A 61,170-nucleotide genomic window follows, 5' to 3' on the forward strand; every position below is an offset into this window, starting at 1 on the left:
ACACTACGTTGTGTCGTCTCGTAATAAACAAACAATAAACAAACAATATATTTATAAAATGTGTAACTACTAACCCAGTGAGTTACAGAGCACCGACTTACGTTTACTGAATATTACTAGGGCACTCACAGGGTTAAAGGCGGCCCAGACTCAGCAGGCTACAGCCCTGAGGAGAGGGTGCTGGATTTAATTACTGAGATAAAACATATCACCGCTTTTAATCGAAAACTTTTTTCTATAGACTTTCTATTCGCCTTTAAGTGATACATTTATTTTAGGTAATAGAACCTATGAAACAGTAACTACTGATATGTTATTAGACAGGGATTAAATATAAGCAGCTCTTAGTCTAGCCATGCACTGGGTAACACCATTGTATCGGGGGGGGGAATGCTTTGCCTGGCACATTCTGGATTTACATTCCACTATCATCTATTCTCAAACGTTTTATAGTATAACATGCCTGTATTACTACGCACTATACATCTAACATTACATACATACCCTCCAGGACCCAAGGGGCACTCACAGTTTAGTTTATACTATTTATTATTGTTTGAAAAAAAAATCATCCCGACAGCCAAAACCAATTTTCAGTTCAAGAGATGCTATATACTGGTTGCTTGGTGGTTGACTTTGTGACCCCCCCCTCGCCGTACACATGTAATCTGTACAACGTCTTAGATCCTGCCATCTTAAAGTTTAAGAAGAGGAGGAAGTCAATAAAACACCCCTCCCCCCCTCCATCCCACCTTCTCACATGTTACTGCACGGGGAAGTCCCTCCAAGACCCCCTGCCAGCAAGGCTTCAACTTTGACCTTTTAATTACAAGAGAAGTGACCCATTCAGTTAATGCCCCTCCCCCACAACGCTCCTATAATAACATTAACCATTCATTCTCGGAAATAAACTTTGGCTGGGAAATGTAGGTAACCTGTGCTCGTACTATACACAGGCAAAAGTTAGTTAACACCAAAAAGTAAAGGCATACAATCTGCCTGTCTTGTCCCGTAAAAGCAGGTAAGTATATGCTATGATATTTAACAGCTGAAATGGCACACACGCCTATCATTGAACTTCAGATTGCTTACCTATGTTAGACAGTTTGCCATTAGCCACCAAGCACAGAGAGTACTTACGGAGGTGGTATTGCTACTATATTGGGACACAGTTACACATAGGCAAATATAACTTGTTGCTCTTGCCCCAAGTTCAGAGTATAACAAGATACTGGTGTACTGCCTCAGCTGTAAACGCTTGTGGCCCTGTACTTGTGGTCCCTGTCCATGGTACTTACTAGAGGGACAATGGGGTAAGCATCACTAAACAGAGATGAAAGAACTCTCCCTCAATTGGGAGATCTATATCAATCACCCTACTTCTAGAGTGCAAAATCTGGATCAGATACCTGATGACCTCCAATGGGAAATGAGTTGGTCCAGAGTTGGAAGGATCTCTGGACATCATGAAGGGCAAGCCCCAGTGAGTAAATGTGAGTATGTTCTATACTGGACCATGCTGGAAACCTGAAAACCAGCAGTAAAATAAATACATAAAAGCATGGCGTAGAAGCTCTACCCAGTCTTCCTATTAAAAGTGTATGGACCTGCATGCTTGATTGAGTTAATTTCAAGAGAAGATATTCGCCACAAATAGATGGACTACTGTGACGCAGCCCAAGTAACAAAAATGTGTGTAGAAGCCAGGAGCCAGACAATCAAATCTGAAAGCCAGCTTGATATTTTGTTAGGAACCAGAAAGTGGCAAACAAAAATAGAAATAAATCTAAAATTACATCACGTTTTAGGAGCCATATGTAAAAGTCTAAGAGCCACCATGCATGCATAATGTGTGTTCAGTCAATAATAAATTAGTACACCTCAACATCAAAACACTAGTACACTTGTAAGCACTGTATTGTGATGCAGCACAGCGCAAAGAATCAAGCATACACAAAACAGTACGCATGGCTTAACCGGAAAACGTTAAACAGTTTCAGGGGCACAATCAACGTGGTAATGCGTTGGCAGGCACACCTAGGGAAAAAGGGGTAGCTTAAACAATTTGGCAGGGGGAAGGGGTTGTATTCCTGTATAGAGATCAGGTGGATATTGAGAAAAAGCCATACAGGATATATAAGCACACGGATCCACCACCAGTTACAGCTTATGCTAGAAGACAAGTGGACGGCTGTGTCCAGTACGACATGGGTATACATGGGTACGCTGTGCCTGGGTGGTGGGAATATTGCGCTTGGATAAAAACAGGATGTCCAGGCTATGGCTGCCATGCCTGATTAATGAGGGTATGTTCAGCATGCCGTGCCTGGCCGGGAAAGGAATGGAGCGTACAGTGAATAGTCTATGCCTGGTTAATAAGGTAATGCTGTGCAGTGAGGAGTAAGACTGGCTCAGTCCTGTTCCCGCTGTACAGCTCTGTGAGTATCAAGCATTTTGCAATCTGGGAAGCTACAGCATGATTAACACATGAAAGGAGCTCATTCCTATTCACAGATCCAAAAGTAAAGAAAGACAGGAGCTGAAAGGCAGCACTTTTCATGTATTTTGTTGTTGGACAGTGAGGCCCAGCTTAGGGAAACAGAACAGTTGTAGGAATACAGAATTTCCCTTGAATTCTGCAAGTCCACTTTGCCATTTCCCCCCAAAGTATGCAAGAAGTTAGTTCTTCGTTGGATAAGAAACTAAGATTTACCTTATTTTTGAGTTTCTCCTACTGCTGCCCAAATGCAGTTCAACAAAATTGCTTCCCTACAGGACAAAGTAGTGTTTTATGTTAATATTTGCCATCAATAGCTAGATGCACTATACGACCAAAAAGTATGTGGACACCTGAGCATCACGCCTTGTTGGACATCTAATTCCAAAAACATGCCACCCATGTTGCTTTAACAGCCTCCATTCTTCAGAGAAGGCTTTCGAAAAACATTTTGGAGTGTGCTTGTGGGAATTTGTGCCCATTCAGCCAAAACAGTATTTGTGAGGTCAGGCACTGATATTGGACAAGAAGGCTTGGCTCGCAACCAGCTTTCGGATTCATCCCAAAGATGTTTAATGGGGTTAAGGTCGGGGTTCTGTGCAGGACATTTGAGTTCTTCCACCCCAAACAGGAAAAGGCCTTACCCAAACTGGTGCCACAAAGTTTAAAGCATACAATTGCATAAAATGTATTTATATGCTGTAGCATTAACATTACCGTTCACTCAAACTAAAGGGGCCTAGCCCAAACCCTGAAAAACAGCCCCAGACCATTATCCTTCATCCACCAAACAGTAGACACTGTGCATTCCGGTAGGTAGTATTCTCCTGGCATCCCTTAAACCCAGGTTCGTCCTTCAGACTTTTCAGATAGTGAAGCGTGATTAATCACTGCAGAGAACACGTTTCCTCTGCTTCAGAGTCCAGTGGTGGTATGCTTTACCCTACTCCAGAAGACACATTGCGCATAGTGATCTTCAGCTTCCGTGTAGATGCTTGGCCAAGGAAATCCATTTCGTGAAGCTCCCCGCACTCAGTGCTTCCAGAGGCAGTTTGGAACTCTGTAGTGAGTGATGCTACGGGGAGGACGGGCGATCTTTAACCGCTACACGCTTCAGCACTCAGCAACCCCTCTCTCTGTGAGTGTGGTGGTCTTCTTCTTCATGGCTGAGGGCATCCTACACACTTCCACTTCACAATATTATCACTTACAGCGGACCAAGGCAGGGGCAGAAATTTCACAAACTGACTACTGGCAAAGAAGGGATACTAAGACCACTGAGCTCTTCAGTATGACTCATTGCCGTTTTCTGTCTATGTGCCTGATTTTTATACCCCTGTTAGCAATGGCTGTGGTTGAAACACCTGAACTTAAGAGTAGGAAGGGTGTCCACATACTTTTGGTCATATAGTGTAGATGATATCTTTCTGGATGCTGGTTAGAGCAGTGAATAGCTATTTTCCTATAAAGCTCTGTCTAACTATTTAAAAGGGACAGCCGTATGACTATATATATACACTTAGTGCAGTATCTTAACCCCCTAAGGACAATGGGTTGCCCTTAAACCCATAAAAAACAATGAATTGTGAGCCCGTACAAGTACAACTTTGTCATGAAGGGGTTAAAATAAGATACATCTTTTATTTTAGGTACCTTTATGTTTCATACAAACATAGCCACCTGGAAGACTCCTACAACTGATAACTTGGCAGCGTTATTGTTGTACACAAAGTAGTATGTGACTTAAGTGCTTAAATAAAGAGTATGGAAATATCACCTGCAAGCCGCATATTGCTGAAAAGGCCACCAAATTCAACTGAAATCTGTTGACAATTTTAGGAAAGGTCACAATCCCTTCTTTTTGCTAATATGGTAAACTTGTCATGTAAGGATTGTTTAAAAATGAATACAAAGTATTTCTTCCCAAATAACGTAATGTGTTTTTAAATGCTAGGTCTGATGGCAAAAGGCTTTCTGAGTGGTGTTTCTGAATTTTACTGTCAGGAGCACCAAGAATAAGGACAGTTCTTCCTAAAGAGACATTAAAAGTTCATTCTATAAGACTCAACAGACACTGTGCTTGGAGAACCAAGCCAGATATAAGGTTAGTCAATGCCTACAGAGGAGAAAGTGTGACACACTGTGGACAGAAAAGGATCTGCAGCACGACCTTGAAAAGCACACCAAGCTCTGCCCTTTTATCCTAGATATCAACTCATCATACAATACAACCAGAACCGTGAATTACCGGTATGTAGTATGTGTACCAATAAAGTAACTTATCAGTTACATGACTATTGTGAAATAGATGTTGAAAAGTGCTGTGAGTACAACAAAATGCTCACTCTCTCTAGTATCTAACATGTTGGATATCTTCTCATATACTTCCTATGCCGTCCTGGTGTTTAGGGGAAAAAATAGCCCAATCGAAATGGTACAAGGCACGATGTGTTGCCAACATATCATATGCACTAACAATATTAATCTAATACAAACAAAGTAACCTGAAAGAGTATATATTTAAAATCCAATGCATTACATTTACAGTACATTTATTTAATTTATCAGTGGGATAATTTAAAGTCACGCACAATAACAAACTGATAGAAAAGGAGAAGAGGGACAAGAACATGTGCCTTAAAAGACAACTCTTAGCATGACAGACTATTTAAAGTTTGCCCCTTAATTACTCATATTCAAATCAGATTTACAGGAATATATATATATATATATATATATATATCCTGGGAAAGATCTACAGAAGTCCCACCAAGTAAAATTCTGGTAACTTGTACGTTGGGAACAGTGAAGCACATCTTTTTATATGCACCCTGCACCTGCCTAAGTAGATAAGACATAGGGTATTACCGAAATCGGGACAAAGAGATTTGTGTACTTTGGGCTATGTTTAGTGAAAATTGCTAAATCAGTTGGTGTCCTTCTTGGAAGGGGTTAATTTTGAAGTAAGATTTTAACTTATTTAAGTCATTAAGGAGATTAGTGTTTCTTCGAGTTGTGTGTGAGAGCAAGGTAAAGAAAAGCTAAATCTTAATAGAATATTTTGTGCTGTGGAGCACCCACCCCCTTGTGGCCAAAATGGGAAGTACCATGATTTTTTTTGTGTGAATATTTGGATGTTATCATTTAGATTTTTTTTTAGCTATTTTAATGAAATCTGCTGCATATAAAAAATAAACGATTAGTAAATACATTACAGGCAACATATATTTCCGTAAAAGGGTCAGTTTACTGTCTCTGATAGCCTCATTTAAAAAGAATGCATATTAAAGTACTTTGTGAGATTTTCAAACACCAACCCTTATCTATCATGTCCCCAACCAGCCCATAGCCCTGAATGGAGACTCTGGGGCTACAGTATGCCGAAATCAATGGGAGCACGTTTTGGACATGCGAACCCACGTGATGTGGGGGGAAATCCTCCAATGCATTGGCAAATTAGATTTTATTCTAGATATATACTTGAGTACATACAGTATAATGAAAGAAAATATTACTTTAACTTTAATTATTTTGAAATAGACATCTTCTTGTGTTTTGTTCAACCCAAAGGTGAGATAAATTAATATTTCCTGATCATACCCTCTAAATTGTAAGCTAGTTTGAGCAGGGCCCTCCTTATCTCTTGTTTCTGTAAGTCGAATTGTTATGTTATGTTATACTACTTATTATGTCCTGTCCACCCATTGTACAGAGGAACACGACGGTCCTATTTAAAAATAATGAAATCATAATTAACAAATAATCATTTTTACCCTGCGTGCCAGGCACCATTTTACTAGCACATTTTGACCTCTCTCCAGACTACACATATCCCCATGTAGATAAGGTCTCCAATATTATATACCAGTGCTTATTGGAGGACTTTTTCTGTGCCCGCCAATATGAGTAAAACCATGTTTGTATGGCCACTTATACATAATGCTGTATGATGTACACATCGTGCCTGTGTATACCTGGTTAAGCTGTAGATGTTTGTGTTTTGTGCTGAGTTGGAGCATGCCTTGTATATGATCTGTATGTTCTGTTTCTGAATAAACTCAATCAAGCATGGCCAGCTATACATACATACATGCGCAGCCTATGACAGGATGCCCGTGTCTATTTCTGGGACGCTACATAGTCTTGGAATGAGAATGCATAGGCTGGTGGCTTTACTTAACAAGGCCAGTGGCCATAATACAGAAACTCTGATGTACTCCGAGGTCACTGATGTGAGGTCTGCCTTCCCCTGTGTACTTATGCAGTTTTACGGTATAAACTATACATTTTAAATGTTTATCCATCATTTTCGTTTTCTACATGATACAATCTCTTCAAAGGCACAAAGACATGAAGGCTAGGAAGAAAAGGTTTGATTGTTAAGATGTCTATCAAATCAGTTGTCACCAATTTGGCTGCTTAAAAAAGAACATTGGTAGGATACGCACCATTTTATTTGTTAGTTAAATGTCATACTCCAGAGATGCTGACATATTACTCAAAACAGCAATGCCCTACTGTAATGGTCTGACTTTGAATGACCCGGATTTTAAGTAGGTTAATTCACCAGGTAGAAAATGGCAAAGTCAAAATTAATCCTATGAAGGGCGGCTTTTTCCAACTAACAAAGAAGGTTAAACCACTAAGTGGTTCAGCTCCTTAATTATTAACTGTTTTAGGAAACATATTTTTGCGTCTACTAAATGAAGCTGAGATCAATGGCATATCCTTCCATTACGTTCTGCGCCTCCAATATCACCCAGGTGTGCAGCTCGGTTACTGCATTAAAAGACACATAAAGAATTCAACCGCAAACATGTTTTTTTTCCAATCGGCTAAACCACTTAGCTATTTGATCCATAATATTAAATATTTAAATTAATTTAATTTACGGGGGGCAAACATCACTCCATTAAATCTTTGACTTCCCATTTTAGCTCTCATCTTTTGTATGACTCAAACTAAACACGTTGCTTCTGTTCCTGGTAATTAAACATCACTTATCGATAGATTTCAATAAGGAAAGGGATATAGGAAATAGGCAGCAAGCTGCATATGCTTTCGAGATTGAATTATGAGTAAGAGACCTCTGAGGGCCGTTGTGGGACTTTAAATGTTTTTCTAAGTTGGCCCATTAAAAAGTATCAAGTTTACCTGAAAAATCAATAAATCTCAAATCGCGTTATCCCAACAGGATATTGTTACAACTCATAGAGTAAATCAAACCCAATACTCAACATTTAATGCATTAGAAACAATGGGGCAGCTACATATGGTACAGAATGATGTTACTGTCCATTTATTGGGGTGCAGAAGTACGTACTACATCAAAAGGTTTGGTAATCCACACGCTACTTGGCTATCAGGCTAACCTGTTATGTAGACGCACAGCTACCCATCCAGGTGCTGACCAAGCCGAGCCTTGCTTGACATCTTGGTGCTGCTAGGATCAGGTGCCTCTGGGTGTACCTGAGGGTGTAATTCTGATAGTTGTAGCCAGACCTCCTGGGTAAGTTCAGTCAGGCCTTCCAGGTGCAATGAACATCCTAAGAGGGCTAAATAACCAACCAGTGCTCAGTTATTGTGCCTGCTCAGGACCTTTGTGTTGGCCTTTCTATAGGATTACTGACCCCTTGCCTTGGTTACCTGCTCCTGAAGCTCAGCTGCTTCTTGTGACCATCAGACTTTTATTTGATGTGGCCTCTTGTCTGACTTCAATTCTGGATTCCATTTTTGTGACTCTACTCTGCACCCTGCTTATAAGCTCCAGACCAAAGACAGGCGAATCTTCGCATCTCCTCACATCACCTAAGACATGGATCTCAAGCTGTTACTCATACATTGGGCGAGCATATACACAGGCTAATAACGCAGGAGGCAGTGCAAGATTGGAAAGGCTGTTGCGTGTATGCATATCTCACCTAAAACATGCATATGACTTTTGTAGGGTGACTGCATCAGCCATGTTTCCTGGACCCCAGCACATGTAAGGTGCTACCCTGCATGTGGCCCATGTGGTCACCCTATTCCCATCTCAGGAGGATAGTTGTTATTTGGGACCCACATCTTTCTGTGTCTCTTGTTTGACAGAAGATTTGGTGAGTGTGATCAAGGCAAGTCATTGCGATATAAATGAAACGTCAGGACTGCTCTAAACTGTATTCATCAACTTCATAAAATGTCACAAATATGTCGAGCTCTTCTCCCGAAACAATACTGTCCCTCTGTGGGCTGAAGTTTGGACTCATGGAGAGATTTAAAGCAAAGGAACATAGAATTTGCATATAAGAACCAATTGGCCCATCTAGTCTGCTCATTTTCCTGATGTAAGACTCAGCCCCTTAATCAGTCCTTGGTCTTGTCTTAGATTCAGGATAGCCATATGCCCATCCCATGTATGTTTAAATTCCCTCGCTGTATTAACATGCACGGTTCTGCTTGGATCTAGTTCCACTTATCTAGCACTCTCGCAGTAAAGTACAAAAAGTATGTTTTAGTTTTAGTTTGGGGTTAACTCCTTTAGATCTTATATGGGATAATTACTTACTTACAGAGCTTGCATTATAATAAATAAGCACCATAACGTCTTCTTGAATCATACCCTAATCAGCCTGTAAAGGTGTCCGCATTGCTAGTACTTTGTGCCTGTGCCACTAGGATATGTATTTTGTGTATACACCCAGCACCTGCTGCGGGCGCTCCCACCTAGCGAGCCCATACGCTCACTGGAGACCTAACGCATGCGCAGTACGCGTCTGATGGACCAAAATAATGTGCGCTACGTGCCTGACAAATGAGGAAATTGCGCGTGCGCAGTAGCTTTGAGTAGCGTTGCGCCGTGCGCATGCGTGCTTAGCACCTCCTATCCATTTTATTTTAACTCCCGTCAGATCCGCTTCCTCTCAGTTTCACGGTCGAGATGGCGGCGTTGGGGAGACTCTCTGGGATCCTCGGCCGTTCCCTTCAAGCCCGTGGCCGTCCTTTTTCAGCTGCTGCAGCAGCAGCCCATGACCACGGAAACGCAGGTGCTTTGGGGAGCGTAGAAGTTATCGTATGTGACCTTGTATTAGGTCACCTTCAGTAGCCTTGGGAACCGAAGCCTTGGTGCGCCCGTAGCTCGGTGACAGAGCCTCGGTGAAGGTCATCTCGGTCTATTAAGGATGGCATACTTCCGTGCCATAGTAATAACGTCCTTTCTCTTTCTCCACAGCTCGCACGTGGAAGATCCTGACCTTTGTGGTTGCGTTGCCCGGAGTCGCTGTGTGCATGTTAAATTGCTATCTGAAGGCTCAGCAGCATTCCCACGAGCACCCCGAGTTTGTGCCCTACGAGCATCTGCGAATCCGGTCCAAGGTGAGATACCAGCCATCTCCCCCTTGCGCATAACCCCCTTTCATCGCACACATTAATTATAAATCTCTTCCGTGTTTTTTTTTTTTGTATTAACTTTATTCCTTGTCACAAAGCATGTCACAAAGCGAGCGTTTGAAGGAGAGTTGTGATTCGGCTCCATGATTTCACTATCTTTATGCCCAGGCGACCCTCCTGCAGGAAGGACATGGCTGGCCCTGTATAATGCATGAGCTGGATCATCAACCTATTACCAAACTCCATAGAGCTTATTGAAAGGACTGCTGTGCCCACTTAATTTTCCATGTGGTTACTTGCTCTGTTACATGAAAGGTATCAGTGATGTTATGCCATGAAAAAATAAATGATGTCCTTTGGATGGGTTCTGTGGAGTGTATTATGATAATGCTTCAGATCATGCATTATACAAGGTCAGCATGTGAAACACTATGTGAAAAAGGGTCTAGCTAAGGGGAGAGATGACAGGGAGTTTCACCCCCTTGACTTCACTGTACATTATCAAGGTCCAGTGAGCTTCTGCTGCTGAGAGCTTAGCTGACCCTGTATGATTAATAACTGTTAATTTAGTGAGATTTCTTAACTCTCCTCACCCAGTGAATTATACAGGGCATCTTGTTATGGATGAAACGGTGGCAGCAGTTGCGTTGAGATTAAAACAGTGAACATGAGATCTACATGCGTGCGTTGACTCCTGACATCTCTCCCTTTGGGAAATAGATACTCAGATCCCAAAATGTTGCTACAATATTATGTTAATGCATTAAATTACTGCCAAAAAAATTGATAAATCTAATGGGCTGGATGGTTCTTACCTTTATAAAGTTCTGTTTCTGTTGGCCTGACACTGCAGCTTTGATGCATATGATGGCTGTGTGATCTCGCTTTAAATGTACATGCTGTTCCCCTGCAGAATGCATGTACCCCTTTTCATACCTTCCAGTCAGTCCAGCTCATGCTCAAGGAACGCTTCAGGTCTGTTTGGACCCCAGTAGAGTTCCTAATAATTTCAATGGGAAGTGGCAGTCGGTCATTATCAAGAATTGTCAGACCATGGAGGGGCAATAGCTTCGGGGCTACAGTGTCTTTCTGGATAACGCTTATTAAAGTGCTAGCAAAGTACCTTAATATGCATCCTTCTCTGCAAGGGCTATAATTGAAACAACTGTCCGTTTAATACTGTATTTAAAAGTTAAATCTGTGGCCTTTATTTTTATGCATTAATCATACTCGGCATAATGATTAAATGGTAACTCCCTGTGATGTTTGTAGAGTAGTTTGGGGGGGGTGGCATGTTTTCACCATTGTTTTTTTTTACTTGAATGCACAATATTTTTAGTTGCACACTGGAAAATCTTTTGTTGTGCGCTGATTAATAATATTTAAAAACTGTTCCCCAGCTTGGATTTCTTTAGTCACTTTAGTTGCTTGGTAGGTTTTAGTTCTTAACCAGAACCATCCGCTAGGTGTATGTTAATAGCAGTGCTGTTGGGTTTTCTGTAACAGGTCTCATACATGGCAAGTAGAGAGTTATTATACCCCTAACCCCGAATAGTTTCTCAAAGAAACTTGGCTGAACACATCAAAAATCAACCCAGAGACCAATCTAAAGTGACTGGGTCACAGAGGTCAAAGTGTTTTGCTTTCCTTAATTTCTGTTACCATGTATTTAAATGGTACAATTTTCCAAATGAACGTTCAGCCTTTTCCGCTAGCTTTAAAGTATGTGATATGGCAAACGTGGACAACTGAGAATTGCTATGCTATAACTAAGCTTTTTTTCTCTCTCCATCAGAAATTCCCATGGGGCGATGGTGAAAAATCTCTCTTCCACAACCCACACCTGAATGCTCTTCCATCTGGCTATGAAGAGTCAGAGCACTGAATTCTGGACCATTGTGTTATCTGGACCAGTATGTTGTATGGGCCCATGTTAATTGCAGGACCACGCTACTGTATTTAAAGCTGTAAATTGCCCTCTTGTGACCTTCAGTGGAGGTCCCATAAATAAAATGTGTCTGGTTCTCTTGAGTTGATGTATCTTTTGGTGTGATAATATGGCTTTTCTAAAAATTGACCGCTTCAACAATCTTAATGTTGGCAGAATGCTAGACAGGCTAATGTGCACCTAACAGTGCTGTGGACACTGCAGTCCATGGAAAGGGGCAGTCATGTCAAACAATGACTGTTGAGATACCATTGGCCAGAAGCGAATAAGACACTAAAAATAACAGTGTCTCGCTAGTGTAATAATCAACAGTATGAGGCCAAATGCAGTCATCTACATGTGATCAGGACTTAAATGCAGACAACTGCATTGTCTCTTTTAAATGTTTGTTTTGCAAATCAATGGAGGATTCTAAAGAATTCCCATATATATGTATTTGTCCCGTTCCCTACCACCAAAGGCCGTGCAGGAGGTTTGTTTGGCCAAACTCCTCTCTCTGCAGATGATGCGTGCATCCGGTCAGCTACTGCAGTGGCTCAGACCCTTGAAGTAAGTCCTTGAAGTCCTTCTGTTGATTTCAATGGGGACATATTCTTTCCACTGATTGCTTGAACCAGTTATATGGGGGGGGTCAAAACTAGTCAGACCATGGAGGAGGGGGACTTGTCAGTTATTTCAAGATATCTAATTTTTGTTTTCTTTTTTTGCATAAGCAAATAGCTAATCACCTGCCAATATTATATTCGGTCATCCCTAAATATACCTGTTAGATTACACTACATTATCACGTGTCTATTTAACACACAAACATACCTGAATGTACCTGTCCGTAAATATCTGGGATCTCAAAGAAATTAAAATAAATGGGTATGCCCACTTGAACATATTTTCATTTGTTTAATATGATGCCTGGAAGCCAGTATTTGACCCTAAACTGGTTGTGATGCGGAGTGCTCTGTCATTTGTACAAGCTGTGCTTGGAGAAAGCCGATGCCGTTTGTTTCTGTCTAGCTTCTTGGATGAAACTTCATTATTGAGGGCTTCTAAAGCAAAAATTAGCTAGAAAATCATGTCAGTCTGTGAACGTCTGTGTGTTGGGTGAACCTTAATCGTCAACTGTATGGAGGCGTGTTAATCCAAAACTGGATCCAAGACAAGGTCATCTGGGAAAAAAAGATAAGAAATAGTGCTAGAAATTGTGTTTTAGGGTAAATATGAAAACAACATGAACAGGGTGAGCTGTCAAATACATCGAACACTAAGTCTTTTTAAAAAAAATTTTTTTTTTAAAGCTATTTTTTTTTCTTGACAATTGTGTTATTTGGTAAAGCTGTTCTGCAGTGTGTTTGTTCAGTATTTTTTTTGTTAAAATACCAGCTGCATTGCAAGCATGTGAAGTATATTTGATTTGTAAAACACCAAATGCCTGCATGTATTTAAGACACGTAGATATATATTTATATATATTAAGCATGTGTGTAATGTATACATTGCTTTCATTCTTTACCATGTTAAGTGTTTGCTATTTTTAGGACACATGCAATTTCCCCAATTAAGCAAAACGGCATCTAAACACTACAACTTATCAAAAACAAGCCAAGTGTCCACAACTACCCAGTGCGCCCTGCTACTGCAAGTAAAACTGCACCAATGGGAGTATTTTCCAGCTCTTTCCTCCCACCGCACTGATTCTGCCGGGTGTCAGCCACACTGAGCTCATCTCCTGCCTAGTGAATAGCTTCTAAAGGAGTGCCTGATGTACCAACCTCGCTGAGTGCATCCTTTGTGCGCGTAGGACCTTAAAGGCACTACGAATGGTTCTGCCAGGAACTCCATGTCTCGCGTTTACTTGCTACATCTTTGGAGGAGCCTGAAATGGGCCAAGCGAGACAGCTCCGTCCCTTACGACTGGCGCACGGCCTGGCTCTACCAGAATGCTTCCGGGTTGGTGCAGGAACACCAACAGGAGGGGGTATTTTGCATGACTTTCTGCTTTAGGTGTACTGTTGGTTTTTGACGATATACAAATGCCATCGCTGCTGATGATGCTCATGTTCTGCGCCATGTCGCACTCTACCTTGGATGTTATGTATCTTCGGTTGTTGAAAACTCAATCTAGCGAATGCATATGGGGGGGGTGGCACCATGTAATTGTAAAGGGACCTATGGGCTACCACCCACATTAAAGTACATATGATGGCTAGAGTGTCACTTTGCTGCGGACAGTAGTAGCTCAGGTTCCGTATTTCCCATTGGAATCACTAATGAACAGGACAGTATATGCTACAGCCACACAATGCTATCCACAAACCAACCTTTAGTGGAATCCCTGAAAATGTAGATATATTTCTTCCTATAGGGGGTAAACCTACTAAAATATACTAATTCATCCAGGCTGGAAGAAACTAAATAAAATCACATAAGTTTATCAATTCCAATAAAAAATATAACATTTTCCTAAATAACATGGGGAACATGAGGCTGCTAAATAAATAAGTAAAATACCTCCCTATAATAAATAAATAAGCAGTTGTGTCCACAGCTGGTGACAATGACAACAATGTTACAATGGGGGATCATTTCTTGGAAAAAACATGTTTATCTCTGATATCTTAAGGACGCTTTGACCTTTAACAATCTGTGCAAATTTTAATGCAAATCCAAAAAGGTTGTCGCTCTACATCGTATTCTGCGCTGGCCCAAGAAAAGCAATCCTTTCTCAGATCAATAGTTCTATAGATTTTGCTTACCATGGCAGCCAGATATTAGCTAAATAACCTTCCAATCACAATATATAGTTTTATTTGGTCTCGGAGTCTAATAAAAGCTAGAACAATAGTTTCATCAAAAACATATAAACCCGCTGCCTTGAGATCCTGCTGAAGAGCGTACTGGCGGACGTTGATGTGTCTGCGTGTAGGGTTTTGTTGTGATTATAGTGATGTTTCTTTGTGCAATCCATTTGTGATATATGAACAATAGCTCACCCTAGCCATGGAATATATTTGACTATAAACACTATGGAGGAAAACTGCACCAACCTCTGCGTTTATTGTAGAGTAGTAGAATAAAACACATATGTTTAAAGAATTCACATTGGGGTTTATTCACTAATGGGAAAGTTTGTAAAAAACTGTTTCATTATGAAGGCCCAATCCCAGAGAGAGAGCTTGGCCAGCCTTGTATGATATATAGTTAAATCAGCAAGATGAAGCTTGCCAGTGTTGGCTCTACGTAATGAATAGCGAAGTGCATAACATCATCAACTCTCTGTTTAGTGGATAAACCCCATTATGTGCAAACGGTGACTTTCGCATAGTATGTGCTTTGTAGTTGATCCAGCATTTCACGAGCCATTAGTTCCTTCTTACGAACGTATTTAGCGATAGATCCACCGGTTAGGGCTTCCAAGGTACTGTATTAGCACCATTTACCTACAGCACCTTTTAACATAATACAGACTAAGGATTATTCTCCCAAATGCGGTCAGTTTTATGTTTGTCACAAAAGAGATTCTTCCTGTCACCAACTTAGATTACATGCCACTTATTCACTAAAGTGAGACCTGGCAAGAAGGGGTCTATTGACTAACAAGAGAGTTGTGTTCCATCTCCTGGACTTCGCTATGCATTATGAAGAGCGAAGGCGTGAGCATCTACTGCAGGAAAAGCTTGGCAGGCCCTGCATAATGTATAATCGAGTGAGGTTTCTTCACCCTTTGATTTATGCATTACACAGGGCCAGTTGAGCCTTTTGCTGGAGACACTTGCCAGTGTTGGCCCATTATAATGAATAGTTAACGAGGGAGTTTAAACCATCGTTACACTCCAAACTCTTAACTCTCCCTTTAATAAATAAACCTAAGAAAGTTTGCAGGGGAGATGTGTTTCTGCTCCCTCACTTACCCAACACGTTATGAAGAGCCAAATCAAGAGAGCTTGTACCGCAGAAAAGGCCAGGCTGGCCCTGTATCATTTATAGTTAAGCAACATTTCACCCGTCTGCACATTTGTTAAATTATACGTTATGTAGGGCCAGCTCAGCCCGCCTTACAGCAGAACCCCACAGTGAAGCAGCACCTCTGCATTTAGTGAATATACCCCATAGATCACTGGCGCTGGATGAAGTGGATGAGCCGCAGCGTGTAGCAAGAAAAAAGCCTTTAATGAGATTAATATACAGCCTAACCACTGACAAGGCTGATAAATATTTGTACATTTTCTTACAAAATAGCTTTCCATACATAGAAGCGATAGATAATAGACGTCACGGGCCCCCCAAATGACGGGGCCCGCAGAGGGTCAAGAGGATCCATCCGTTTCGGGTTTGTCTTTGTTAGGACCCATGAAATCCACTCCGTCCACGGGGATATCTTTTTCCTTGATGGCTTTCTGGAACAAAAAAAAAACACGATGCCCTTAAGCAGGATGCCAAACAGCAACAAGATGCCGCCACATTAACCGATTCTCACCTGCACACACAGCCGGTACCGCCGGAAGAGCTCGGTACACGGATCCCCGCTTCCCTCTCCTTTTAGAAACTTTTCGGCGAACCAGCGGTTAAAACACTGGTCATACTCCCGCTTCATTTCGGTGCATTCTTCGCCAACGCTGTTCATGCTGACAGAAGGGCGCCCGAAGCCACCAACGCACTTTTTGTCCTCTTGACACCTCTCCTAGGACCTCAGAAAGAAAACGGCCATCTTAAAACCGGGAAACCCGCGGCAGCCATCTCCTAATCGGGCAGAGCTGCGATGGCCATTTTACAGCAGGGCACGCTTACTAAGCGGAGCATATCCGCCCTTTTTAAATATGGCTGACTTGGTAAGTCACAAGGTCACATGCCGAGGCTCACTGGCGCTATTTGTTTTGTCGTCATCTTTAAGGGACACTAATAGAGATGTGGGTGCGAGCTGCTACGTTCCGGAGTCGGCTTTCCGAGGTCTGCCGGTTGCTCTCTACGCATAGTAAGGTAGGTATAGTAAATACATACATACACATACATACATATATTCTCTCAATCCTCATAATATTTTTGAGTTTGTGCATATATAAAATAAATACCACTGATAATTTTCTTTGAAGGTACCACCCAAACCCACATGGAGCCTGGAGCCCAAAACAGAGAGACAGGTAAACATACGCATGTGTTATATATGTGTGTATATATATATTTGATGGACAATAAACATTTCCTGATGGTAAACCTGCATCTCTGTATTCTTAAGGTCGCTACATGAAACTGAAGTAGCACTTCTTCAGCCAATCACCTGCACAATATGTCTTATCGGTGTGTTTGCAGGATAGCTGCGTTAACGCGGAAGTCATTGATCACTTGGAGCACTTGGCACTGGTAGATTTCCGAAACCAAGAAGGTGTGCAGCGTTTGGAAAAGGCCATCCAATTTGCTAACCAGTTGCATCGCGTGGATACGGATGGCATTGAACCCTTAGCATCTGTTCTAGAAGACAGGTACCTGCCAGCTAGTTTTTGCTACATTGATTGTTACACCTCTGTTAAATTTTCTCTCTTTTCTCCTACAGACCCCTGTACATTCGTAAAGACTGCGTCACAGCAGGGGGCTGTGCAGAAGACCTGCTTGAAAACGCCAATGTCATAATAGAAGAGTACTTTGTAGCACCACCAGGTACAAAAAAAAACCACAAAAAAAACACATACAAATGACCTTTAGACCCATTGGAAATAATTTAACTACGGACAGGGTAAACCTGCAGCTTAGTTATTTCACTAAAATGTTTTTGTTCACATTTCTCTCTCAGAAAGCCCCCTTATTTCACCACTAAAATGCTTAAAGCAGTGTTAATTCTAGCAAAATCAGTTGTATTTCACAAAAAGAAGGGTAAGCAGAGACCTCAAGAACTCCTAAGGAGTCCCCCAGTGTAGGTCTGGCTGTTTTAATATATTGTGTAATTCAGTGATACAACACCAGACTCTGGGGGTGCTCTATGAACAAAATGTAATGGTTTCTTAAAGCAATTAACAGAAGTTAACCTTAATGTCAAACATGTAGTTTGAAAATAACTATTCTATGTTAATAGTATGTAATGCTCATTATCTTTCACTTACATGTCTAGTGAAATATTCAAGAGTGACATTAACTATTTCACTTCACTGCATTATGAAGGGCTCTCGATTCTTAATGCATCGCCTTACTTACAAGTCAGTGATTCACTCTTCGAGGTCTTTACTGTGTGGCACTTTTGTACATGACAAATCTATTTTCCCAACAGGTAACATCCCTCTACCGACCCACAGCGAGAACGGCTACTTGACAAAGTTAGACAAGATGTAGTTTAAAATCCAATGACCAAAATCTGTTTATTTGGACAGCTACAGATGCTCTGTTTATTTAACTGAAACAGTTTCATAATAAAAAGGAAAAATACATACAAACTTGATTTGAGAAGAGGATTAAAAAGTTATTTGAAATAATATTCTTCTAACAAACCGATGGGGAAGATCTTAACGCAGGACAAGCATGTCTATTCCCTTGTGTTTGTCCCAGTGCCAAAACATTCCACTGCACTGCTAATCCCAATTATACCTACTATTTTCACTGTGCAGCATTTAATATGCACAGGACATCAGATTAGGCACAATTTTATCTTCTGCCTTCTTACAAAAAAAATAAAAAAGGAACAAAACCAACACATCTGATGTCAAGGAACTGCTAAAAATTTGGGTTAACTAATGATATAAAAGACAGTTGATGAAATCCATCAGTGGTGGAATGTAAGAGCAGATGGTCTTAAGAATTAGACTCATAGAAAGTGTCCCTGTGGCAGCTCAGTACGGTCGGAAAGGAGAGGCATAACGAGGTGAGCGGCGGCTCTGATATGGGGAATCACGCCCTCTGGAACGAGACCTGGATCGAGAATAGCTGGTATTTCGTTCAGGGCAGACGCGAATATAGGAAGTTTCACCCTAGATAAAAATAGATAGTGTTAATTGTATAAGAAAGCTTTCGATTTGCGGGGCAAAAAATACTTGCATCATACAACACGAACATACTTCATGAGACCGAAATTTTGTGTCGTCCAGCTTCCGCAATGCATATTCCATGTCTTCTTTGCGAATGAACTCCACGATTCCCATTCCATCCTTGTGTACATCAGCGTAACACACGTCTCCTGCTTCCCGCATATGATCTTTCAGATCCTGCCAGCTGCCAGATGGGGGAAGACCTGTTCCAAACAATTTAAGTATATTGTAGACTTACTGCAGATAAACATGCCAATGTGTTAACTATTTTTATTTAAAGTTGGAGTTTCCATACAACCTACACAGTTTCTAATACAAAAAACACAATGACTCCTTTACCACTGCTTAGCCCAGAAAGAAATGGGTACAAATACTGCACCAAAACAGAAAGTAGAGCTTTTATTGGACTATAATTGGTCATGTGATAGGTTTTTAATAAATAAAATAAGAGTCCAGCATCACCAAGGTAAACCTATTCAAAGCTCTGCAGGTGTGAAGAGAGTCGAGAATCTGCAATTACCTGAAACAAGGACTCTATATTCAGACCTTCGAGAAGGTGGTCCATTTCTTCCACGTGACCCTCCGTAACCACCTCCTCCTCCGCCACCACCACCAGAGCCACGGAATGAGCGTGGAAATTCTACTCTAAGCCGGCATGAACCAAAATCGTATCCATTTCGGCCAAATACTGCATCTTCGGCATCCCTAAGAGTCAAGTCAACAACAGATAATGTGAAATGTAAAACCTAAATTCAGAGATTCCATGTATAGGATTCTTAACCCACTTACCATATCAACATGTAAACAACCCCCCTCAGTGTTTGCACAAAAGCCAGCTCCCACCCCCATGGTATATACCCTCATAGCACCCAACACGACCTGAGGATGAGAACAATCATCAGAAACTTTCATATTTACTACGCTCGTAAGGCATTACCAGTCCAAAACGTGTATGATCGGTTTCCTCCATATAATGCAGTTTACTGTAATGCACCTACAGCCTTATTTCCCAAAGCCACCAAACGCCGATCCGTAGGCCTGGTTCCTGTGTAGGCCCCACTGCCCGGGATACAAGTAAACATCCAAGTGAATATATAATCCGGTGACCTCCATTCCTTACTTAGCTCGTCCTTTTCACGCTCCAGGGTTTTTGTCACTCAATCCAGTAGCTCAAGTAATTCCAGTTTAAGACCAAACGCACGCCTATTCCCTCAGTCACAATCCGCCTCTCGTATCCTTTTTCCTCCCGCCTTCTCCATCCCCTTTGTCCAACTCCCACAGGCTTCCCTCCCTCGTCTCCACATATATCCCGTTAGCTCCCACAGTCTTTCCCTCACCGGGGGTCCATGAAACTGATGAACGCGAACGGTGCGGCGCTGCTCCCGCCACGGTTCTTCAATTCGATGCTCCGGATCCGGCCATAGCGATGAAAGAGGTCCTCCAGCTCCTTCTCCCTTATATCTGCAGGTAGATTACCGACATAGATCCGCCCGTCTCCAGACCCGGAGCCAGAGCCGGAGCCGGACCTCGAACCTTCCCGATCCCAACCAGACATCCTACTGCTTCCTGTCACCGGCCGCGCGGAGCACGGCGGGACACTACCGGAAGTTCCTTAAAGCGGAAAGGGCTGCCGGAGCGCGCCTAGAAGGGAACGCTACAACGAGAGCGCGCTTAACGGTGGGCGGAGCTTATGCCAACGTGTTACGCGCTAGGGTTCAAAGCATAAACAAAGGGACGAGATCCAGAGAGGTGGTTTCATGAGACGTAACATGGCAACCGCTATGTACCTAGCAGCCTGCTAATGCTGCCCTGGCGATTATGTAACAACATACTCAGCAATGTATGATAGTGGCGGGCCATACATTGGTGAGGGGGGGATGCTTGATCGTCTGACATTAAAGTCAAAAGTGCCATGAAGCCCTGGGGTGTTTTTTTTATTGCACCCAGATTTCGGTGTGTACATGTGTGTAGCAGGGGCACAGTATTATTTTTGAGTGCACTTGCACAGGCACTTTTCTGGTCCTCTATGCACTTTATATTATTAGCCCCAGCCTTCTTAGGCTAGGTGGCAGCATAGCATATTTTTTGATATCTAACATAAGAAGGCTGGGGCCTTGATTGGCACATTTTTTGTTTCAGGTTGCATTTTGTTTTTATGCACTGGGCACAATTTGTAATCACTGTAATCACTTTTACTTACTCCCTGTAGTTCAGGTATAGATCAAATAAACAACACATGTAAACAGCACGTGCATGTATAGATCAACTGAATAACACACTTTCATTCAAACAATCATTTATTCTCACTCTCACACAAATCATTTACACATATTCATTCATGCATTCTCGCAAATTAATTCATTCTCTCACTCCTATACTACACCCCTTTCTCACTATCTACCCTGTCCCCCATTTTCTCTATCTCCTCTTCTTCCCTGCCTTCTCACTATCTACCCTCTCCTCCCTTTGTAGTTCACTTACCTTTCAGAAGTCCTGCGGTGGAAGCTCAAGGCCTCTGTCTCGCTGCTCTGCCGCGGTGAACGCTGCTTCACTGCTGATATCCGGTATATGACGTCATATTCCAGTGCTCAGCATGAAATGCCGGCACCACGACCAAGACAGAGGCCTCTGCATCAATCAGTGCTTCCTCGCGGAGCTACGGCCCTGCTCACAATAACCAGGCAGCGCAGGAGCCTGTCGCGCTGTCTCTGCACTTATTTGTAAACTATAAACAAAATCTTTTGAGAGTTTTCCTCTCTTTCTCAGGTCTGAAACAATACTTGAGGAAGAGAGGACAACTTGTCTGCAATACTCTGGTATTTTGGTATTATATATATATATATATATATATATATATATATATATATATAGTTTTGTCAGTGGCATGGTTTAGTGGTGGAACTTATTAGTCCCCCCCCCCAGTTTTGACTTATGTGCCCCCCTATATACAGTATTGTTCCTAGAGTCGCCACTGAGAGTAAGAATAAACTAGCAAAAGGCTGTTGTCCTCCCAAATGTCAAATACAAAGAGTAGGGGGGGGATTTAGCCCGCAGGTCAGGCTGGGGTTGGTCGTGGCCCCTGGTGTAGTGGGGCCTACACTGACAATCAAGTTCACTTTAGAGGTAGCCAGAATTTTATCCAATAGATTCACTGCTTACAACTTCACAAAATCTTTTATTTCTGTTACAAGCTAACAGTCATCATTTTCCAAGATGGCGACATGTGTACCAACATCCAATAAGTTCACAGTTACGTCGCTTCCTGTCTCTGGGGATGAATGACTTCATAGACTTTGTCATGTCAAAGAAGATGTGTTCCGTGCAGTGGCATCAGACAGGCAGAAACCAGCTAGGTAAGCGTTTCATAACAGATTTGCTTTTCATTTATTTGCCCCACATTTTGAGGAGACAAATACATTTTTAAATAAGGTAACAGTAATAATTAGAAATAATAATTGACAGTAATTAGAATAATAAACTACATATTAAGTGCGTCTTCTCTCCGCTCCACTTACTGGTGTTTGTAAAATGCGTTGGGGTCATTAATTAGAATGTTTCCTGAGTAGATTTGGGTTGGAACCCCGGTATGTGTATGTATTATGTGGGGAAGATATTCACTTGCTGCCAAAATTGTTCTCCAACTGGTCTCATTGGACTCATATTCTGCAGGTGACAAAAAGATGGAGGAAGCTCCACGGCCACTTTTGCCCGGTGTGAGATTTGATCCAGACGGTCTGGAGTTCTGGTCATTCAGAGGGTAAGTCTCTAATATGGGTATCAGTAGGTGTTAAAAGCACTGCTTAGAGTAATTTACATTTAAAGCCCAACCGGTCCTATATTTAGATATGAATGAGTCGGCCCCATAAATGAGGTTAAAAGTGTTGGCGGGGCCTGGCTGTCTCTGAGTGGGGGTGTGAGTGGGTGTGTCTTTAATGTGACCCCTCCCATTTGCTTCCCACAGTTCCATTATAAACATGGAACTGTAGACACTTTCCTGAGTGCAGCACCGCATCGATCATGGCAGCCAACACACTGTGTGCGATTCTAACTCAGTTTTATGGTCTCAATACAGATACAGATGGGCCAAACTGTCCTGGAAGGGATGGAAAAGGAGCGAGGGACTCTGGATCCCAAGACAGCAAAAGAATCCTCTGAAATTTAAACGACCACCAGCCAAGCCAGAGCCCGCTGGATGGAGAATCAACAGAGTTCCTCCTGATTGATGTCTTATATAACTGGAACTGTTTTCCAGAATGTTTTGCTTAAGAAAGAAATCACAAAGAAATGTGATTCATGCGCCTAGTGAAAACAGTAAATTCGTGCATAAAGATTTAACCATTACTGGTCCTATCAGAAACTCACCTAAAATACAATTAAAATATGTTTAAAATTAAATTTATATTAAATAAATATAGTCAAGAAAAATATTTAATACCGTATGTTTAAGTTTTATGATAATTATGCCTAATATTACACAAAGTATGCTTACATGATCAGAAATGCTCTTAATATATTTTCCCTTAATAAAATGCATTTGAATATATGAAAAAGTGGGTTTTTTTTGTAAATATATTTATTTTGTGTCTTGGTTTTTCACATTTGTTTCTAAACCGCTGGCCATTATCGAATGTCTCAGTATGTCCTTCCGTAATATAGTTCCACCAATAGGAGGCTGAAGATGTTACTTTTTTGTGGCCAATAGATTTATAGCGGAACATGAGATAAGGTTTCCGAACCTCAGAGAAGATGGCAAAGGAATGAGTTGTTTTAGAAATAAAATTAGCATCATAGCCAGAATTTTAACTTCAAGACCTTTTTCCTCTCGTTCATTCTATTTTTCCTCAATCCCTAAATTTAGCATGGATACAAATCTGACACTGTGTTTTCATTAGATGGTTGAAGGATGTTATCCACACCAGAGAACCCAACCACATAACATTTTTTTGGCCAAACTAGACTAGGTCCCTAAGCACCTGGTTCCTCGCTAGGGTGAATGTTAAGATATGAGACAAGTGAAATATGTAAAACACTTATGAACAGCAAGCGTTACAGATCCTGTTTGGGTTTATCTCTTTCCTGTAGTCTGCATTCTTACACAAAAAATAGTTCTTCCAAAAACTGTAATGAAACCCATCTGCGAGATAGATGTAGATTGGAATGGCAAAGGGAGATTATAGAGTGCTCTGAAATTGAACAAAGACTTATCATGGGGGTTACCAGCCAAGGTTATGGTCATTAAAAAAAAGGTTTGAGGTGCGGGGGATGGAGTTCCAAATTAAAAACCACATATAGTATACAAATCACAATTCAATTGCTTAAGAGAAATTAGAACCTTATGTCTTGGAGCTAATTAAAAATCCCTGCAAGGTCAGGATTCAACTCCAGATGACCTCCTGTCACATAATACTCTGCTTCTCTATAATCTCCATAAGGCATGTAAATTACATTTGTGATGGTGCCACCTACTGGAAAGAACTGGGTATGGCTTCTGATCCTAATAGCATCGTGTTGGAATTGGTCACTACCTCTCTCTACCTCTCTCTTAAACAGACATCTGCTGGTGGGTGGAAATTACTGCGGTAATAAAATTATGTAAGAACTAGCAAGGAAAAAAAAGCAAAAATAAATAGTGGATAAATTATAACCCTTAATGATAATGGTATGCTGGATTATACTTAACTCACTGCCGGGATACTGAATGACAATCACTGGGGAAACAGGCAGCTGCACACCTAGGAACTCTCTGGCTGTGGCTACCCAGAGCCCTCCCTCCTAGGATGCGAGTAGGAGGTCCCTGTGATGTTGCGGGCGAGCCCGGCTTTTCCCCCAGGTGACCCAGAGACCTGGAGAAGCAGCACTTAACCCAGAATCTCCGGGTGAAACCCAGAGAGTTCCCAGGGATGGGCACCTGTAAATGGGCACCTGAGGATGTTTGTCTATAATCAACATGGTCCACTTACTCCTGAGCAGTCTGACCAGTAGAAGCCAGTCAACTGCTACAAGAAATGCTTGAAAAGTCACCCACTAGCTGAACACCCATCCCCTCCTTACTATTTTGGATCCATTGCCTTGAAGGAAGGACTTCCATGATGAGTTAGGCACCGGCCCTCTGGATATTTGCCTGGTATACCCAGCGGTGTATTTACCTTTAGCGCTGTCTAGGCCTGACACAAGGCAGCTCTCCCTTCTTCACGTCTTCAGTACTGGGGGCTCTATGTCTCATGTCTCATATTAGAAACCATGTTTAAAGGTGGTTAGAAATGGTGTTACTAACCTGGCTCTAGCCTGCGTGTTTAACCATCACCCAACTTATATCCTCAACATTTGATCTGTACTGTTCCGCAGTTCTGTGACAGAATTTGTCTTTCACACTTTGATCCATCTAGATAATCTTGTCATAAGCATGGTTTGAATTATACCTGTTTTCTTCCTAATGTGCTGATTTGATGGGAAATATATGGGTTCACTGTTTTTAAAAACAAGTGTTTGAGGATATTTTACACACTAGATTTTGTTGATGTGCGGCATAATAAAGTTTATTTTAGTTCAATAATATAACTATATCCCAAAACCGGTGGCTGGGAAACATAAGAAATTGCTCTTCCCATTTTAAAGCCTTTGCAAAAAAAAAAATGTGACATGGAGACATGCATTTAAGGATACCATTCCAAATATACGAAATGGCATAAGCCCAGATAAAACGGCAAAGGCTGACCAACGGAACGGTGTAACAAACAGAAGTGTTTGCAGTGTGTTCTGATGTTAAAGGAGCAATTGATGAAAATGTTCTATTTATAACAGACAGAGCAGGGAGGGAAACTGTATGTATGTGTGGGTGGAAAGAGAAGCCAGAATGCACATGTAGGTGGAATATTACTGTGGACTCCGAAGGAATGAATATGTTGTGATGTGTTGGTGCAGGATAAGGAACAAAGACAATTAGAGGGAAAGCATGAAAGAGAAAAGGTGGGTAAAGGAGGAGAAAAGACAAGCGGGGACAGTCATGAGTGGGATTTGAAAGTGGCAAACAGTTGGAAGCAGGCTGATTCATTGTGCCAGCTGGTAATACATATGGATCGGTGCCCGGGGGTCACAGTTAAGGTAACAGCTGGCAGGCTGGGATTTAGCTTAATTCAATGGCCATAAGAGAAGGAACACATATGGAGGTAACGGGTCTTACCAGTGTGCTGTGAATGGTTGAGGCCTAATTAATGAAGTTGAACAGAAAGGTTAAAAAAAATGTGCATCTGAACAAGATATGCAGGAGAGCGATAAGAGGATGGTGAAGATGGAGTGATGTGTCCTGTTGAAGAAACAGAAGCACAAGAAAAACCATATGGTATAGCGTATACTGTAGATGACAGGATGGGTGCAGTAGTTTAAAGAAAACAGAGAGGTCGTGTTAGGTAGTAGCCAAATGAGACATCTGCTAAGAGACTAGCATCACAAAGGCCCCCAACCCCATGTTTATATATGCAAAGCTAATTTGTCTCCAGCTTATCTAACTATTGGTTGTACAACTTTTCATAGTCATCTGTCAGAGGGACACTAGCAATGCTGGTGTAGATACCTCTGGAGCCTCAGGTTCTAGAAGTCTTTGAATGGATAATTAGCCCAGTGAACGGTGGGACCAGTGGTGGCCGGCAATACTAGTGAGGCAGCACTGCTTGGTAGGGTAAGTGGAGTCAAGCGCCTGAAGAGTAAGTGAGAGTGAGTGTGTGTGGCACAGTAGCCACATGTCTAGAGGCCCTGCCCCTCATGGTTGTAATCTGGCATGGACCACCATTGTATGGCCCTGGTTTGCTTGATAAACTGAAGAGAAAATGAACTATGATCCTTTTCGTAAGAGAATTAAGAACAAAACAGGGGCTTCAGAAGTGCAACGAAAGCAACTCAATCTTATTATTTACCTACAAACAGTTAGACGTGCCAGATGGATGCCATTCAGGACAGCACCGAGAGGGGAATGATCTACATGCAACAATAAACACATACATTTACTATTACACAGAGAATAAACATGTGCGAATGTTAGTATGTCTGTGGACATGCGTCTGCTACAATGAGTGGCTTATCTTAGAAGAATTTCAGCCATGTTGCTGTTGCTTCCATCGTATAAATCTGCATAACTGAATTTCTCAGTTTCAATTTTGATTTATTCAGTTGCTTCATAATAGAGAATAATTTGCAAAGCGTAACAGTCATCTCACAACAGTAGTCTTTTCTTACATGAATTTCATGATGAAAGACTTCTGTGAGTCACTGAAGGCTCTGCTTGGATGTGCCGCCCCCGTTTGCTCCCTCAAAGGAGTAGCAAACAGGGGAGATTCTGTCAAACCCACCGGCTGCCTCATGTTATCTATGACTATAAATATATATTTGGGTTTGATGGCGCTGAGATGATGTCTTCTTAAATTTTTAAACATTTCTACTTTTTTTAAGAAAATAAGTACAAAACTGGCGGCCTGGCTCTGCTTTTCCAGTGTTAGTGCCTGTCTACCTTCAACAGCAGGTTGGCATTACATGCATGGGGCTTTCGGCTAAGATCAAGTGAGTACCTGTGAGACAGGGAAAGCTTGGTCCTCTGGCCTTGAGGCCAATTTAGCTTGAAGCCTCGTGGTTGCTATGGCGCCCCCAGTCCATGGTGCGAGTCCGGCGCAGGGCACCATGTTTTTGTGTGTGGGTTACACACAGCACGACCCCTCCAAGCACTTTTTTATTTTCGTTTCACTAGCCCCGGCCTTTTAGGCTGGTGTGCAATGCACAGAACTTTTATCACACCAGGAGCTTCTTATGAAGCACTATTTATTATGTTTGCACAGTTTTTTGGGGTTTTTTTTGTTAGCACTGTGCATGTATCTACAGTAAAACAGTTTTGAGTCACAGAAATCCACATCATGGTGGAACTCGGCCCCCCCAAACATCCAGGTTTTTATGGTGAAGGGGGGGCTAGGTAGCCGTCATGGGTGGTACTTAAATATTTGGTGGTGTTCTAAGCAAAAATGTATTTGTGGGGTGAGGTGAGGGTTGGGAATTGAATCCTGGAACTTTGGGTGTGAAGTATGTGTTAATGAGTCCAAGGTGTGGTATGCGGTTTGGGATAAAGGCGCACACCCAAATCTCTTTAGCTCCCAATGACAATGTCAGTCGCATGACGAAGCTATTTCTCACATGCAGCATGCAAACTAAGTGGCTAATTGTAGGAATTACTCTTCACGCCATAAAAATTATTTTTCTTTCTTTTTAATCTATGCCTACCACATCCTCCCTTTAACTTGAGCCCGTAACTCAGGATTAAAGGCATTATTGTAAGTAATGTACTGCCCAACCTTATCGTTTATTCTGTTTAACATGGCAAAATGAGTTAATTATAACAAAAATAAAGGAAAGCATGTCTTAGAAGGCAGAACTAGGCAGAAGGTTAAGATAAATGAGGTATGGTATCTTAATATGCTTGGGCCACATCGTTGGAAACAGATCATGTGACTTTTACTCCCTGTGCGGCCATGGCTGGTCTATGTACCACCTGTCACCTTCAGTTCCTTAGGGTTCTTTGATTAACAGAACCATATACAATACAGCTTTGCCTGTTTTGTATCAAACACGCAGTCTAAATGGATCATAGATAGCTATGTGTGCAAGTTACAGCGCAGTGCTCCAAAACATTAGCACTTTTAGTCTATCACGTTATGTTCTTTTCCTATTGTCCACCGTGAAGTTCTACTCTGAAAATGATGACAACAAGATGTGTACAAAAAGGTCTCATGTCTCCTTTCATTTAATAAAAATAAAAAAGGTCCGTCATAGAGGAGAAACGTTGATACATTTAACTGGAAACATTAGAATTATCTGAGAATACAAATCATTAGCTAGTAAAGAAGCAACACTGTAGTCATGGAATCACCTGCAGAGCCTAGCAACACTGCGCATGCGCGTGTCAACTAAAGCGAGTGTCCGTTACCTTGGAGACGTCGCCAGAGGCATTAAAGCAGATGGTTTCCAAGGTGACGGACGCCTAAATCGAGGTGTATTGTGGGATGAAACAAAGTGCGGAGAAAAGATCCTAAAGGAGCCAAACTGTATGACCAATTGCATGGTTGGTGGGTGGAAAGACAGCCAATCAGAAACAGCGTGGGGAAGCAGGGCGTTCAGTAAGAAGAGGCTTTCTGCGCGCCACACAGCAGTGTGCGATAGAACGTGGAGACCGAAGGAGTTGTGCTTCGAAGAGAACTAAAACGTGATCAAACATGTGAGTAAAAGCAACGGCTTCGGGAATGTGATGATGTACGGGGGTGGCGTGGGTGAGAGAGATAAGGTGACTTGAAGGTACTCTAGAATGATTTGTTCCCCGAGTAGCGGAAATAAGGAAGAAGCCGGGAACTGAAGGCTGTACCGGGCAGTTCAGTACGTTTTCTATTAAGGGTTAGTGGGTCTCCATTCGGCTTCTTCTAGTGTAGTCTGCAGCGGTCAGTGCAAGCTTCTGGGGTACGGTGACCCGGACCGTAGTGTTGATGGCCTCCTAAACGCCAGATGTGTGTCCAGCGTGTTTCCCTGTATTGTTAATGAAACTGTAACCGCACAGCGATCTTCTTGCGATGTCTTGGCTTGAGAGCTCACACCCCGATTCATATCTTCCAGTTCGCCATGTCTGAGAGAAAAGCAGTCATCAAAAATGCTGACATGTCCGAGGAGATGCAGCAGGATTCGGTGGAGTGTGCCACTCAGGCCTTGGAGAAATTCAACATCGAAAAGGACATCGCTGCCTACATCAAAAAGGTAAGAGATACGGAAACACTGGAAGCCGGTCATATCATCAAGTGAATGGTGTGGCTTTTTTTTTTCCCCCTGTGTATTTTAAAATTTTTTTTCTTTCTTTTTCAGGAATTCGACAAGAAGTACAACCCTACATGGCATTGCATTGTAGGCAGGAACTTTGGCAGCTATGTGACGCATGAGACCAAACACTTCATCTACTTCTACCTGGGCCAGGTAGCCATCCTTCTTTTCAAATCTGGATAGAGCGGAGTGATGGAAATCTATGAACTGTACAGCCATTAAAAAAAAGAGACTTGACTAAAACTTCAATAAGGGAACAAATCCTCCCTACCGTACCGGCTTCCTTATTTGTGTTACTGGGACTGGAACCCTATTGTGCTGACTTGTTTTCATAAAAGTTACAAAGCAGTTTTCCAAAAACTTACAAAAAAAAATGTATTTATTTTCTATGTTTTTTTTTCCTAAATATTAAATGTTTCTTTTTAATAACGGCATCCTTCTTTTTGTCTGTTTTTTAAAGTGGTGTATTATTCCCGAGGATACTTAAGTAGCTGAAAGCAGGTGCTTATCTGTTAGCCATACATACTTAAGGTTTTTTTTTTATTATTATTATTTTCCCTTCGTTGATTTATATTTTCAGAGGAGAGAAGAGTTAACAGAATAATCTGCTCTGTGCTTTAACTTGACAATTAATATTGTATTGCTAAAGGAAATGAGCTTCTGCTGTGGCACATGTATATAAATATATATATATTTTTTTTATTAGGAAAAGGCATTGGCAAATTAAATACCAGTTTTAAACTTTGCAAGTGATAAGATTTGTTAAATTACAAATAAATTTCAGTAGGCTGTATCATAATTTAAAGCCGGAGTGAACGGCTACAACCCCTGAGGTTAGGTTGTGATAGTTGACCTTGAAAAAGCCAGCATCTTCGATCATGCTTTTAAATTCCTCCTAGAAGAAGGGGAAATCTGATTTTAGTACGACGATAGAACAGCATGGCAGAACATTCTAGTCGATGCGTGCGTTGCTACTAAAGCTTACCTGAGGAGGGAATCGCCTGATGCTTTCTACAAGATACTGATAGGATTTCCAGTCACCGGCGATGACTTCCCCAAGTACTGGGATCACTTGGAAGCTGTATAGATCGTACACCCTGAGGAGGATGAATATGATTAGAAGTATCAAAGTTTTTAGTATAATTAACAGCTTCCTGGAAAAAATAATACTGAGGAATCTGTCAACCATGTTTCTACTAATGAAAGTGTTAAAAACTTGATACTGTTGCACCCTTTCAAGCTATTACATGTAGCACCCCCTCCTGTTCTACTATACACCTGTATGTCCCTTTTTCTCTTCTATAATGAAGTGTTTTAGCTGGATAGTGGCATCATCGTTCTTTGTTGATCAGGTTGTTACTATTAACAATTAAGAGGAGACAAGGTACTAGATAGACATTGTACAGCGCTGTGGAACATGAGGGTGCCATAGAAATCAGCGAATAATACGTGTCTAAAGTATAGCCACAAGTCTTTCGCATTCACTGTTCATGATTAGCTGGTTAAGTCCCATCCTCGATCCCAAACAGCATGAATGGAACTTGTGAATGATATCACAGGCTGCACAAGTGAATCATGTGGCCCTCCACGATGGCAGACGCAACATCTGAGGACAAGCATGATCTGTCTTAATAGGCACCTCGCGCCAGGTTCACTAAGTGCATACTGTTTATAACCAAGCACTGCATGCAAGCTTAAGAGAGTGAATGTGCGTGAAGCCTACAGAACACAACTGAGGCCACGCTGACGCAATACAAAATGACCTGAGAACCACGGTGCTAGATGGATACAAATAAAGGGAAACAAGGTGTCTCTCTTATTCATGACGCCAGCTCACCATAGCTATGCTCCTGTGCAACGTTTATGTGCCCGTTATTCCTCGAGTTGTCTGAACCCCTTCCTAAGTATGGATCTGGATTTAAATGTTTTTACAGCATATAAACATACTGATAAATTTTGAAACCATTAAGAATATTTTTTTTTCCTTGTGAAGACCAAGGTGCAAATGCTTCGATATTAAAGTGAAAAGGAGTGGGGGATGAAACGATCATAAAAAAAATAGAGCAACCTTTAGGAAACTCATAAAACACAATGTCATTCAGACTCAACCTTCTGGCTAGTATTATCATTTTTTCTGCCACCTATAAGCCTGAAGATTAGGGCAGATGGTGCTTCTGCGCTCTTACTGGAGATACATCCAGCAATGTGACTGATGCGCTTCACAACCATATCACACCCGTTGAGTACACCCAAGTTGGACCCCCCTGGGGGCTTGGAAGCATCTCGCACCTAATGCTGCCTTGGCCTTGTTAGGACAAGGGATCAAGGTCCATGAAAAGTGAGTATCTTCTACAGGGAAGCCCCGTGTAATTTATACGGTAGATAAAGGCGCTGTTCCACTTTTTTCTTACTTAAAATGTCAGCTCGATTCCTACATTATCATTAACATTTCACTCTTTCATTAGAAAGTTTAATCCATAAGCACCATAGACACACTCAGTTTTTTAGAAAGAACATAACTTTTGTGTTACAACAAGCATTCCCTGACAATAAGCCAGTGTTATATTCAGCAGGGTAAGTGGAACAGCACCTTCTGCTATATATTATACATGCCCAGTTCAACCTTTTCTGCAGGGCCACAATCACTAGGGTTGCTCCTTCATAATTTGTGAGGTCAATGAGTTGAGATGGTCACCTACCCTGCAAACTTCTAGTTCAGTGAATATCCCTCTTTCATGAATTCTCAGATGTTATCTCCTACTTGTTCCAGAGTCTGGCATCTCCCATCCAAAAACTAGAACCTGATTATCCTGCCTCTGTCACTAAGTGTGATCCAATATGATCCATTGCTACGTGTCTGGACTGGCCATCAATGCGGCCATGAAACCTACAGGCTCAACCTTCAACATGCGTCAAAAATGATTATCATATTAACAAGGCTGTGCAGCCCTGAGCTGTATCGCCCCGAGCTTCAGGGCTATAAAGACAACAGTCTGCAGGTTGAAAGGAATTCTAGCGTGGGGAGGTGAACCAACAAGCTCACCGGAGAGGATATGGGAGAGTCAGGAATTCCTGTATATATACCGGCAAGGCCCAGTTGCATAATGCTTTCCGATGCTCCTAACAAAATGGTTAGTATAACACTCAGATACCCATAATGTTAATGCATAACAGAAAAAAGTCAAGCAGGTCATATATCCATAAAAAAAAATAAAAAAATCAATGGGCGGCAGCATAGATCAGGGGCGTCCAACCTGCCGCCCTTCTGCTGCTGCAGGACTACATCTCCCATAATGTTCTTTCAGCTAAGGGGCTGGCTGAGGAGTATGGGAGATGTAGTCCTGCAGCAGCCGGAGGGCCGCAGGTTGGACACCCCTGGCATAGATACAGATCTACAGTTTGATATGTAAAATGCCTTTTCACCTACACATTGACAGAATTTTTGATAAGAACCATTAGGGCAGGGGCGTCCAACATGCGGCCCGCGGGCCAAATGCGGCCCGCGGGACCTCGAGGTGCGGCCCGTGTGAGATCGGCAGCCAGGATCAAAAGAGCCCTGCTGCTTACTTGTGGGAGAGTCTATTCTCTGCTCCAGTCCTGCTTCCTCTGTGGGGAGAACGAGGGAGGCCGTGCCCCCTGCTGAAGTCAGTGATCGGCATTGAGAGAGCTGTAGTGCAGGTAAGGGGGTTGGGGAGTGTGTTTGAATGAGTATGCCTGATTGAGGGAATGAATCTGTGAATGAATGAATTTATGTGTGTGTGATAGCATGGATGTGTAAGTGCTGGAACCTAGGCATGATGGGACTGTGATTGCTGTTAACAATCCCACTCCTATCATACCAAGTCAGCCAGTACATGCTGAAACCTGGCTAGCTGCCCCCTTGTGTATTGATGCTGCCAGCAGTATGGGGTCTGCACTTACAGCCACCCTGTACCAGCATTTACTGGCTGACTTGGGATGATAGGAGTGTGATTGCTAACAGCAATCTGCTAACAGCAATCACAGTCCCATCATGCCTAGGTTCCAGCATTTACTTGTTGGCTGGATATAAAAAGAGTGTGTTTGCTGTTAGCAATCACACTCCTATCATGCCAAGTCAGCCAGTACATGCTGAAACCTGGCTAGCTGTCCCCCTTGTGTATTGATGCTGCCAGCAGTATGGGGTCTGCACTTACAGCCACCCTGTACCAGCATGTACTGGCTGACTTGGCATGATAGGAGTGTGATTGTTAACAGCTAACAGCAATCTGCTAACAGCAATCACAGTCCCATCATGCCTAGGTTCCACCATTTACTGGTTGCCTTGGTATAAAAAGAGTGTGTTTGCTGTTAGCAATCACACTCCTATCACGCCAAGTCATATTGTTGATTTTTTTTTGTCCAATTGTGGTGTGTTACTTTTAATAAAAGTGTGGTTGCACACTAAAATTGGACAAAAAATACCGGTACAATGCCCAGCCAACCAGTACATGCTGGAATCTGGGTATGCCTGAGATTGCTGTTAACAATCATAATATGTAATTTTTTGTACAATTTTGGTGTGTAACTTACTTTTATTAAAAGTATGTTGGGGGGTCATTTTCAGTTTTGGCTAAGTGACCCCTGAATTTTCGGTTTTGGTCCAGAATTTTCATTTTAGTGCATCTCTAAAATAAATAGAACTATTTTATTTTTACTTATACAGAATCCTGCATTTGTAGTCACAAAACTTTCTAGGCCCAGAAATCAGTGAGAGGAAAAGTAAAGGTTTTGTGTCATTTAATTTATTTTAATCTGCATATTTTATTAAAGGCCATATTTTCTCACAGTGAAAAATGAGTGCGGCCCGCGCACGTACACAATTCTGATGAAGTGGCCCGCTGCAGAAAAAACTTGGACGCCCCTGCATTAGGGCATCTAGTCTGGAAAGTTCCTGATGTAAAGATTTAGACCATAACCAGTCCTTGGTCTTCTCTGAGATTAAGGATCGCTTTGGGCATCTCCAGCCACGGGGGGGGGGGGGATATAAAACGCTTTCATATAGCGAATAAGAGAGTCTTTAGAAATTGTAGAAAAGAGGGACATCATGGAGGATACAGGGACATAGTGATGTGGGACCCAACAGGGCAATCTACCCGTAATAAAGCAGTAAAGCTGCCCATGTGCTGCAACCACGTCGGGCCGAACATCCTAAGAAGAATTTGGATGCCTGGTGCTAAAACTGGGCCTGCGGCCTATTAGGAGGAGATGCAGCTCCAGATCTACAACGCACTACCCCTGTGTGGTCCCATTTTGCCATCTGAAGAAGACAAATCAGTGGCAGAAAAGTTGCCCCACTGAAATCATTGGGAGCGACCCCTTGGGAACCTCAATGAGTACAGCAGGGAGGCAAAACACATCTTCCATAAACCTAGAAGCTGAGAAGCATGCAGCTACAAAATCCCTGACACATTTCCAAGGAGGTCAAAATGGGACAGTCAGCTGTCATATTCTGTTAAGTGAATGCCTTGGCCAAAGTGTCCCTTTAAGCAGCAAAGCGTTTAGACTTCAGTGAATCCTTACAGAAATAGTTCATTACCTAGCTAGAAGAGGGTTGTCCACGTGACTGAATTCCAGGCATAAGAACCTTCCTCCTGGTTTAAGCACACGGTATGCTTCTTCTAATGCCTTGAGTAGGAAAGAAAGTGTTAAAATACTTATGTATATATAGTCAAGCTTATTGTCTTTGCCATCAGCCAAGTGATTATAGAGCTGTTTTCTATTCATATTAGCTCATAACTTCAGGTTGGACATCTACAAGTATTTCTTATGTTCCACTATGAGTTGACAGGTCACTAGAAGTAACATGTATTACATAAACATTTTATGGGCTTACTGTATAGGATGCCTTGCGCCCGAGATAGAAAGAAAATTGAGTACTAAACCCTAAATCGTTAAAGAAAAATAAGCAACGAGGATTCTCCAGATGCAATAAATAAGGCAATTAAGGTGCCGGTCTCTGGACAGCAGTGATTTCACTCGGAGAGGAGCCAAATATACTAAAAGAAAAACACAGCCCTAAATGACCACATATTTAATTATTAAATAAAAACTAAAAATATAAAAATACAAAGTAAAAAAAGACAAATACACTTAAAAAACAGACCTCTGTCCAAATGGCTATAAATAAAGGACATCTCGCATGTTTCATTTCTATCAGGTGTGGATTTTATGTATTTTTTTTCTTCTGATATTTATTGTATTTTTATATATTATACCTTATATCACATATTATACTGAAGTGTTTTTTCGTTTTCTTTTTTTTACAATATATGGAGCACTTGAATATATGTATATTGGTGCCTATGCACATCCGTATATCTTCATATTATCAATATATTGTATTTATTTCTAGTATATAATTTTTTTTTTAATCTTGATTGATTTATTATATGTGTATTAAAATTTCTTTTTTAATAAATATACTGTGGCATTGAGTAGCTTTAGTACTGTCTTTTTTCTTTTAGTATATGCAATTAAATGTTTTTTTCTAAAATCATATTTGCAACATTCACCTGGTCTATGTGGGTCACATTACGAATTCCAAAGGCAATAGTATACACGTCAAACGTATCATCGGCAAAAGGCAACTCTTCGGCATTGCCAGCTACCCAAGAGAGGCCTGAGCAAAAAGAAAAAAAGAAGAAAGAAATGTTAAAACGGCAAAATATATTTAGTAACTAAGGTGGCATCGGAGGTATCAAGCGGTGGCGATGCAACTCACCTTCTGAATAACCCAGTTTTAGTAATTTCTGCCTCCCGACCTTTAGCATCTCTTTATTGATATCACATATCACAGCCTGAGATGCCCCTAAGGACCCCATCTCCTGTTCTTGGTAGGTCTTGGAGATCTCCGACCACGACAGAGTCTGCTGGGCTTTCAGCTTTTGCCTAATCATCTTCTCCTTCTGAGCACGGATGTAATTCACAAAGCGGAAGGCAATATCACCTGTACAGAAACGCAGAATATTATTAGGATCCCCTCTATACCTCAAGATTAAACTTGGCCATATCCGACCCCGCATTAACACTGAGTTACATAGATCCTGTATATTATTATTGAATTGTTACCTGTTCCACCTGCCACATCTAGAAGTTTAGTTCCTGGTATTGGGTTCATGTGACGTACCAGCCAGTCTTTCCACAGCCGATGTATTCCCAGGCTCATGGAGTCATTCATGACGTCATATTTCTCTGCAACATTCTCAAACACCCTGTACACTAAAGAGGGGAAGTCATTGAAACTCAGTGTAATTCGATCTGAATTGAAATTCAATGTCTTTACGTGTTTTGTCTCTGTGTTGATCAGACTGTATTATGTAGGATGTGGAGAAAGTGAGGGATCTGCTGTAGGTTTGCGTCTATTTTAGTCTGTAGTCTGTAGTTTAGCACCGTGTTTTGGTTGTAGTGACAGCTGCGCTTTAAGGCAGACTACAGTACTGACCGAGAGCGATACCGATTGGCGTTATAAATGGCGCGCCGCCAACATCAAGGCTGGTAAAATGTCATCTGTCAACTTGTTCCACAAGCCCATAGCACACCTCACCTTTCTCTCCCTTCTCCTCCTCGGACACAGTCTGAAACCCAAAATGGGTCTCCTTTCCGGAGGAATTTGTGTGGTTTGATCGCCTGGCTTCATGGTTAACAGCCTTCCATAGCCCAGTAGTGCTCGCGAAGCGGCAGCGGGTAAGAGCTCGCACGGGCGCCGCCATCTTGGAGCTGACCCCAGTCACCTATCCCAAACAGACTGTATGTCACTGCAACGTTTTCACTCAGGCTTTTCGGGTACTATGGTGGACAAAACTACAACTCCCAGAGGCCGCCGCGGGATAGCCCCGCCTCCAATATATAAGCTCGTCATCCGGGGCTTTGGCACCGTCAGGCGAGCGGTCGCCATTACAGACGCAACGTAGTGTACCTGCTCCGCTTCTGGGGCGGAAAATACCCTCTTTCGCTATCCGCTTGGGGCCCCAAACAGGGCTCAAGAAGCCGGGCTGTGACCTGCCCTGGGGCCTGCTGCTCCCGGATCCCTGCAGATCCCCGGCGGGCCTGCTGCTCGGTGCTTTCCCTGTGCTGCTCCTCCGCGGCCCTGCTTTTACTTGTCTTTTTTTCCGCTTCTCTTTCGAATTAATTCTTGTTTTGTTTATTAACACGGAAAATGTCGCCATGAGTCCTGATCTCCAGTTCACGCCGCTCCTGAACGCCATGCTATTGGCTTCCAGCCGCCTCTTGTGCTGTGCTGCTCCCATTCTCCCCCCGGCCTATGCCGCTGAGCTCCCCCTGCTCTGCAGCAGACATGGAGCAAGGATCCACCAACAGCAACAAAGCCCAGAACCGCTCAGGCTCGACTGGACCTGCCGGGGAGTCTAAGCCTAAGGCCGGTGAGGTCCCAATCTGTGTGTGTTACCCGTGTGATATGGCGAGCAGACATAACGCCCGTATAAAAGCTATGAAGCTCTGCCATGGGACTTTGAAAAGTTGCGTGACGTCTGTCGCTGGGGAGGGGACTTCTGAGGCTTCCCGTTAATTTGTGCCTCTTGCTGTACCCAGTGTTTAACGTTTCAAGGCCCATTATCCTCACATGTAGCAATCTGCCACCAAGTGTCTTACGGGAGATTTGACCCGGAAGGCTTGTGTAGTAATCTATGTTTATAACTGTGGCTATTGACATACTCGTCCAAGATAAAATGGAGCCCTTGTTTTGAAGTTGAAAACTTTATGTGGCTGGCATAGGCTAAGCTGTACACAGTTACATAAGTGTTAGGCACCTCAGAATAGATGTAACATTAGATCTAATTTTGGGGTCTCTTCACTAAACCCCATTGAGCTTTTTGCTGCGGAAAGATGTTAGCTGGCCATGTGCAATGTGTGGCTGAATTGGTGGGATTTCCTTACTTTTTATTATGCAGGGCCAGCTTCATAGTGTATGGTGAAACTAGAAGTTGAAATTAAATTCGTGAATAAAGCACTATATCTTTTTTCTGTTGGTTGTCACATCAGCTTAAGACTGCTATAAGTCAGGGAGCGTGTTACCTGCAGACGCGGTGTTAGTGTGCATGTTGGGGTCCGCCATGTAATCAGCTTTTGCGTCCCGGTGTGACCGCAGACTTGTTTATTGGGTTTAGCCGACTGCTGCTCCACCTAGCCCTGCGTGCACAGATTAGCCTCTGTGGCAACCTTATCTGTTATAAAAAAAAAATGTGTTTTTAGAAGCTTATCGTATTTGTTGTGAAATACATAAATGCTATGACCGGACATATGCCAGAGCAGTATATTTACCCCATAATCCCTCATCCAAATACATACTCCATTTGTTTTATTTGTTTGGTACTAGAGTTGTGAAAAGCTGTCTGCCCCTGTCTTTTTTTTTTTTTGTTTTGTTTTTTTTTTTTGTTTTTTTTTTATATTTGACTAAAACCTAATGTTAAGTAAAAGGGAAGCAGAGTGATACAACACATAACTTTGCCTATTTATTGAAAGCGAATGACACCCAATGCCAGTGTTTGGGATGGGGATATAATTCTATTTAGTTTTTGCCAGACATGATGTAGCCCAATATTGACTCCAGTTTTTGAAAGGGCTGACGTCCATTTTGCTCTAGTTCACCCAGTGTCTTCCTTAACGCTTAGCTGGGACGAGCGAGGCTGACAGATCCCTGCATCTTTTAGCGAAAGTTGTCTTCCTTTACACCTTGTTCTTCCAGAGGTCTTAGCAGGGGAAGATTCCCTACAGTCCCACTTGTCGTCATGTTTGGCTCCAGAGTCTTATCCTTAAAGGGTTAAATAGCCATTTCTGATGAACATGGCATGCTATGGCTTTAGGACATTGTGTGTTGAGTACTTTGTTGGACAGGGCTAGCCTAGACAAGGTTTTGAATAGGTTGTCCTAAACCCGGGACAGTATTGGATTATTATTGGAGTACATTGTCCTGTGTGCTTGTTTTGTGGCTAAGAATTGTTCTTCACGTAAGGCTTCCTTGTTACAGATGGGAAAAACGCCAGCAGCTCCAAGCAGCGCTATAGCCGCAAACGTGAAAATTCATACCCAAAAAATGAAACCTTTGCCGGTCACTCTCGCCGCGCCTGCCCACAGAAAAGCAAAACTTTTAACAAGGTTCCCCCTCAGAGAGGAGGCACCAAACAGTATACATATGGAAGGAGGGAAGAGGTAAGCAAAAAAAAGTTTGCTTTCATAAAAAGCCGGGAGGGAAGGCACTTAGTGTTTACATATGAAAGCATGCGGAGCAAGGTTGCTGGAAGGAGGACCTAGCTATAAACGTCTCATTAAGACTGCCATGTTTAAGCCTCAGGGTCAGGTTAATGTATTTAGGGCACATTGATCTTTTTTGTTTTCTCCAGATTTTGCAGTGACCTATTTGATATTCCTTTAGGTAGCAGAGACTCAGAGGGCAGAGTTCAGCCCTGCCCAGTACTCTGGACCTAAAAAGATCAACTTGAACCATCTGCTAAACTTTACTTTTGAGCCGCGAGGCCTGGGCCAGCCTGGGGCACATCGTGATGGGCATGGAAACTGGGGAAGGAGGAATAAATGGGGACACAAACCATTCAACAAGGAACTTTTTCTGCAAGCCAAGTGAGTTAATATTCTGTAAAATTTTACCCAACATTGTTGATTGCTTTTCATAGTATTCTAATGTTTGTTTTTTAGTATGCTGGGTTTGTGAAGAGGTGACGACTCGCCTTTACAGCCCTCTTAATGTTGCTTTGTTTTCTAGCTGCCAGTTTGTGGTTTCTGAAGACCATGATTACAGCGTCCACTTCACTGATCCTGACACTTTGGTCAGCTGGGACCTTGTGGAGCAAGTGGTCAGTAAACAAACTTCCAAGTATTTCTAGGAGATCAAACATTGCTCTTCCATTCCGTTGGGTTACAATTTTCTTTTTCTTCCGCGTAGCGTATCTGTAGCCATGAGGTACCCTCGTGTCCGATCTGCCTGTACCCTCCCATTGCAGCAAAGATCACTCGATGTGGACATATCTTCTGTTGGGCTTGCATCTTGCACTACTTATCATTAAGTGAGAACGAATGGAGCAGATGTCCAATTTGCTACAGCTCCATCCTTAAAAAGGACCTTAAAAGGTGAGATCATCATAAACCCTTTATTCATTTACTGCATGTATGTAACATTGAGCAGGATTTTGGTCAGTGATACTTACTCATTCTGTCTCTTATGTCTTAAAATATCCTTTTGTATTTTACAAATTTCCTCCTTGTTCTTGGCAAAGTGCGGGTTTGATCCATTATTTTTCTTATGTCTTTAAGTAGTTTAGTCACTCAAGGGAGAGTTTGCTGAAGAGTTGTGGCTTCTGCTCACTCCACTATTCTTTATGAAAGGCAAACACCTGCCAGTTTCTCTCACAAGAATGCTGAGCTGGTCCTGCATAATTCAGTAGATGAAGAAATATCACTGATTGAGTTATACATTACACATGGCTAGCCATGCTCTCCCCTGATGTACAATGAAGTGAACGCATGGAAATCACAACTGTCCATTTATTAAATAGACCCCAGAGCATGCACTGACAAGCTTAGCATCAGTTTTATATATTATAGCAAATAAGAGCACCAGCTTTCTAAAACTGGTTTTAAAATCTTTAAATTGCCAATGTAACTACTGGCAAACAGGGTGTTTCATGTACTATGTTTCTACTTGTCTACTATTGATGTAGTATGTATCCTTGCTAAGTAAAAGTGGTGTGTGAGATTTGAAGTGGTAGTGGGCGACAGCAAATATATATACACACTGTAATATTCTAGAAACTTTCAGCCCCTTTCAGCTGTGCTTAAAGGTAGATACTCCAAGGGTACCCTCTCTGTCCAGGCTGTGTTGGTTGCAGAATGAAAGCCCTTGGAAGAATCATTGAGGCCATGCTCCACTGAGGGAAATATTTGCATTGTTTCCTGCAACTTTACCATGGCTTACACTATACACACTGGGTGAGACCACTGTTCTCTGTAGTGCAGGTGCTACCTGCCTCGACAGTGAGCTATGTAATGAAAGTAATTCTTACAACATTCAGTTGCAGTTCTATCGCAAAAGTGAATGTAGTCATCTCATTCATTCTCTCCAATGTTTTTGTTGCTGCTGATAACCTCATTTAATTTCCAGATTTTTCTTCTAAACTGTCAGTTTCTATCTTGATGATGAATTTTGTGTTGCCTTCATAAAATTTTCCTATTTGTTGATAGTGTTGTTGCTACCGAAACCCATCTTTATGCTGTCGGTGATACAATTACAATGCAGTTGATGAGGAGAGAGAAAGGAGTGTTAGTGGCTATGCCTAAATCCAAGTGGATGAAGCTCGACGAGCCTGTTCGCCTTGGAGGTGAGGAAATTATTTTTTTTTCTGTGTCCTTTAGAATAGGTTGATGAGTGTAAGGTACCGATTTTAAACATTTGATGTTCCTGGGTGTTTGGAAATAACAAGTTGAAGTGCTATCTGACTTGGGGTATCTATTTTTCTGTAGATGAGGAGCATTCTGAGTTCTCCAAGCTTCTGTTGGCCTCCCAGGAGCAGATACTAAAAGAAGTTATTGCCAAGGAGAAGGAGGCACTTCTGGAGCAGTACCAAATGGAGCAGGATACGCCAGAGGCATGTTTTATTGAGGCAGCCATTCAGGAGTTAAAGGTGTGTAGGATATTCCCACTAGTGCAAGAGAGGGTAGAGGAGCTGCCATTTATACTGCCTACAGTGAGCTTTCTACTTTCTGGTGCTTTAACAGGACAGGGAGGAACAATTCTGTGCTCCCGGCCAGTCAGTTGCAGCAGCTGTGGCTTCAATGAAAGATTTAAACTTGGATCCATTACCTGAGACAAGGATCCCAGGCTTTTCCCCCAAGGTTGGTGTAGATCAGTTTAGAATTCAATTAGGGTTCTTGCCATCATGCTGTCACTGACCGTTCTGATCACGGCAGGTTGTGCAGTATAGTTCTGCTTTTGATGAGGAAACAGTTGATGAAGAAATATGTAAAGATCCAGAACCTTTGGATGTCCTGGCACAAGACGCACAAGCTGCGGGTGGAAATGTTGAAACTGCCTTTGAACCTGCGACAGATGCACCTTGTGCTTCATACAGTCAGCAAACCGCTAATGCTGCAAATCCCCATTACTACTACTTCTACCAAGGTGTGTGATTAATTATGTTGTAAATTGCAACTGCATTCCATCTGCCCAATCCTTGGACTGTAAACTATTTGGAGCATTTCGAAATGTATGTTGGACTACTGTTTGTACCTACTTAGTTATACTATGAAGCACTATGTACCTCTTACCCCGAATAAAAATATAACTGTTAAACTTAACTTTTCTTTCAGCTGAAGATGGACAGCACATGTTTCTTCACCCTGTAAATGTTCGCTGCTTGGTACATCAATATGGTAGCCTTGAACAATGTCCAGAAAAAATTACAGCTTCCATAGTGGAGATTGATGGCTTTAGCATGACGGAGGTGAGTCCTGCAAGTGTTAAAGTATCTGTTTAATATATTATGCTGGTGTAGTAATAGCCAATTCATTTGCTCTGTGACAGGAGGTACGCAGACGCCACAGATATCTGTGTCATCTGCCTCTGACGTGCGAGTTTAGCATCTGTGAGATGGCACTGGCACCCCCAACTGTTTCTGTCGAAACCTTGACATTTTTCGCTGGTGAGTTATAATGAAAACTTGTAATAAAATAGAACTCTGTAAACGTGCTCAATTAATGCAGCTGCTGGTCAAATGCTTTATATTCTGTGTCTGTTTGCGTGCTGAGTCTGTTTTTGCTCATCTTGTTTGTGATCTCCATTTAGATGAAGTGGACAAACGAAAACGCATGCGTCAGAGGAAAGCACGAGATGAAAGGCGTAGGGAGAAAAGAATAGAGATTGAGGAGAACAAGAAGCAAGGGAAATGTAAGATGTGAAACATTCAATTATGTTTTGGCAGGTATACAATTCCTAGGATATCTAACATGGGTCTAATTCTTGTTTGTAAAACTATCTACAGACCCTGAGGTGCGCATCGCGTTGGAGAATCTTCAGCAGTTTCCTGCGGTCAGCTCAGCAGAGTTCACAGCACCAGGACAAATGTCATTGTATGAAACCCAAGGCTCCTTTTCCCCCTCCCCTTTGAGCAGCAGTCCAGCTTCTCAGTCTGGTAAGGGTTTTAATAAGTGCAGGTCCCGCTAGGTCTGAGTGAACATTCTATAATACCATGTCTTTTACATAAATATTTTACTTAATTTGCTGCTCAGTTCACTTTGTGACAGTGACCACAGAAAGATGCAATTCTCTGGTAAAGATGATCCCTGTGTAATAAGCCATAATCTCAATTTATTAGGGTGGCTGAAACAACATATAGGCCAAAAATGATGTTATTGGCAAAATGCCGAAATAATTTAAAAGGATGAAAATTGTCCGCAGGGGCCTTGCTGCTTCCCTCTGCGTTGCTCGCCCTGTGTGATCAACATCTCTTGTCCTGCCCAGGGGGAGCAGGAACCCTGCTGCTTCTCCTGGGCGGGACACTAAGTTGTTCAGCTAAGGGGGTGGGTGTATGAACGAATGTGTGATTGAATGAATGAACTGTCACCATATACGAGCATAAATGTTTGTGAATGAGTAAATGAATGTGTGATAGCATGGGTGTGTAAAGCGGGGGGGGGATGGCACAAGGAGGCTGTGCAGAATCCAATACTGCTGGCAGCATCAATACACAAGTGGGGCAGCTAGTGCATCATAAGAGTGTGATTGCTATATTAAATGATTGCTGGGTGGGTTATTTTCAGTTTCGGCCAAGTGAATCCTGAATTTTCATTTTGCATCCACTGCAATGGTAGTGTATCCCTACCATTTATTATAGTGCATTAATCGGCATTTCCCCTCTTTAGGCTCCGTTTACAGCAGGGGTGCAGAATCACCTTTTGACACTTTGCAAGTTCTGGAAGATGATTGTAAATGCCCTTCTTTTGCTCAGGTAAGTTCAATGGTTTCTCACTGGCGTCTGTTCCCATTTGAAACGGTTCAAAAAAAATATAGCCAGTTTTAGCATCTGTTACAAAGTTTGATCACTGTCTGTCAGTAGCCATGTATTTCCTAATTTCTATATAATTTGTAGATGCTGATAGTTGGTAAAGCAAAGACTGAGTCTTGGCCCAAGGCCCAAGCCCACACAAAGAAAGGTGAGTCCTCCCCCCGACACATGCTTGTTTATAGATGATGTACATACAGGCCACTGATCAGTTTCTATTCCACGTTTTCAGAAAATACACTTGCAACCCCAGCTCCACATGACAGTGATGGGGAAAGTGACAGCTCTGAGAGGGTCCCAGTACCCAGCTTCCAGAATTCCTTCAGTCAGGCCATGGAGGCTGCCTTTCTCAAGTTGGATGCAGCGCTGCCAACCCCTCCACCATCAGGTAAGGATGGATGTCAAAAGTATGATATCAGTGCCTTCTGACTGATTGCTAAGTATGAATGTTTTCTTTTTCAGCTGAAAAAGGAGGAAAGAGAAAGAAAAAGCAACAGAAGCTCCTGTTCAGCACCTCAATTGTTCATACTAAGTGAGCAATGCACCCTTTCCCTGTTTCTTCTCCCCAAGTTCAATTGTCTCTAATACTTTGCTTTGGATCACCATCTGCAGTATTTATGATTTTTTCTTTTTTCTTTGCTGTGGAGTGTGTGGAAATATCTCCATGACATAGCCAATCTTGAAGCCTGTTTTCTAGGGGCAGAACAGGATACTATAATATATAGGGTTTAGTGCAAATGATAGGATTTAATGGTGCACATGCCCTCAAACGAGCTACATTATGGTAACCAGGTCCTCCTCGGGGACCCAGCACATTCACCTTGTGGGTCCTGTAAACTAAGACTATAGGAAGCTTTCTAAGCTCTGCTTGTGGCTTTTCATGAGGGTTTTTTTTTTACTTTGTAAAATTATAGTTAAACAATAAAGTTGAAAAGAATACTTTTTGCTTATTTGTAAAGTGTGCTGAACATGGGAAATGGGACGAAGCAGCTTAACCCCTTAAGGACAATAGGGGTTTTTACTCGTAGTATATTGTGGGACAATGGCTCTTTTAACGTTTTTCAGTGTTACTGTTTAGCTGTGATTTTCTTCTCTCTCATTTCATGCTCCCACACATATTATATATTGTTTTTTTCAGGACAAACAGGGCTTTCTTTAGATACCATTAATTTTATCATATCATCTAATTTACTATAAAAAAAATGATAAAATATGGGGATTTTTTGTTAAAAAATTACTTTTTCTCACTTTTTAAACATAAAACTTTTACTCATCTGCAAAAACGAATGAAAAAACCTGCTAAATAGATTCTACTATTTGTCCTGAGTTTAGAAATACCCAATGTTTTTATGTTTTTTTGCTTTTTTCTGCACGTTATGGGGCAATAAGTACAGGTAGCGTTTTGCCATTTCAAAACCTTTTTTTCCAAATCTGGTAATTCTTCCCCCCATGTGCCATTTCAGGTATCTTTGAAGCCGGCCAATGAAATTTACCACATCAAATCATAAATTTTTAAAAACTAGACACCCCAAGGTATTTGAAATGCTGTTATTTTAACCCTTTCAATGCACTAATTTTACCACTACCCTTTGTGAAACTTTATGGTAGTAATTCTTTTTGTATTTTTTTCACACATGTTGTATAAATTTATCGCTCCTGGTGTATGTCCGTGTCACACAACACCCCAATATGTGTTCAGTAACATCTCCTGAGCGCAGCGATACCCCACATGCATGGGTTTGTAGGGTTATTTGGGAGGTAAAAGGCCGCCTTTGTGAGGTGTGTATTTTTTTGCCATTTAGACATCTGTCCCATATTTGGGACATCTTTGAACCCGGCCAATTCAATTTACCCCATCAAATCATATATTTTTTAATACTAGACACCCTATGGGCATTTGTAATGCCAATATTTCCATAATGGAATTTTTGTAAAGATATTAGGACATATTTTGTAAAAATTTTAGGACTTGCTTATTAAAAACTTTTTTTTTTTTTTTGGTGACAGTGGGGATTTTTACATGTTACCGTATTTTTGACATTTTTTTGAAACATTTTTTAAATTTTTTTTTAAAATTTTTTTTTTTTTTTACTAGTCACTCTCACTAGTGAGCTGGGCTCCATTGACCTTGCATGGTTGGATGCAGTACCTGCATTCAACCTGCAGGAGGAGCTCGAGAGTTCTCAAGAGGGTCTGGATAGACCCTCTGTGAACTCATATCTATTGTTAATGCTATCCTGTGAATGACGGCAACGTCATTCACAGGATGGCACTTGTGGTTGCTCCTCTGAGCAATCACAAGGCGATCGGGGGTCGGGGGGTAGTGTTGCTGACATGCCTCGATACTGAGGCATGTCAGCAACACAGTTTATGCTTAGGAAGCGATTCATATCGCTTCCTAAGCAGTTTTAGCCGGGCGCCGCCGCGATCTTTGATGATCGATGCGGCGGCGGACATTTTTCTTCCGGGGAGGGCTGCCGAGGGCTGCCCTCCCCGGATCCACGGTCAGCCTCACTTGTGAGGCTTCCGTGGATGCTGCAAAGCCGCCGATCGCGGCGAAAACGCTGCAGCTATTTAACGGCAGCCCGTACATGTACGGGCATTGTCGTTAACCCGTTGCACGGCAACCCCGTACATGTACGGGGATTGTCGTTAAGGGGTTAACTAACCAGATGTCAATCAAAGAGTGCACTCCCAATGTATTCCACAGCCAGCGTTGGCTACCAAGTAAACGCTGCCCATTTTGACAAATGCTGGCTTTTCTGTTTTCAGGTACAAGGAATATAAATAAAGCATCACACCTCGCACTGTGATGTTGTGTGTTTGGATAGCTATATGTCGATACTTCCTTGACAAGCATTTGGTTTCCTTCGAAGCCTTTCTATCATTAGAATAGGGAAAAGCATTTCTTCTGATTTACTAATTGAGTAATGAAGTATGAGCCTGAAACTACATTAAGTGCACAAACTTCGAACTGTGGTTGCAGGGCAACTATGAAGAGTTCTGACAGTTCCTAATCCTAGAAATTATTCCAGATTTCCTCTCCAAATTAGCTTTGGAAAAAGCAGAATATTTCCTTACCATGTTTTCAGCAACCTGTCCCAAGTACTTATTGTCCATTAACACCATGTAATTTCCTTGCATCAATCAATACAGCAATTTGGTAATGTACAGCATGGGAATATTCAGTATATTAAGCTAATTGCTGTGTACATGTCAGTTTTCAGTACTTGTCCCCTATATACTTTGCCAGTTAGTATTTGGTTTTCCATGTTGGTGACAGTAATGCATAATACAAGCATGGGCTACGCATTGTGGCATTATTAAAATGTACATATGCAAATAGTTATAAATACGGATGCACTGATATTTCGTGGCTGAAAAGGGCATTATCGGCAAAAAAAAACCCCGCCGAAAATGATAGTCAGTGGCGGCCCGGCTCTATAACTGGGTGTTGCTCACATACTGTGCAAGCAGCGTCTCTTATACCGGCCAGGGAATGCAGGAAAGCAGCGGAGTCACGTGAATGCATGTCCCATGACTCTGCTCTGTTCCTGCTTCCCCTTGGCCGGTACAAGAAATGTTAACACAGAGGGAAGCAGCAGGCCCCTGCGGAAGTCTGCGAGTGCGAGATCTGTAGTTCAGGTAATGGGGTGGGGGAGGGTGCATGAACAACTATGCGTGATTGAGGGAATGAGTGCATGTGATAGCATAGGTGTAAGTAGGAGGGGGAGCATGGCATATGGAGGCTGTAAGTGATGTGCAGACACCATGCCGCTGGCAGCATCAATACACAAGGGGGGCATCTAGCCCGATTTCAGCATGTATTGGCTGCTTGTGCATGATAGGAGTGTGATTGCTATATTAAATGATTGCTAACATCCTATGTTGGCCAAAAGAAAATACATTTTTCCTGTCCAATTTTGGTGTTCCTTTTAATAACACACCAAAATTGGACAGAAAAAATAATATATATTAACAGCAATCATACTCCTGTCATGCCCAAGGAACCAGTACATGCTAGAGCCTGGGCATGATAAGAGTGTCATTCTACTACGACAGGTCACAGCCTGGGGTCTCCCTCTAGAGACTGATACATTTGGAGTGCCTGTAGATGAGACTACAGCCAACTAAGCAGCCAGAGTTTTCATTGAAACTGGGGTCCGTGCAAAAAAAAAAAAGTTTTACCACCTTGGATGCCAACTTCTTATGTAAAGTAACTTCTTTCCCATGCAGCACAGGGACTCATTAAAGCATCAACAACATACTTGTATTTTGTCTGATTGTATTAAACTAAATCCCTGCTAGTTCCTATAAGAAGAATACAATTATCACAGCCAACCATAGTTGCTTTATAAAGGCAGGGATGGCAGGCAACTGGGTTCGGTACTGGATCTGGGCTACATTGGCAAAGCAATAGGAGATTGTGGCTATTTTCCTGCTCCTGCACGAATATCATCATATGGAGACTGGTGTTTCTGGGAGCCTAGGCCACATTTGTCCCCATAAGTAACTTTATAAATGTATATTTACAATCCAACATGAGTTCTAGAAACAATTCCCATCCTGCAAAATACACTTCCTTTTAATATTGTGCATTTAAACCATTCCAGTGTCCGTGTTATTTGCAGCTTTGACTCTGTGCTAATCCAACGTGTAGAACAAATTGATTACCACCACTGGTCACGCAGACCTTGCACAAAAAGGTCCCACTGTGTGGAAATAAACATTAGTACGGCACCGCGTCCAGCTTAGTAACTCGCTTGATCTCATTCTGTGCTCTTGTCGTCATCGTCCATCATGAACTCCGTTTCCTCCACACCGTGTAAAGTGCAGCTGGAAATAGACTTCTGAATTGCTTTTCTCTCCTCTGGAACAGAAACAAATGATTATTACTCCAAAAAACAGAATAACTACAGAAAGATTGGTTAGGAAAGCTTTCCTTACCTGCATTCGTGCAGCCGTTTAATAACCGCTGCAGCTGTACCTTGTTGTACTGAATAAGGAATTTCTGACATGTGCGTATTGTACCTTTTAAAAGAAAAAATAAAACGAGTGATTCTTAAACTAGGAGGTAAGTGATCATGGTAGATTGGGATTGGGAATAGCTAAAGTTTGTGGTGATAAGAATTTTTCAGAATTTTTATTTCTACATCCTATGAGTAACATCCTTTATTTAAAACACACACACCTCTCGAGAAGCAATACATTATTACTATTGATCACATGGGATCTAGTGAGTGTGTTGCCCCTCTGACTTCAGCGATGAGGTCACCGGACAGGAAATGCCCAACAGAAGTTTAATCATTTAAATTGCTTTGAGTGCTGTCATTAATCCATGTTGGGGAATTACACGTTGGACCCAGCTAGCAGATGAGACACCTGGCTGTCGACTGACAGCCTGATCTCCAGCTCAGGAGCAGAACGTCACACTATGTCCTTTGGCGGCACTGCCGGAAGTTTTTGAGGTACTACAACATCCATAGGCGGGAAGGGGTTAAAGCAAGGAAGAATATTTCATATTCAATGGGACTTCCCCTTTAATAAAGTGAATTCTAACGGTTCCTCAGAATGATCTGCTGCGGAATATGATGTTTAACGAATCACTCTTATACTTTATCGTTTGAAGATCACAGCTGCTGTCATTTATTTAAAGGACCAGAGACCCTACTTTTCCTATATCTGTGTGCGGCATAAACAGTTCTGTTTCATACATACCTCCGACATGCAACGTGTTGATGAAGCACGGACAGCGCTGACCTCGATTGTCAAGGCTAGTGATAAACGGTAGCGATGACCAAAGGAGATGGTAGAAATCTTTACGGCACCGGAGTAGAATGACTCCTGTATACGCATTCATGTATTTCACTGCAACACAAACACAAATCATACATACAAACTGCAACTTCAGCATTAAACTCTGAGATTAATGGGCCACGGTCCTCACTATAGTAACCTCTACCACTTCTGCTGGGAGGCTGGTCCACTGATCTAGCACCCCATCAGTAAAGTCATTTTAGAATATGACTAAATAGACAGCCCAGGTAGCCGCATGTAAGGAGGATTAGCCTCACCTGACAGTGACACCGCACATGCTGCCGCTCCAAAGTCTCCGTGTGTTCGGGAAATAGCATCCCTCACGCTGTGAAAGATCATACTCTGGGTTATATTCTGTCTCCATCGGGGCTCCTCCAGCACCAGTTCACACAGTAAGTACCTACACAGGGGAAATACTATTAAAATATCCAATGGGGCTTCCGGTCAAACAAAAATAGCGCTCGCTGTACTTTACTCACCGAGCCTTGAACCGCATAACGACCTGCAACGTGCAGCACGGCTCTTAGAATTTTTTCCGAACGCTAAGGAGTTATAAAAACAAGGGCACAAAACACACTTGCTATCTAACTTTTTTCAGGGTAAACTCAATAGCTCTCGGCGCCTCACGGTCTCCGGTATAATGGCCACCTCCTTACACCTAGCGTGTAGTTTATGGCTCTAGCACTTAGAACTCTAGTCCTAGAAACGCTGGGGAAATAACGTAGTACGACGTCACATCCGGAGTGCATGGTTACTAATGTATAAAACGAGACGTCACTTATATACGTGAAAGAAATGTGACATCAGTGACCGTTTCCATGTTAGCGAAACCCAAAGGGGATTTTAAAGATGGTTTTATCAACATAGCAGTTGTTACAGCTGATTGGACAAATTATTTGGTTGCCATGAGCATAAAACCACTTTTTATACTTCACAACAGCATGGCTATTGTTATCAATCGCTGTTTATTGAATGTTATTGGCTATGCTACATCATCCACCTCGTATCTGGGGTAGCCAATACCTAGATACATAGCGATATTGGAGCTACAACTCCCATGGTGCGCAGTCATCCGTAGGTATCTATTTAAGGTTCTTGGTGGCAAATTCCAGTCTCAGGGGGGATGGGGAGATTCACATTGATTCTTCATATTCTACCCTGATTTAATGATATATCCCCATGAATATCCAGGGGACTTCATTCAAAATATTGTTACCTCCAGAAAAGTAGCTTTTCATAAGGGCTTTTTTTGGAACAATTTGGCTGCAAGCATTAGCAAGTTAGCATACCCCCCCAAGTTACCATCTTTAAGAGGGATAGTCCCTCTTCTTTTGACCTCAAATCCCTCTTTCCGCTCCTGATGGCCCTGTTTTTTTTTTTATTATTATTTCAAAACGTTTGGTGGGTTCAGACCTAAAAGTTGCAATAATGTGCATAAAAGTGTATTGAAAAATTATATTATGTAACTAAAAAAACATTCTTCTTAATATCTCAGCTCCATAAATATCTATATAAAGGTCACAAAGTAACATTTTGGTAAAGCCCCGCCCCAATCACACATCTAACCACACCCCCTAAAATAAAGGCATCCCTCTTTAGCCATTTGGGGGTTAATATTTAAAGCATTTTGGGGTTAGCTGCTTATTTAGAAATTTCCCACGGATTCCTGGCTTATGTTACAAAGTCCTGTTATGTGTGCGAAATCTGCAAATATAATCGGTGCTTACAAACTGTTTGTTTTTGTTTAAGAGTTAAATGTAGAGGATTCAAAAAAGCCTTATTTACAAAATATTCTGGATCAGTGTGCATAATTGTAAGCGTATTTCAGTGCCACAGGGTGTCACCATAGCATTAGGGAGACTGATACGCATGATAATGGGCTTCTGCGCTGCTGGAAGTACTGAGATGCTCAGCATTAGTATTAATTATGCTTGATGATGCTGATGCAAATATACGTTTTTTTCTTTCTAAAATGCTGTAAATTTAGGTATACTGAAAATCTAAAATGTAGGATTTTAAAACGTGGTATATTTGTCTTGAGAGTCAGCTGGAAACCTGGAAACTACTTTCTTGGGGCTTCTGGTTAGTGTGAGGGAGTGGTATTTAGCCACACCCACTCCCCACTCAGGCTCCACCCACTTCATGCACAGGTCCCATCTAATCCCTGCCCACTTCCTACCCCTTAAAAGTCTAATTTGGGTGAGCCCTGCCCCCTTATCACAGCTACTCACAACTTGCTTCCCATAAACAGCAGGAGAAAGGGGGCTCCAGGCAACTATCCATAGGAAGTCCCCATATATGTGTTTTAGTAGACCAACAAGTGGACCCTAAACTTTCCATGTCCCTTCTTCAGATATAAAAAAGAATATATACAAACTAGAGGAGCCCACAACCTAAAAAAGGATAAAAGGCAAACAAATTCATATTCCAGGGTTGCTGCTAGAATAATAATGACCGGTAAATACACAAAACAAAGCACAAATTCAGTGCAAACCAAGTGAATACCATTCAAAAAGACATAAATATTGGGGATTCCGTCACACTATATGGCCATATATTGCTTAGCCCGCCCCTACGCCCCCCTAAGTACCCCAAGTTTAGCAAGTCCTATCTAATTTTTCTAAAATTTCCGTTCTTCAGATGTATAAATGTTTTGAAATGTTTTGTGACTCTACATGTTACCATATAGGGTTAATTCACCAAGGCAAGAAATTCTCTGAATGAACTATAGGCTATAAAGGACCATCTCTGGCTAATGTCTCTGCAAGAATGACTGATCTGGTCCTGTATAATGTTCACTCAATAAGATGACTGGATATCTCACTGATTTGCATGCTTTCTACAGAGCCATCCAAGCTATTCTTGCAGCAGAAGCTCAATGGAATTGGCCCTTCACAATAAGAAGGAAATACCGTATACACTGGAAATCAGGTCACCATTAGATAGCCTGTGGTCTCCCCTGTAACAGGAGCCTCACACTTTGTTATTACCACTGAGATTTTCATTCACACTGCCATACGCTTCGAGCACCATGTTTATTGCAGCTGTAGTACAATGTACGGTATATTTTATGCCTGTCTATGGGTGCTGAGCATCCTGGCCTCCTCTTGTCCTCTCATTACAGGCATATCAAACTTTCATGGGTGGGATCACCTTCCAAAGAGAGGAAGTTTTCCTGCCAGCAGTCTGCACCCCCTAGAACACGATCCCCTTTTTCCATTTACATTTTTAATGAGAACAGAAGAAGCTTTCGCTGGAGTTGAAAGAAGGCGTTGGGAAAGTGAATTTTATAATAAAGACAGCATTCGAGGAATTGAGTTCAGAGGTTTTCACGCAACCTGTCCATCTCTTATGCAATATCTTAAATTACCTTAAATACACATATGTGGATATGTGGCTGCATAATCTACATGTATGTAGATGTATTTCTCAACTTTAGGCATTATTCTAAATTCCAAAGAACATTGAAAGTGCATGCAGGTCACCATAGTGCAATCCCTGCATGTAAGCAGGGATCTGACAATGCTTTCTGCATGCTGAAGAGCTGACTTCACTATAGATCAGCAGGCAGCATGCATGAAATGTTATTATATGTTATAAACTGCTGTCTTCCATACACTGATCCCTGCTTTCATTTTCTGTTGAAGGAAGTTGCTGATCAATCACTGACCCATAGCCAGCAATGCCCCACATTTGTACATTCAAGGCTTCCATGTATGCATTCCAAAGCGCATTTTACTTCAACTTGTCATTTAGTATTACCATATGGGTCCCAAAAAAACACTAATTATACACACTTCATCAAGGGCATTACACACAAAATACTGGCTCTTTTATCAAGTATGTTTTCCGATCATTGGTTCGATTGGCCTATTTTACCATAATTTGTACGCTGGCTCAGCTTTACTTCACTTTGTGCTTCAAGGAGGTCTTCTCTTGGAAACTTCATCCCCATCTGCAGTAATTGACACTAAATACTATCCTGTGTGACCATGTGTGTTCCAAAAGCAAACCAACCACATTGGGGGTCAGATTATTGCTGGCAGCAATTATTTTATATTTCCCACATTGTTATACATGTTAAGAAATCATTTTTTTTTCTTTTTACTATAAAATTCTTGTTAAATCTTAGTGATAAACCACGTCTAAGACCCTGCCTCACACCTATGAAAACATTGTGACCCCTGGAGCTTGGTAACCTAACCTTAAGCTGTAATAGCTTTATATTTAATGGATCTCTAAACTGCTGTAAACGGATATTAAATTTACATTAACCTTGAAGAGCATGTCACCTAAGCAGGGTCACACGGAACTCTCAGTTTCCAACCTGATATATATATGCAGCAGATCCCAAGAACCGTGAAAAAACAATTTTACAGAAAGTGAGAAGGAAATATAACACCTCCCATCGCTCGACTAAATAAATGCAAACATATGATATGCAGCTGACAACTTTGCTAATGTAACCTGACCTACAGTTTTCTGTACATTAAGTTCAGCTAATGAAGGGTCTGCGTTAGAACGCCAGGAATGAATGAATACGTTAAGATATTGTTTCAGAGCGGCTCCGAATCTTTAGTTGTATGTTAAGAAAGAATTAGACTGTATGCTTCTTTCAATAGGTGAGTTTTTCCAGGCGCTGGCTTTCCAGAGCACCTCCCTTTTACGGTAGCTAGTGGGTGGTCCGCTAATGTCAGTGGGCAGTCCCAGTAACGTCGGTGGTCCCACTGACGTTGCATTTGGGGCTAGCCCCATGGACTCTTGTTGGGTGGAGTGGGGCGTGCCTCCACGTATTTCCATAACCCGGATAGTCTTCACGGAGACCCGTAGAAGTGACACTTCACCTGGAGTATCCTTGCAAAAAAACTGAGTTCCCAGGTATGATCGTTAGGAGATTGTTTGAAGATAAAAGCACAGAGATAGGGAGGTGCAGTGTTGTTAAGGACTCTTTGTGACTTTGTTAAATTACTTTAAATACTTAAATGTTTCCATTACATCTACCCTCTTCCTTATCATTTTTATCCTGTAAACCATTTACCATTTTAGTAGCCCTCCTCTGAAACTTTCTCCAAAATGCCAATTTCCTTCTGGAGATGATGAGAGATCTACAAAGCTACTAGATATACAACCATCACTGAGGTGTATAAAATCAAGCATAGAGTCACACAGTCTCCATAGAAAAACATTGGCAGTAGAAGGGCCTGTACTGCAGACCTCCGTGACCACTCAGTCAACTGTTTGTCGGGCGTTTCCTGAAATTGGTGTACGGGTTTGGCCCAGAGAACTCCAGTAGATGTGTCACTTTTCTGGGTCAACACCCAAATCCTCCGGGTCGCAAGAGCGAGGTCCTGACACGCCCCACTCCCCTGCGATGGTGGCAGCGGGAACGCCCACTAGTGGCATCAGGACGTCAGCGGAATTCATTGTGTGGCTAACCCTGCCCACACACATGACTATTCCCGTCCCTAGCAAAACCATACCCTTTACTGGAAAACTTTCCCATACAAGTGAAGGCTATTATAGCAGCAACCGGAGGATCAACTCCATATTAATGTCCATGAATTTGGAATAAGATGTTTGACAAGCAGGTATTCAGGGCCGGCCCTATAATGGGGCAGACTGGGGCAATTGCCCCAGGCGGCACTTTAGAAGGGGCGGCACTTTGCCGCCCCAAGCGCTTTTTTTTTTTTTTTTTTTTTGAAGCGGAGGAGAGAGAGAGGGGCACCGAGTGGTTTTCGCTTACCCGCTCGGCGCCCCTCTCTCTCTCTCCTCTGCGGCGAGTCTCCCTGTTCGGTCCCGGTGCCGGCTTGTAATGCAGAGCGCCGGAAGTGACGTCAATTTCCGGCGCTCAGCATTACAAGCCGGCACCGTGGCAGAGCAGGGAGACTCGCTGCAGGACTGTTTAAAGGTAAGTACCGGGGGGGGGGGAATCGTAGATTATGGCGTCGGCGAAGTTTAAAATGCGTTTTAAACTTCGCCCCAGGCGGCGTTAAGTCTTCGGCCGGCCCTGCAGGTATTCTCATACTTTTGGTCATGTGTAGTGGAGCTGTCCAACTTTGTCAATGTGGAGGGACAGATTTTGCCAAACCAACAAGCTGGGAAGCTGAACCCATAAACACAAACAACAATACACATACAGATTCATAGTAGCAGACACACTCATACTATCAGGCACACTTACACATACACATCAGTTAACATTGTTGCTCAATATTACAAAGTCCCCCAAGTGTTCTCTATAATAGAACTGTATGTTAATGAAACTCAGTATTTTCTAGTGTAGTTTAGCTTTGGGCAAATGGACATACTAGATGGGCCAAATGGTTATCTGTCGTGTTCTTCATTTTTACACTTCTATCGTGCAAACAAAGCCCCTACATCAAACAAACTGAAACTTGGATTGTCACCTTCTCAAGCTTTACCGATACTCGGAGTATTCACCTTAAAGCAGTTTGTACAATTAATTATCCCGATCAGTTTATTACTATAATAAAATTGAGGAGAATGAATAAGGTTGAATTGTTCCGAGAGAACTTGGAGTCTTTGGTTTTTGAGGTGATATCACAATGATGAATCTAACATTCTATGATGACATTGCACTTAGGAAATACTGCATATACAGAATTTGTGCATCATTAAACCCATTAAAAACAATGCATTTGTCATGATGGGGTTAAATTATTCTTTATTTATAACCCATACCGCAAGCTTTGTATTTTTCAATGAGTATAAGGGTTTGGCCATTTCTTCCAACATTTTAAATGGCTAAAGAGACATAAGTTTGTTTTACGTGCCATGGCTAAGGGGCAGGGATTTACATGTATTTTTTACATGAGACCTTCAGATTGGAAGAATAATAATGGAAGAATAATAGTGCAGAGCTCATTGACTTTTAACGTGGTGTTGGACGAGATTAAGACGAGGCTGGAGTTGTGTAAATTTGTCCCCATTTGTCACCCAGCATACATTGTGAAATATTAGAATATCTAAACTTCATATACTATAAACCACTACATATGGAAGTTATGCTTTGAAAATATTAAGTTTAAAAGCCTTTACCTCAGTAAAGCTGATTTTGTGGCAAATGTGCAATTTATTCATTTCCTGTCCTGAAGAACCATCCTTCAAGAACCATTTATTATTTATTTATCTACCTAAATGGGACACTGTAACTATTATTGCATTTTTTTCTTTATTTGCATTTTTTTAAACATTTTCTATATATTGAACAGAATTCTACTAGACATTTGTAGCATTATTTCTTTGCCCCTTTTCGTTCTAGCTCATCATTCCTTTAATATACCTAGTTGGGTTTTTACCTTTTCTCGCTAAACAGGTCAGAATAAGTTAAACTCACTTTTGCTTCCCAAGGCTAGAAACTGTCAAAAAACTGTGGATTAAGAAGCAGCTAACAGCAATTTATAGGTCAGTCCAAGTTGCAGGCTCCAATGCACGTGTTCATTGAATGTCTACAAAGCATGCATACATTTCTACACACCTGATTACATATATGTGTGGAAATGATGACATAAGCACATAAAAGTCAACTGCATTTGTGTCCAGGCGGATGCACCACAGTCCCTCTGCGAGATACAGCTGGCGTTATATCAGGCAGTTTGTTCTGTTCTACAGATAATGACATGTTATGGAATTAAATAGCTGATTATATACACGCAAATCACATAACCATAGCTTATTCGTTTCATTGTCTAATACCTACTATTATATATTCGCCCTATCTTGGCATCTCTGCCTCCCCATCTCTGGATTTTTCCAGAGCTCTTCATCGGAATTTTATATCCGTTTAGTGCGATTCCCACTCTTACTTATTCAGCCTCCTTCTTTAATTCATCTTTTGCAGCCCCCAACCTTCACTTTTTATTTTATTTTCTTTCTGATAAAGAAGACATTCGTTAAGGTGTGTGTTTCATTAATAATAAGCCCAGAATTAATCAAGCTTTAAAAACTGCCTATATCATATAGAAGTGTTTTTCTTTAATATATATTTATATAGAATATATATATATTTAGAATAGAATAGAATAGAAAAGGTGCGCCCATTGCAGCTGAGGCGCAAGCCTGGCCAGGCACAGTCATTACCACTGGTAAGTGTTTTTCTTTTAGATATATATATATATATAGTATATTTATTTCTTTTTTGGTTCTCCCTGTATATTCATTGTTTTAACCCCTAGTGGGGCAGGCTGAACATCACTTCACTGCTCGTGTTTTATTTATATATTTGTACCCAATTATTGAGGTCTTTTTTATATATATATTTCTCTGTATTTCTTTTATTTAATGTATTGTATATTTTTTTGTCTTTGTATTAAACATATTGTTTTTACATTTATCCAAGCGCTGTCTCTTATTTTCAGTTTATATATACCGGTATATATTTGTAATACATTCAATTTTTACTTGGACACTCTCAGTTAACTTCCCCCATCTTGTCTCCTTGGTATGAAACTGCACAGATTAAATAAAAAGGATTTTGTTATTTTGCTATAATTATTACATTTCCTTTTGCCTTCCAGAGAATCCAGTTTCCCAGGATAGAGATCTGGTTGTGAAAAAAATGTATTCAGGGTGAGAAATGGATATTGTGGTGGTGGGTTAACATAATGTTGCAGGTCTTCTTTAGGACTTTAGGAGTGTAGACCTGCGAGCTGGGTTTAGTCATTTACTGTGAGTTAGAGGTGAGTTGTTAGATTTCAAATTTTATGTCATTAAGTGCTATCCTTACACGAGTTAAAATTCCTACCATAGCCCAATGTGTAGTGAGTGAAGCCAACCATCTACCAGTTGACGTTCCACCATTGTTGTAAATCTACTGTACATAACTGTAGTAATTGGTATACAGGCTTGGTTACAGGCTGGTAATGTTTAGCTTGTAGAGCAAACCGGCTATAATGGCCAGGTATTGTAGAAGAAGCAAAAAATGCCTGGAATAAATTGTTATTCTTATACTAATTCTTTCCAATATTAGCGGATTCTGGACACGCGTAAGGAGGCAAATGTCCGTTGGCAGCTTGTCCATGGTAGCACATTGCCTATGAAACTTTGTTACAGATTTTACAGATCTCTAGATTCTTATACATCTCAGATTTAAAATAAAATGAACTGGAATAAACACATGCATACAAAGGATATACAACCGCATGACAATACAAACGGATGATCAGAAGGAGAGTAAAACTAATGGTCAGCACGATATACCCCTAGGGAATTTAATTCCAATAGATATCCAATCTGTCCATCAATCTGTCTTTAGAAGAAGGAGGCCAAATGGATCAGAGGCCCAACCTGTATGCTGATGAATATACATTTGCTTTCTCTGTGCTATTTCTAGCAGCCTCTACTGCCATCCCCTCTTACTGAATGCCACGTTCCTGTTTGTACTGTCACGTTCCCCTCTCTATATACCGTCTTGTTCCTCTGTATTGTCACTTCGTTTTAGTCTCTCCTGTCAGCGTTTTGTTTATTCATTTAATCATGAGGCTGACAAACGTTCCCAGGTTTTCATGCTGGATGCACATTGATTTCAGCTCTTCATTAAAGTGTCTTTCTGTTATGTGTACAGGTATTCAGATGAGCACAAGAATATACCACCGTTCTTGTATGCACAGGCAGATCTTGTGGTGTTATTACTAGGTGGATTCCTTAACCAGTACAGGAACTTTTTAATCAAGCACAGTGACATCATGTTATATAAAATAACGGGCGCACACAGCTCACTCATACACCTTTTGTTTATAACCATCCTACCAACCTAATTCCTATCATTCTTCGCATAAAACATTTAACAAAGTTAATAAAACTTTAATGCAAATCTAATCAAATATGAGGGCAAGTCCCATAGGATCCACGAGTGAGATTCTCTGTGGGTCTAGTTGAGTCTGGCGTTAAGTATGACAAAGGTATGGCCAAAGCTCCTTCAAGATTTCACTTCTTATCACCACCCTTATACTCATACCGCCGTAGTCCCTTACCTTCTCCTTCCTTCATCATGTCACCACTACTCTCCGTACGTCTCCAAAATGTGACACCCACACACATCTATTTTTTTTCATCCAGCACAAGAACTTTTCACATACATGTTAACTTCCTCCCAATTCCACACACTGGCCACACTGGCCAGCTTCATGGCCATACTCTGTTACCACCACACTCTACAACAGCGGCCTGCTGCTCATTTGCCAGTTTTTCTACTACACATTGAGGACCATAAACTTACTGGTCCATATCAGCTACAATCTGGGCCAACAGTCCCTTTGCCAGAAAACCAGGGGACAGATCCCCCTCTTGGGCGATCAAACCCACCGGTGTCCCGCTGCACAATGAGCTGTCTCCCCAAGCGGTCTACTTGCCCGGATATGACATCATATCCCGACACTCGATTCTCCACAGACTTCATTAAAAGGCACTGCGTACCTTTAAGGTACAGCTTGCCCTGCTCTGCTTATACTTTTATTCTATTGGAGACGCTGGCCACGGAACACCGTCTCAGTAAAACGATGCTTTCCTACATTCCAAAATGGCGGAACTGTGGCCCGGCATGCAGATGCGCTTGCTAGCACACGGCTCATCTAAAGTCATGTGACCCTGCATTAGCGTAAGTGTGCAGGATCACATGAGTCTTGTAGTGGGGCCCCCCGC

General features: G+C 41.8%; 8 protein-coding genes across 8 annotated transcripts; 4 read left to right on the forward strand and 4 right to left on the reverse strand.

Annotated features, from left to right (window-relative positions):
* Positions 1 to 9,359: 9,359 nt before the first annotated feature.
* LOC128500712 (cytochrome c oxidase subunit 6A, mitochondrial) lies at positions 9,360 to 11,896 on the forward strand. The gene is made up of 3 exons (XM_053469965.1): positions 9,360 to 9,522; positions 9,708 to 9,850; positions 11,661 to 11,896. Exons 1-3 carry the CDS (start codon positions 9,417 to 9,419, stop codon positions 11,748 to 11,750), a joined length of 339 nt encoding a protein of 112 aa, XP_053325940.1. The 5' UTR covers positions 9,360 to 9,416; the 3' UTR covers positions 11,751 to 11,896.
* Positions 11,897 to 15,958: 4,062 nt separating this feature from the next.
* TRIAP1 (TP53 regulated inhibitor of apoptosis 1) lies at positions 15,959 to 16,557 on the reverse strand. The gene is made up of 2 exons (XM_053469986.1): positions 16,285 to 16,557; positions 15,959 to 16,204 (listed from the first exon to the last, which is right to left on the reverse strand). Exons 1-2 carry the CDS (start codon positions 16,429 to 16,431, stop codon positions 16,115 to 16,117), a joined length of 237 nt encoding a protein of 78 aa, XP_053325961.1. The 5' UTR covers positions 16,432 to 16,557; the 3' UTR covers positions 15,959 to 16,114.
* Positions 16,558 to 16,673: 116 nt separating this feature from the next.
* Positions 16,674 to 18,231, forward strand: GATC (glutamyl-tRNA amidotransferase subunit C). The gene is made up of 5 exons (XM_053469943.1): positions 16,674 to 16,784; positions 16,898 to 16,945; positions 17,115 to 17,284; positions 17,356 to 17,459; positions 18,064 to 18,231. Exons 1-5 carry the CDS (start codon positions 16,713 to 16,715, stop codon positions 18,123 to 18,125), a joined length of 456 nt encoding a protein of 151 aa, XP_053325918.1. The 5' UTR covers positions 16,674 to 16,712; the 3' UTR covers positions 18,126 to 18,231.
* On the reverse strand, positions 18,126 to 20,434 carry SRSF9 (serine and arginine rich splicing factor 9). Its single transcript, XM_053469919.1, has 4 exons — positions 20,152 to 20,434; positions 19,335 to 19,519; positions 18,845 to 19,017; positions 18,126 to 18,757 (listed from the first exon to the last, which is right to left on the reverse strand). Exons 1-4 carry the CDS (start codon positions 20,367 to 20,369, stop codon positions 18,620 to 18,622), a joined length of 714 nt encoding a protein of 237 aa, XP_053325894.1. The 5' UTR covers positions 20,370 to 20,434; the 3' UTR covers positions 18,126 to 18,619.
* An 8,495-nt stretch (positions 20,435 to 28,929) lies between these two features.
* Positions 28,930 to 30,084, forward strand: DYNLL1 (dynein light chain LC8-type 1). Its single transcript, XM_053470030.1, has 3 exons — positions 28,930 to 29,063; positions 29,453 to 29,590; positions 29,696 to 30,084. Exons 2-3 carry the CDS (start codon positions 29,459 to 29,461, stop codon positions 29,831 to 29,833), a joined length of 270 nt encoding a protein of 89 aa, XP_053326005.1. The 5' UTR covers positions 28,930 to 29,063; positions 29,453 to 29,458; the 3' UTR covers positions 29,834 to 30,084.
* On the reverse strand, positions 29,951 to 37,422 carry COQ5 (coenzyme Q5, methyltransferase). The gene is made up of 7 exons (XM_053470017.1): positions 37,215 to 37,422; positions 36,740 to 36,889; positions 36,393 to 36,617; positions 36,184 to 36,290; positions 35,208 to 35,296; positions 30,636 to 30,747; positions 29,951 to 30,545 (listed from the first exon to the last, which is right to left on the reverse strand). Exons 1-7 carry the CDS (start codon positions 37,378 to 37,380, stop codon positions 30,444 to 30,446), a joined length of 951 nt encoding a protein of 316 aa, XP_053325992.1. The 5' UTR covers positions 37,381 to 37,422; the 3' UTR covers positions 29,951 to 30,443.
* A 114-nt stretch (positions 37,423 to 37,536) lies between these two features.
* Positions 37,537 to 45,633, forward strand: RNF10 (ring finger protein 10). The gene is made up of 17 exons (XM_053470006.1): positions 37,537 to 38,049; positions 39,654 to 39,835; positions 40,059 to 40,261; positions 40,404 to 40,494; positions 40,584 to 40,768; positions 41,879 to 42,015; positions 42,158 to 42,318; positions 42,413 to 42,529; positions 42,605 to 42,815; positions 43,004 to 43,137; positions 43,218 to 43,335; positions 43,479 to 43,580; positions 43,675 to 43,824; positions 44,555 to 44,640; positions 44,782 to 44,845; positions 44,927 to 45,082; positions 45,157 to 45,633. Exons 1-17 carry the CDS (start codon positions 37,932 to 37,934, stop codon positions 45,228 to 45,230), a joined length of 2,289 nt encoding a protein of 762 aa, XP_053325981.1. The 5' UTR covers positions 37,537 to 37,931; the 3' UTR covers positions 45,231 to 45,633.
* Positions 45,634 to 49,164: 3,531 nt separating this feature from the next.
* Positions 49,165 to 51,103, reverse strand: POP5 (POP5 homolog, ribonuclease P/MRP subunit). The gene is made up of 5 exons (XM_053457237.1): positions 50,991 to 51,103; positions 50,769 to 50,911; positions 50,413 to 50,562; positions 49,642 to 49,725; positions 49,165 to 49,564 (listed from the first exon to the last, which is right to left on the reverse strand). The coding sequence occupies exons 1-5, from the start codon at positions 51,005 to 51,007 to the stop codon at positions 49,464 to 49,466; spliced, it is 495 nt and encodes a 164-aa protein (XP_053313212.1). The 5' UTR covers positions 51,008 to 51,103; the 3' UTR covers positions 49,165 to 49,463.
* Positions 51,104 to 61,170: the final 10,067 nt, after the last annotated feature.

This window comes from Spea bombifrons, chromosome 1 (assembly GCF_027358695.1).
Source record: "Spea bombifrons isolate aSpeBom1 chromosome 1, aSpeBom1.2.pri, whole genome shotgun sequence".
NCBI classification, from domain to species: domain Eukaryota; kingdom Metazoa; phylum Chordata; class Amphibia; order Anura; family Pelobatidae; genus Spea; species Spea bombifrons.

What these genes read in the sequence shown, in the direction of transcription:
- LOC128500712 (XM_053469965.1), top strand. Translation starts at nt 9,417, where the DNA reads ATGGCGGCGTTGGGGAGACTCTCTGGGATCCTCGGCCGTTCCCTTCAA. An exon ending in CCATGACCACGGAAACGCAG is followed by an intron (nt 9,523 to 9,707) that starts GTGCTTTGGGGA and finishes CTTTCTCCACAG; the next exon opens with CTCGCACGTGGAAGATCCTG. An exon ending in ATCTGCGAATCCGGTCCAAG is followed by an intron (nt 9,851 to 11,660) that starts GTGAGATACCAG and finishes TCTCTCCATCAG; the next exon opens with AAATTCCCATGGGGCGATGG.
- GATC (XM_053469943.1), top strand. Translation starts at nt 16,713, where the DNA reads ATGTGGGTGCGAGCTGCTACGTTCCGGAGTCGGCTTTCCGAGGTCTGC. An exon ending in TGCTCTCTACGCATAGTAAG is followed by an intron (nt 16,785 to 16,897) that starts GTAGGTATAGTA and finishes TTTTCTTTGAAG; the next exon opens with GTACCACCCAAACCCACATG. An exon ending in GCATCTGTTCTAGAAGACAG is followed by an intron (nt 17,285 to 17,355) that starts GTACCTGCCAGC and finishes TTTCTCCTACAG; the next exon opens with ACCCCTGTACATTCGTAAAG.
- DYNLL1 (XM_053470030.1), top strand. Translation starts at nt 29,459, where the DNA reads ATGTCTGAGAGAAAAGCAGTCATCAAAAATGCTGACATGTCCGAGGAG. An exon ending in TCGCTGCCTACATCAAAAAG is followed by an intron (nt 29,591 to 29,695) that starts GTAAGAGATACG and finishes TTTCTTTTTCAG; the next exon opens with GAATTCGACAAGAAGTACAA.
- SRSF9 (XM_053469919.1), bottom strand. Translation starts at nt 20,369, where the DNA reads ATGTCTGGTTGGGATCGGGAAGGTTCGAGGTCCGGCTCCGGCTCTGGC. An exon ending in ATATAGAGTCCTTGTTTCAG is followed by an intron (nt 19,018 to 19,334) that starts GTAATTGCAGAT and finishes TGTTTGGAACAG; the next exon opens with GTCTTCCCCCATCTGGCAGC. An exon ending in CAAAATTTCGGTCTCATGAA is followed by an intron (nt 18,758 to 18,844) that starts GTATGTTCGTGT and finishes ATTTTTATCTAG; the next exon opens with GGTGAAACTTCCTATATTCG.
- COQ5 (XM_053470017.1), bottom strand. Translation starts at nt 37,380, where the DNA reads ATGGCGGCGCCCGTGCGAGCTCTTACCCGCTGCCGCTTCGCGAGCACT. An exon ending in AAAACTGGGTTATTCAGAAG is followed by an intron (nt 36,291 to 36,392) that starts GTGAGTTGCATC and finishes CTTTTTGCTCAG; the next exon opens with GCCTCTCTTGGGTAGCTGGC. An exon ending in ATGTGACCCACATAGACCAG is followed by an intron (nt 35,297 to 36,183) that starts GTGAATGTTGCA and finishes TTCCTACTCAAG; the next exon opens with GCATTAGAAGAAGCATACCG.
- POP5 (XM_053457237.1), bottom strand. An exon ending in CAACACGTTGCATGTCGGAG is followed by an intron (nt 49,726 to 50,412) that starts GTATGTATGAAA and finishes TTCTTTTAAAAG; the next exon opens with GTACAATACGCACATGTCAG. An exon ending in AAACGGCTGCACGAATGCAG is followed by an intron (nt 49,565 to 49,641) that starts GTAAGGAAAGCT and finishes TTTCTGTTCCAG; the next exon opens with AGGAGAGAAAAGCAATTCAG.
- TRIAP1 (XM_053469986.1), bottom strand. Translation starts at nt 16,431, where the DNA reads ATGAACAGCGTTGGCGAAGAATGCACCGAAATGAAGCGGGAGTATGAC. An exon ending in GGTACCGGCTGTGTGTGCAG is followed by an intron (nt 16,205 to 16,284) that starts GTGAGAATCGGT and finishes TTTTTGTTCCAG; the next exon opens with AAAGCCATCAAGGAAAAAGA.
- RNF10 (XM_053470006.1), top strand. Translation starts at nt 37,932, where the DNA reads ATGCCGCTGAGCTCCCCCTGCTCTGCAGCAGACATGGAGCAAGGATCC. An exon ending in GGAGTCTAAGCCTAAGGCCG is followed by an intron (nt 38,050 to 39,653) that starts GTGAGGTCCCAA and finishes TCCTTGTTACAG; the next exon opens with ATGGGAAAAACGCCAGCAGC. An exon ending in CAGCCATTCAGGAGTTAAAG is followed by an intron (nt 42,319 to 42,412) that starts GTGTGTAGGATA and finishes GTGCTTTAACAG; the next exon opens with GACAGGGAGGAACAATTCTG.